The 65,919-nt window shown below is 46.0% G+C and overlaps 7 protein-coding genes across 18 annotated transcripts in view; 5 read left to right on the forward strand and 2 right to left on the reverse strand.

The window, feature by feature from the left end:
• Positions 1-8,215, forward strand: part of LOC142885017 (segment polarity protein dishevelled homolog DVL-3-like) — a 12,411-nt gene extending 4,196 nt beyond the window's left edge. The window contains exons 4-15 of the mRNA XM_076021093.1: positions 334-446; positions 550-685; positions 1,143-1,233; positions 1,339-1,408; positions 1,611-1,750; positions 1,850-1,926; positions 3,225-3,292; positions 3,399-3,548; positions 4,958-5,089; positions 5,329-5,496; positions 5,801-6,004; positions 6,981-8,215. Of these exons, the coding sequence (XP_075877208.1) occupies positions 334-446; positions 550-685; positions 1,143-1,233; positions 1,339-1,408; positions 1,611-1,750; positions 1,850-1,926; positions 3,225-3,292; positions 3,399-3,548; positions 4,958-5,089; positions 5,329-5,496; positions 5,801-6,004; positions 6,981-7,339 (1,708 nt within the window). The 3' untranslated portion in view covers positions 7,340-8,215. The remainder of the gene's footprint in view (positions 1-333; positions 447-549; positions 686-1,142; positions 1,234-1,338; positions 1,409-1,610; positions 1,751-1,849; positions 1,927-3,224; positions 3,293-3,398; positions 3,549-4,957; positions 5,090-5,328; positions 5,497-5,800; positions 6,005-6,980) is intronic.
• A 666-nt stretch (positions 8,216-8,881) lies between these two features.
• On the forward strand, positions 8,882-18,507 carry LOC142885018 (AP-2 complex subunit mu-A-like). Its single transcript, XM_076021094.1, has 13 exons — positions 8,882-9,035; positions 10,519-10,640; positions 13,559-13,824; positions 13,979-14,061; positions 14,349-14,354; positions 14,870-15,005; positions 15,168-15,312; positions 15,529-15,546; positions 16,122-16,241; positions 16,373-16,508; positions 16,629-16,726; positions 16,976-17,087; positions 17,201-18,507. The coding sequence occupies exons 2-13, from the start codon at positions 10,567-10,569 to the stop codon at positions 17,333-17,335; spliced, it is 1,329 nt and encodes a 442-aa protein (XP_075877209.1). The 5' UTR covers positions 8,882-9,035; positions 10,519-10,566; the 3' UTR covers positions 17,336-18,507.
• A 2,920-nt stretch (positions 18,508-21,427) lies between these two features.
• pcyt1aa (phosphate cytidylyltransferase 1A, choline a) lies at positions 21,428-30,118 on the reverse strand. Of its 2 annotated transcripts, none has more exons than XM_076021095.1 (9): positions 29,713-30,118; positions 27,618-27,731; positions 27,332-27,428; positions 26,565-26,681; positions 26,185-26,336; positions 25,934-26,012; positions 24,942-25,084; positions 24,661-24,849; positions 21,428-23,327 (listed from the first exon to the last, which is right to left on the reverse strand). In XM_076021095.1, exons 2-9 carry the CDS (start codon positions 27,729-27,731, stop codon positions 23,088-23,090), a joined length of 1,131 nt encoding a protein of 376 aa, XP_075877210.1. In that variant the 5' UTR covers positions 29,713-30,118; the 3' UTR covers positions 21,428-23,087. The 2 variants fall into 2 exon arrangements, with proteins under 2 accessions (XP_075877210.1, XP_075877211.1); XM_076021096.1 differs by lacking the exon at positions 29,713-30,118 and adding an exon at positions 29,360-29,640.
• Positions 30,119-32,502: 2,384 nt separating this feature from the next.
• On the forward strand, positions 32,503-34,462 carry LOC142884214 (uncharacterized). 2 transcript variants are annotated; one of them, XM_076019731.1, is made up of 5 exons: positions 32,503-32,762; positions 33,055-33,115; positions 33,290-33,334; positions 33,500-33,648; positions 33,742-34,462. In XM_076019731.1, exons 1-5 carry the CDS (start codon positions 32,751-32,753, stop codon positions 34,417-34,419), a joined length of 945 nt encoding a protein of 314 aa, XP_075875846.1. In that variant the 5' UTR covers positions 32,503-32,750; the 3' UTR covers positions 34,420-34,462. The 2 variants fall into 2 exon arrangements, with proteins under 2 accessions (XP_075875846.1, XP_075875847.1); XM_076019732.1 differs by lacking the exon at positions 32,503-32,762 and adding an exon at positions 32,781-32,826.
• A 2,199-nt stretch (positions 34,463-36,661) lies between these two features.
• LOC142885023 (dynein, cytoplasmic 1, intermediate chain 2a-like) lies at positions 36,662-44,620 on the forward strand. Of its 10 annotated transcripts, none has more exons than XM_076021099.1 (17): positions 36,662-36,820; positions 37,910-38,018; positions 38,251-38,389; positions 38,901-39,036; positions 39,451-39,513; positions 39,798-39,925; positions 40,014-40,103; positions 40,209-40,371; positions 40,454-40,553; positions 40,640-40,765; positions 40,840-40,986; positions 41,068-41,181; positions 41,258-41,391; positions 41,733-41,877; positions 42,701-42,841; positions 43,020-43,145; positions 43,284-44,620. In XM_076021099.1, exons 2-17 carry the CDS (start codon positions 37,911-37,913, stop codon positions 43,383-43,385), a joined length of 1,962 nt encoding a protein of 653 aa, XP_075877214.1. In that variant the 5' UTR covers positions 36,662-36,820; position 37,910; the 3' UTR covers positions 43,386-44,620. The 10 variants fall into 10 exon arrangements, with proteins under 10 accessions (XP_075877214.1, XP_075877215.1, XP_075877216.1 ...); XM_076021100.1 differs by having other exon boundaries at positions 40,017-40,103; XM_076021101.1 differs by having other exon boundaries at positions 38,952-39,036.
• On the reverse strand, positions 44,612-53,352 carry LOC142885020 (electrogenic aspartate/glutamate antiporter SLC25A12, mitochondrial-like). Its single transcript, XM_076021098.1, has 18 exons — positions 53,200-53,352; positions 52,431-52,484; positions 51,312-51,457; positions 50,298-50,413; positions 49,771-49,910; positions 49,534-49,680; positions 49,075-49,213; positions 48,719-48,812; positions 48,420-48,504; positions 48,243-48,324; positions 47,973-48,131; positions 47,748-47,800; positions 47,541-47,621; positions 46,969-47,109; positions 46,742-46,880; positions 46,449-46,607; positions 46,269-46,359; positions 44,612-45,648 (listed from the first exon to the last, which is right to left on the reverse strand). The coding sequence occupies exons 1-18, from the start codon at positions 53,209-53,211 to the stop codon at positions 45,429-45,431; spliced, it is 2,058 nt and encodes a 685-aa protein (XP_075877213.1). The 5' UTR covers positions 53,212-53,352; the 3' UTR covers positions 44,612-45,428.
• Positions 53,353-56,905: 3,553 nt separating this feature from the next.
• On the forward strand, positions 56,906-60,018 carry metap1d (methionyl aminopeptidase type 1D (mitochondrial)). The gene is made up of 10 exons (XM_076021110.1): positions 56,906-57,026; positions 57,982-58,142; positions 58,383-58,532; positions 58,611-58,759; positions 58,846-58,888; positions 58,977-59,140; positions 59,230-59,327; positions 59,438-59,485; positions 59,559-59,637; positions 59,775-60,018. Exons 1-10 carry the CDS (start codon positions 56,987-56,989, stop codon positions 59,860-59,862), a joined length of 1,020 nt encoding a protein of 339 aa, XP_075877225.1. The 5' UTR covers positions 56,906-56,986; the 3' UTR covers positions 59,863-60,018.
• The last annotated feature ends 5,901 nt before the right edge of the window (positions 60,019-65,919 follow it).

Here is a 65,919-nt window from a genome sequence, read left to right on the forward strand (position 1 = left end):
AAAAACACTAAATTAAATTGAATGGGAAGAAATCTATTTTTTTAGAAGAAAGATAAAACAGTGTCATCCTGGCAGTGAATCTGATGTTCTCATAAAGAGTGCTGATCTCTTGTAGTCAGTCTTAATGAGAAGAAATCATATTACAAGCAAATGTAAACTTTCAACATTTTGCATTCGTAAGCCCAGTTTGTCTGCAAGTCCAACTCATGTTTTCCCTCACGGGTTTGTTCCATTGGTAAATGGGATGGCAGCGACTATGTTCTGTAAACATTTAAAGAATGCGGTACATTTCTGCTTATTAACATTCTCTCCTCCTCGACTCCTTCCTGAAAGTGGGAAAGCAGCAAGCGGCCGGGACAGCTTGGACAACGACACGGAGACCGGCTCCATGGTGTCACAGAGGAGAGAGCGAGAGAGGCCGCGACGGAAACACTCCAACGACCATGGTCAGGGAGACGTGAACTGCACAGTCCCGCTTGCTTTTCTGCACCATCCGTCACTTTCATTTCAACGCCAACCTGTCCCGACTGTTCCGCCGTCCCACCGCAGGCGGGAGGCAGAACGGTTACTCGGCGAGGCCGACGGGACGCGGAGGCCCAGAGTACGACAGCTGCTCGTCCTTCATGAGCAGCGAGCTGGAGTCCACGTCATGCTTCGACTCAGAGGACGATGACGCCACCAGCAGGTCAGACGTCGCATGCAGCTCATCACTTAGTTGAGAGTGATACGATCCTGCTCTGAGCACATACAGGCTTTGAGGAATGTGTCTGGATTTGCATTAATGAGGATTTGGTGGAGATTATCTCGTATAATGTTGCACTGGCTTTGTGTTTGTGTCCCAGGGGTCCAAAATGATCTGCGTCCCTCTCTTCTTTCTGCTGTTTCAGCAGCTTATTAGTGCATCTGCATAATCGTTTCACAAGTTTTGCAAACCAAAAAAAAAAACAGAAATTTTGCCTCAACAGCGATTATTCGTTGTGAAGATCATAACGAATAAAATTACCTAATTTAGAAGATCATTTCATTTTTTGTACAAAGTGTTTTTCTTCTGGCAAGGTGCACAGTTGTGCTCTGATATTATAGGAAATCCATTTGGTCTTCTGCTTTTTAAAATGTTGCCCTCTGCTGCATACCGTTTTTAGGTTCAGCAGCTCCACAGAACAAAGCTCCTCTCGCCTCATGAGACGACACCGCCGTCGCCGGCGGAAACCAAAGGCTTCCAACATGGACAGGGTGAGAGGACACGATGTGGAGAAAACATGTGACTGGAAATCTGCTTCACACATTCCTTCAGGTTATAATCTCATCTTTTCCCTTTTTTTCTGTTCTGATCTCCAGTCGTCCTCATTCAGCAGCATCACAGACTCCACAATGTCCCTGAACATCATCACTGTCACCCTCAACATGGGTAAGTAACCCACGTGTGTGCACGCAGAATGCACTAGGAGTTACTGGGTTGGTCATTCAGAAGTAATACAGTGCTGCAAACAACAATCCTTCCCCATGTTGTGAAGGATGAGGTTTTGTTCTGCAGGTCAGGATCATATTTCATGTCACTGTTTCTCTGACTGTTGTGCCTCGTCACCTTGTGCACTCCGCTCCTCCTGCAGAGAAGTACAACTTTCTGGGCATCAGCATCGTCGGCCAGAGCAACGAGCGGGGCGACGGAGGAATCTACATCGGCTCCATCATGAAGGGCGGAGCCGTGGCAGCAGACGGCCGCATCGAGCCCGGGGACATGCTGCTGCAGGTGTGTGAGAACTGCTGACGGGAGATGAAAGCGCGCAGCGTTTCTCTGGAGGTTTTGCGCAGGTCGACGGGTTTTCATTTTTTCGATGTTGTTTTGCAGGTGAACGACATTAACTTCGAGAACATGAGCAACGACGACGCTGTGCGAGTGCTCCGGGACATCGTGCACAAGCCAGGGTGAGGCGCCGCAACAACTGGGGCGCATTCGTGAGCGCGTGGGAGAACGTTAACTCGGGTTGTTCCGACATCTGCTGCGACGAGAGACGGTGGTCCGAAAACATGGGACTCGGTTTGTTTTGACATGTGCACACACAGCAGTCGCACTCTGTCGCCGAGCACGACAACAGAGTCGAGGTCGCCCACTAGGGGCAGACTCGGCTCGATTCCATTTGAGGCCTGGAGCGGTCAGAACAATCGGCCTTTATACGTGCTTGCCAGGTGCCAAAAGAGTTTTGGGTTTTGCCTCGACTGGTTCCATGTTGCGCTGTTTGTGTTCAGCCTCTCTGTCATTCATAGCTGTCACTAGCTATGTTTGCATGGACACAAATAATCGGAATAACGGCCCAATCAGATTAAAAATGCTTCATGTAAACGCGTCAATCGCAAGATTCTGATCCGATGTGGTCCACTCGGAAAGAAATTTCATGCCGTTCATTATTGCGAATGGCGTCCAGGTACACACCCACTCGGATCCTGGCTTCCTGGTTGGGGTAAAATTATCTCCACTGTGCATGTGTGCAGCAGTGCTATGTCTTATGTGTTGCTGAGCCTGCAGCTTAACTACCGTGAACAGCAAAAGCAAAAGTATGCATTTAAACACACGATGACTGTCCATATTAAAAAAACATTAACAGACACTGAGACGGAGTGAACGAGCCGTGCAGAGAACGCAGTGTTTGTTTTACAACACAAGCGGAAGTACGGCTTCTTCTTCCACTGCTATTTCCGAAAAATTAGACAACTCTCCGCGTGCCCAAATGATTTATTCACATTAAACGCTTGGTGTGTGTGGACACGCACGTCATGATCGGATCATTTTATTTAGTGTCCATGTAAAGAGTGGATTTGGAATTTACGATCAACCAAGGTTTAGATCAAGTTGGAGAAATGTGCGCATGTAAACATAGTCACTGTTCTGTGAGTGGATCCAACATCTGGGAAGTGTGTTCATCTGCCTAACCGTTGCTGATGAGTTCCACCTCCTGGCTGCACCCATTCCAGCCACAATTCATTGTGTTGTGTTTTGTCGTCATGGCGCTCTCCCACTATGCACTATGTTGATGAAAGCCGTGCCGGGTGAGTCGGCCTTAGCTTGCTTTACTTAACAACCTAGGGGAAACATACAATTCATTCAGAACAAAAAGATCTGTGTCGGATCAAAGACAAAAGGTTCCTGTGTGAACGCAGCCCTTTATATGAGAATTTCTCTGCGCCATTAAATTTAATTCTCTCCCTTTGATTGTGTCTCTTTCCAGCCCCATTACTCTGACTGTCGCCAAGTGTTGGGACCCCAATCCTCGCAGCTGCTTTGCTTTGCCTCGGAGTGAGCGCTTCCCTTTTGCTCTTATGAATCCCAAAGTAATCGCAAGCAAAATCTTTTGATTAAAAAGACAAATGCTCACCGCACACGTTGTTCTCTAATCTCCCAGGTGAACCCATCCGACCCATTGACCCCGCTGCCTGGGTGTCCCACACGGCGGCCATGACGGGGGTGTACCCGGCGTATGGCATGAGCCCCTCCATGAGCACCGTCACCTCCACCAGCTCCTCCATCAGCAGCTCCATCCCCGAGACTGAGCGTGAGTCCCGTCGCTGCAAGAGAGCAGCATTGGTCCTGACGAACACGAACGTTATGAATGAATGTTTGTTTGTTTTTTCATCTCAAACTAAGCTGTGAGCAACACAAGAAAGTAAAGCGTTAAATAAACAACAAAAGCAATGAGAATAGCAAAAGCAAAAAACAACAATAGGCAAACAACAACAATATGAACTCAACATGTTGGGTTCATATCATTGGTCCCCTTTTTATCTCAGCTGAAACTTGAAGAGCTTCAGTGCGGCATTGAATGTTCTTTATCAAGCCCCCACACTCCCTTGGCTGGATTTCCAAAAAATTCAGAGAAACGAGCGGCCCTGCCCTCCGCCTGCATTCCTCGGACTTTCTGTTCCAGTTTTTAGTGTGCTCAGGCTCAAGGAGTTTGACTGCTCGTATAACTCCTGTCAGAAGTAAGCGGTAACTCAAGACTCCTCTCCCCCGTAATCTTTCTGGGAGATAGGGATGTTTTTATCTCTGTTTCTGGGGGGACATCTTCTCTGATGACCTCCCTTGGCTTTTTTTTTTAACACAGCAACATAAGCTACAGGTCAAGAGACACGCAGGTGTCCTCAAAGTGGCACGATTTAGTCTTTTACAACTTTCATATCTCACAATTTTATGTGTGAACGTATTACTTACGTTTCCTTTATAGTAAATGTCCAGTGTTGCAGTCATGGTCCTACTGAGTGTCTGTCAGACACCAGCGAAGCAGACTTTTTTGTGAGGAGATCTTCCCACCACATTGTTCAGGGACTGGATTAGGAGTGCAACGCAAGGCGAGCACGTGGTTCAGTTTTAATGACTTGAGTGCAACACGTTCATTTGTACTGGTGGAGTTACAGGGGGAAATCGCATACATCCACATTTTAACAACAAGAAAATCTTAAGCATTACATTTGGTTTAGATGCATGAATAAAGAGGAGCACTTAAAAATATTTTGTTGAAATAAAACTTTCCATAAACATTAGAAATCATATGAATGGAAGCTAATGTAGGCAGGTCTACGTCATCTCTGGGAAATAAAATGGATCCCAGCAGCTTAATGGGGGACTTTTGGATGTGGTCTGGCTTCTGCTTCCAGCTCAGTTGTTGTCCAACCGCAACAAAAATACAGCCTTTGATTCATAGTGAGGACAGAACCGGGGTCAGATTACAGTCCAGACCAAGAAAAACCCAAATGTTATTTGAGGCAAATGATTGAGTTGTCTAGAGGTGATATCACCAACAGGTTTTCATCATCAACTACAGGAAAGTAATCATCATTACCGTTGGGTTTGTTTGAACGTAATCACTTTGTCCTTAAGAACGAGTTCACTGACCCTCAGTTGGAGTCACAGCACAGGAAGCTAATTCAATTCCCTTGTGTGCACGTATCCTCTCATCTTCCCCAGGATTCGACGACTTCCACCTCTCCATCCACAGTGACATGGCAACCGTTGCCAAAGCCATGGCCTGCCCAGAGTCCGGTCTGGAGGTGCGGGACAGGATGTGGCTCAAGATAACGATTGCTAACGCCTTCATTGGTACGTCTGTGAGAGCCGAGGACGTGGTCTGGCTGTTTAATGTGCGGTGTATCTTAATTATGCAATTCATATCTCGGCTTAGGGTTGAAAATGACTCGCCTTAACTCAAACATCAGTTTGAACCCTATTTTGGGGTCACCGCAGTTCATTTTATTTCCTGTTTGTTCTGTATCCGTTTTAAAAGAACAAAAGTCATTAGGTCATATTCTGTATTCTAATTTTCTCCTTTATTCCTGCAGGTTCTGATGTGGTCGACTGGCTATTCCATCACGTGGAAGGGTTCTCCGACCGCAGAGAGGCCCGGAAATACGCCAGCAACCTGTTGAAGGCCGGCTACATCCGTCACACCGTCAACAAGATCACTTTCTCAGAACAGTGTTACTATATTTTTGGAGACCTCTGTGGCAGTAAGCGGACGCTCAACTTTGCACAATATTTTTGACTGTTAACAAATTGAAACATATGACCACGGTCTGTATGCCGTCCTTAAAAGCCGGACAAATTTGATGAAATCCCCCTCTTCTTCTCCTCCTCCTCGTCCTTCTTCTCCTTCTTCTCCCTCTCCTTCTTCTCCTCCTCCTCCTTCTTCTCCTTCTCCTCCTCATCCTTCTTCTCCCTCTCCTTCTTCTCCTCCTCCTCCTTCTTCTCCCTCTCCTTCTTCTTCTCCCTCTCCTTCTTCTCCTTCTCTTTTTCCTCCTCCTCCTCACGCAGACATGACCCACCTGTCTCTCCATGACCACGATGGCTCCAGTGGAGGTGCCTCTGACCAGGACACCCTCCACCCTCTGCCCCATCCTGGAGCAGCCCCCTGGCCCATGACCCTGCCCTACCAGTTCCCCATCCCACACCCGTACGACCTCCCGCAGCCGTTCCACGGTGGACCAGGAGCAGGAAGTGCAGGAAGCCAACACAGTGGTAAGTGCACAGAAAGCAGCCTGCGAGTAGTAAAGACTTCAGTGCAGCAGCAGCAGCCAACAGCAAGATTCTTTCATTTCTTTCCTTTACACATCAGCACATCACATAGATGATGTTTTGCTAGAGGAAATCCAACCCAGGACTTTCTGCTGTTTTGCAAGTCCTGCTTGCTGGCCCTCCCTCCCATCAGGAGAATAAACAGAACTGTGGTTACCTCCACACTTTTCCCACTCTGCCCACTTCATGTTTGAATGAACTTAGTCCTTCCTGTGAAGGAAGTCTAAAATAATAAATGCACTCTCCAACATCTCCAAGCTGCAATGTTTGTTTTGCTTCTCATTGCGTGTGTCGGTCTGCCGAAGAAGAAAATCCAACATTATGGCTTGAGGAGCAGTTAGCTTCCGCAATGGGGATGTTTATTGACCAAAAACAGCTGAGCCCTCCTGCACAAAATATCTCTGCAGTCGCTCACCAGTCACCACCAGTGAATGTGCTGTTGAATGCCGTTGCTGGGTTACAAGTAACAACATGAGTTTGGGAGTCTTTCTACAGTAAGTTTCAGTTCTCCACAGTTGCTGTAACCTGCCTTAAAAATCACTTGAAGAGTCTCAGAATGATCTCCTGTTATTATCTTGTTTGTTTGGACTGTAGAAGTGTAATAAAGAGAGGCTATGGTTTCAGAGCGCTCTATTAGAGGAATTTGCCTCAGCAGCAAGCAGGCCGCTTGCGGTAACAAAATGAAAACATCCAATTGGCCTCAGCGCTGTCTAAGTGGCTGTGCCTGTGTCAGTCTGTGAATACCCACTGACCATGGCTGCATTACTCATCCTCAAAGTGGGTCAGCAGCACTTCAGCAAACACGCAGCCGGGACCGAGCGGCTCCTTCAGGTCTCTCCGGTTTCACCCCAAAATGTAACCAGACTGATATTTGCACTCGGACGACACCGACCCGATCTCTTCCATCTCCTGTGTTCAGGGAGCAGCGGCTCCAACTGCAGCAAGAATGAGGGCCGCAAGTCCGGCGGGAGCGGCAGCGAGCCCGAGGTCAGGAGCCTGCGAGCTCCCAGCGAGCGCTCGGTGGCGCCCCCCAGCGAGCGCAGCGTGCGGAGCTCCGTCAGCCACCGCAGCACTCACTCCCACTCCATAGGTTACGGCCCCGGCCTGGTGTACGGGCCCCCCGGCCTGCCCCCGCAGCCGCAGCACATGTCCACAGCTGCGCCCGGCGCCCCCCCGGGCAGGGAACTCGCCGCCGCGCCACCCGAACTGACGGCCTCGCGCCAGTCCTTACGCCTGGCCGTAGGCAACGCCGGGGAGTTCTTCGTGGACGTGATGTAGGCCAGTGACGCGGCGGCCGGTCGGACTTTCTGTTTCTGCGTGGCAGATTTGGTGGGGGCTACTAATGCTGTAACCTATGACCTCTGGGCCCCTTTTCCCCAAAGCAGAAAATGGAATCAACCTGGTTGTGCTGAGAAAATGTTCCTCCCTTCCCCACGCTCTTCCTTTCAGTCGCAGGGGCAATACTTTCTTCAGTGAAGAAGAACTTGTCGATGCTTCAAGACAGAACCAAAGCGCCTCCGCTGTTTTTTCCACTCCAGTGGGGAAATGTTTGCATAGGGACAGAGTGCCAGAGAGGAAGGCAGGCAGTGGAAACAGCAGCTGGGGAACATGACTCTGCACTTTTCTATCTAGATGTGTTTTTTTCCTCCCTTCCTTCATTTGTTCTTTTCTCGTCTCTTCTTCATTCTCTGCCTGTCTTATCTGACGTGCTCGGCACGCCCCCCCTCCCCCCACTCCTGTTCACGTCAAGAAGCCTATCGCCTCCTGCTGGTCCTTTCATTTCACCCCAACCTCTGATGGGAAAAGAAAAAAAAAAACAACTTTTAATCTTTGACTTTTCTTATGTTTGCTTGAGTCAAGAGAGAAAGAGAAACTGTGTGTGTAGTGCAAGAGAATGGCAGTCGTTACTGTAAGAATACATTTGTTTAATGATATATATGTAGTTGCTCACAACTAGTTTCTTCTTTTTCAGTATTGAACATGACACATGTCTAACTCCAACATTTTTACACTACACATCTGTTAACCAGAGCATTTTCAGACTGTTGTGATAATGTATAATGGAAAAAAGAATCTGATGTCTTTCGCGCGACTCTTTTATCAAGGAGAAAAATGTCTTTTTATTTATAAATATAGTTTTATGACTTATCACTGCTTGGTGTTGTGTTCATTTGAGTATTTTTTGCTTCTGGGGCAGAACTTTTTTTTTATTATTATTTTATTTTACTTTTACATGCATATTGATTGTGAGAATGTACAAGATCATGTTGGAATTTAATGGTGTGTGTGTGTGTGTGTGTGTGTGTGTGTGTGTGTGTGTGTGTGTGTGTGTGTGTGTGTGTGTGTGTGTGTGTGTGTGTGTGTGTGTGTGTGTGTGTGTGTGTGTGTGTGTGTGAAGTGCTGTAGAAATAACATTTAATTAACTCAAACAGTCAAATGCACTGCTGACACAGCTGGATACAAGAAAAATAAGACCACACACGCTTAGAGGATTGATGTCTCCTGATTCCGTACCGGGTAAATAGTATTTATTTGCGGGAGGTGGGAAGTTGTAAGCAGTTCTAGGGGCCATAAAAACACCAATGCATTCAGTAAAAAAAATATATATAAATGGCACCAGTGTCTAAATTTGATTAAAAAAAAATAAAAAAAGTAACTTATGTTCTGGCAATTTTAATTCCAACGACTAACGAACTACCACGGCGCCCAACAGTGAATGACCGGTAGTCTGTGCAGCTTATCACAACAAGGCCTGGGTGCGGTTTACACGTCCCTAGAGCCGCGCCTTTTCCTGTCACGGGCGGAACGGCCGTGCGTAAGGACGGCGAGTCAGCTGACAGCGTGTGGAGGGGGCAAGAGGAAGGAGCGGAATTAGCGGGTGTGTGAAGTAAGGGTCCGCTGGACTCTGGCACAGGCTCCATCCCAGGGCGAGCGGGGAACGAAAAGGATTGTCGGTGTTCGATAGAGAACTACGGTAAGGTTTTCACCGATTCGTGTTTTCCCCCGTCAAACAAAACGTATTGCGGTCTTTGGGTAGCATTCACCCCCCGCTAGTGGATGGTTTGATGCCGGGACTGACGCTAATGTTAGCAGCGCTAGCTACCGCTTCGAAGGCTAACGTCAAGCTAGCCGCGGCAACTACAGGCTCATTCATGACAAAATAAAAAGACATCTTTGGTACGTTCGGCGTGCACTTGCGGTTGCTGTTTTTGCACTCGTTCATCAAAGTCGATCGTTTAGAGGTTTGCCTTGTATAAAATGTTTAATGGTCGTCAAGCGGGCTGATTTTTCTGGTCACCGGAAGTCCATCTTAAAATTTCTGCTCGTCTTTACGCTGCCTTGCGATCGCCGCTAGCTAGCCCACTGTCGCTAGCTAAATTAGCTCGCTACACCTCATTCGTTCCCGTCTCCATCACTTTTGATCTTAGATGAAGGTCAACCCTTTATAGCCTCACGAAAAGTTCAAATTGACTTCCTAACAAATATTGATTCGGCCGCAAGTTTTTTGAATGGTTGATGAAAAAATTGGGTAGTATGAAAAATGTATGAACGATAGGAAATGGCCTGAGTGGAGCAGACATCTTGACTTGGGCCAATAAAAGGACGATTAAACGTGCTTATGGATCGTGTGCGGTTTACTCGGTCACGACTCCCGAATGTTCACCCGAGGGGATAGATCTGTTGATTCTGGGTTAATAGCGATCGGTTGTTGCCTTCGGCACCGCGTTTTTTCAAGTTGTCCGGCCTCCGTCTTCGAGGAATTTCAGGCATGTCCTTCATCTTCTGGCTCACAGAAGCCTCATCTTTTGGACGGGGATCTGATTTTGTGGCTCTAAAAACCATAAGCGAGTATTGTCTGTATAAGTGAATCCGTTTCTCCGCATCGAAATTCATTTCTTTGAAGGGGGTGGGGGGGTATTTGTGTTTGATCTCGACGTTGGATTTCGTAAGCAGACTAGCGGCTTCGAGCTGGCGGTACAAATGCATCCCAGTAAAGAGGAAGAGATTTGTGGCTGGTTGCCTACTGACACCCTGCCTCAAACCGGCAGTGCTTGATTAGCTGGCGACCTCCTTGTCGAATGAATCGCCAAACGGGCTGGTGTGGGGAGTCGCGGTAACCCTCGTGTGAACAATATCTGATGCATCTCTGTCTGTGCAGGCATATTCTCCTGTTAAATGAGTCACCTCATTGGGCCAGCTGCAGGGTGTATTCAGCCCGCAACTCTGTGTGTGTGTGTGTGTGTGTGTGTGTGTGTGTGTGTGTGTGTGTGTGTGTGTGTGTGTGTGTGTGTGTGTCACAGAGGAAACGGATGTGTGGGACAAGTGTCTCCCTGTGCTGTTGGTCACTCTCTCACTCCTCGCTGCTTTCACTTCTCCGTCTCCCCCTCTTCTCTCCTCTCTCCCCTTCCTCTGGCTCCCTCTTGCAACACCCTGCTGCATCTCTCTGTCTCTCCCAGGCCGCATTTGGTTTTGCGATGGCAAGTTGGGACTGAGAGGCAGCCATCATGATTGGAGGACTGTTCATCTACAACCACAAGGGGGAGGTCCTTATCTCCCGGGTCTACCGAGATGACATTGGGTAGGTCCTCCGAGGCACAGCACCGTTTGGGCCGTCGCCCACAAGGGCGAGAAGCGGCCCGGGTGAAAAGGTTAGCGTTGATTCTGGAGGGATTAGAGGGGATTACGTTCCTCCTTGGAGGAAAGCAGTCCACGTTTCCCTGCTTTCCTGCCTCGTCCACAGTGGCCAATGGAAGAGAAAAGTTTTTTAGTTTTGAAGCCAGATGTCCCGAGTATGAGAGAAATGCTGTAAATGCATGTATTTACAGACAGGAAAGAGATTAATGCAGAAATACAAATGTTTTTATACAGAGGTTTCTAATAACCTAGTGGCTGGTTTTCACTTTGTTGACTCACAATATGTTCCATGTTCTTTCACAAAGGCCTTGGTATTGTTGGTTTGCGTGCACCAGGTGGGTATCAGGAGATGAATGCTACCTTTTGAGAAGGAATTTCTAACTTATAGTTTTTGTCAAATGAAGACCCATCAAAACCAAAGTCTCACCATATGAAATACTGCAGAGGAGTGATCACAGATTAAAGGTTGTCATCTAGAACCTTGGGTCTTATCAATGTTGGGGACAGTTTGTCTGTAAATGTGAGATATTTTTTATTTTCTACTGAACTGTCCACAAACGCACCACTGCCTGACTTCATACCAGTTTTCAACACGACTCACCACCTGTTTTGTTCCTTTTGCTCTCTCTAAACCATCTCTAGTCCGCTGTTGCATAATGTTTTTCTTCTACCGACTTCCCATTACTCTAAAAATGTTTTGTGTGCATGTCTAATTCACTACAACAGTGAGATTCTACGCTCTGGGAATTTTTTTAATATTAAAGAATTCCTGAAGTATGGGCGCGGCGTGAGAGTCCTTTGTGACATCACAGAGGGCCGAATTCCAGAACTGTGTCTTTTAGCACTCGCTGCATGAAAAGGAACACTTTTCAAGGCGAGTCCACTGACAGCTTGGAGGCGCATTTGATCGTTAGACAGCGCTAGGAAAGTGGTATTTTCAAAGCCTTGAGAGGAGAGTCTCTGTCATGGTCCTGGAGGTTGTACGACCAAGACAGGCCGGCTGTGGCCTCAATTCAATGTGAAAATGTGGGCAAAGTTCTGCCTTGGAACATTTGTCTGGTTGAAGGTTACATCCACGTAGATATGAGCAGGGAAGCAACTGCAGCCAGTTTGTTCTGCGCAAAATAACACCAGTTGTGTCATTGTGCCCCTCCTCCTCCCCCCCGTCACCTTGGTTGTCAGTGATTTCCCCAACATGCATTCCAGTGTCATCATGAGTTACAGAGTGAGGGGTGACTGAGGCTAACCATCAGAGCTGTGTGTGTGTGTGTGTGTGTGTGTGTGTGTGTGTGTGTGTGTGTGTGTGTGTGTGTGTGTGTGTGTGTGTGTGTGTGTGTGTGTGTGTGTGTGTGTGTGTGTGTGTGTGTGTGTGTGTGTGTTAGCCAATCTTGCCCAGTTGCTATCTCAATGCAAAGAGAATCTTTTGGACGTTGACCCAAACATCGAGCAGTGCACTCACATCCATGGAGTGACTGGCGGCTGGTTCACTGAGCTGATTTTGTCAGCTTGTGTTGTCGAATGTGACATTTCCATCACCCTTTTCCAGTGTGAGTGCCGAAACACACACGGGAACGTGGAGACGTGAACGCAGCTGGTTTCGCTCTTAGGGTCCTCAGAATTGTAAGATTCCAACATCTGAAGCCTCTTTGCTTTTATTGGGTGAGAAGCTCAGAGCAGCATCACCTGAGAGTAGGACAGAGTCGGATACACACATTCACACAGCATCACGTGATGCAGTTCAACAATAGCAGAGTAGATATTGAATATGTAGGATGGCGTGGTCATCATGTGCTCCATGTCACTCACCCTGTCTGTGTACGTGACCACAACATGTCCTGTGCATCTGTCTCCTCTCCTGCCACTCCATCCCTCCGTATCACCTTTTCCTCCATCCGTCCATCTCGGCCCCCTGTAGGAATAGGTAAGACGTGCTCTGGCCCATTCAGCATGAGGCCCACCACCCCACCACCCCACGGCCCCACCCCTACATGCATGCCCATGCCAACCACAGCCAACTTCCCCGTACCTCCTCCTAGCATGAGTCACCCGTCACGGTGTCACGGCCGCAGAGCAGCCAGCAGCTGTCAGCGGGCCTCGGACCAGCGCCGGCACCGCTGTTCTAGCATGTAGCCGGACCATGGCTGGCTAGTGGGTGGTTCACATCCCAAACTGCAGTGATTTCTACAGTTTGAGCTAATTAAACCGTCCAAATATCAAAATCTCTCATTTGAAAGCCTTCAGACACGTTCAACACTGTCACTTCCGTGCTGGTGATCCTGCAGAAGTGCACTTTTTAAGAAGGGAAGCAGGAAAGAGAGGAGTGGTCATTAACCTGTAGTTTGCTGCTTCTGCTTCTGCTGTTCCTGAATGAGGACAGATAGCAGTGCTCTCGTGTTGCTGAGGTCAGCGTGAGCTCCTCGCCTCCTGCGTGTCCTCAGATTTGCTGTCCTCGTCAGCAGGCAGCTTCCTCTCCACTCCATTGCTGCTACATAAACACACTGTACATTCACGTCAGTCAGAGCAATGTGACACCCAAGAGAAGAACCTTCTTGGTTTTATAAAAGCCTTTCCCATGGAGTTATCGGGTTGTTTATAATGCTGTAATGACCGTCCTCGCTCCCTTGAGGTAATCATTATAATCATTTACACAAAACATCTGAACGTCTGAATGTTCGGCCTCGGAGCGCTGCCCGACTGCAGGTGACTGCTCACATGTCTAAATGGATGTTTTTCCGTCAGGGTGCAGTGAGCACAGTGCACAAAGGGCTATTTAGGAATGGTCCAGCTGATGTGTCCGAACGGCACGGTGAACAGGAGAACAATCTGCTCAAACCCGGCGCCTCTCCCGCTGTCTTGTCCCAGGCGGAACGCCGTGGACGCCTTCCGCGTCAACGTGATCCACGCCCGGCAGCAGGTCCGCTCCCCGGTCACCAACATCGCCCGCACCAGCTTCTTCCACGTCAAGCGCTCCAACATCTGGCTGGCGGCCGTCACCAAGCAGAATGTCAACGCCGCCATGGTGTTCGAGTTCCTGTACAAGATGTGCGACGTCATGACGGCCTACTTTGGCAAGATCAGCGAGGAGAACATCAAGAACAACTTTGTGCTCATCTACGAGCTGCTCGATGGTAGGAGACAACGCTCTAACAAAACATTTTACGTCGTGTAAGTCCATGAAGCTACAATGCAGTCAGCGCTTGTTGCTTCTACTGGACCTGTCCCAGTGTGTTCGCTGGCTGATCTCATCTGTGAGCACTTATCTGTCCGTGTTTGTTGGCGCAGAGATCCTGGACTTTGGATATCCCCAGAACTCAGAGACCGGAGCTCTGAAGACCTTCATCACTCAGCAGGGCATTAAGGGACAGGTCAGTGGCACAGCTGTGTGTTGAATACACTGCAATCTTTATTATGGGTGAAAGACAGGAAGATAAATGAAATTGAGGTACATCCATCATGAAAGGTTAACTTGCCTTTGTTTGAAAGACAACTCTGGTCTCTGGTTTACTGCTTCAGTTGCACTTGTATGTGGTTGCACAGGTTGAGAGGTTTTCATAGGAGGATGATTGAACAAATTGCATTAATACTGTACCTTGTTTTTCTGTTGTTCTCCTTTGGTTCTCGCCATGCTGGACTTGGACTCGTCACCATTCAGCACCAGGTAATAAACTAGCCAACAGCGGTTGATATGGGTTTTCCACTGCCAGTGTCCACTGACCAGTGACCAGTATGGCATTGAAGTTGGTTTGCATTTGATAAAATACAGCAATTTAGTAATGTCAAAAATAAGAAGTAGAAATATGATCCTTCATTTCTTAACTAAATGTAACAAGAACAGAATTTCAAAAACACAAACATTTCAATGTGTTTGTTTTGAGCAAAATGCACTCTTCACTCATTTGAAATGACAATGATTGATTATAATAAGTAAGACACTGGAAAGCACCTTGCCTCTTGGGACCAGGTCTATTCATTGTATTGAAAGAGCCACATGTAAAGCTGATTCTGATCAAAATCCCTGAAGTCACCCTGGTCACCTGGCCCAGTGATGACTTGCCGCGGCCCGACCACACACTCTGTCTCAGGAGAATTCATTGCAAACATGTGTGCCACTATGTTTCATTAGCCTGCCAGAGCTGCAGTGTTGCTGATCCAGTTTCTGCTGCTGCCTTCCAGACAAAAGAGGAGCAGTCTCAGATCACCAGCCAGGTGACGGGGCAGATCGGCTGGCGGCGCGAGGGCATCAAGTATCGTCGCAATGAGTTGTTCCTGGACGTGCTGGAGAGCGTCAACCTGCTCATGTCGCCGCAAGGTCGGTTCTGGACGCTGCTGGAATCAAACTTTCAGAACCACCAGTCATCGTGGAGAAGTCACTCTGTTTCTCACAGTCATCGCCGTTTGTCTTGGCCCACGCCTTCCCAGCTGTCTGTTTGAGATCTGTAACCTGTGTCCTCTCTCCGGCCCTCCTGTGCAGGCCAGGTCCTGAGCGCCCACGTGTCTGGCCGGGTAGTGATGAAAAGCTACCTGAGCGGAATGCCCGAGTGTAAATTCGGCATGAACGACAAGATCGTCATCGACAAACAGGGCAAAGGGGGAGGCTCTGACGAGGCCGGGAAGAGGTGGGTGCCGGCCCGATCGTAAATCTAGCAAGTAATTCCTCGACCTCCACCCGAGGCTGTACTGTCGAGTCTCCTTGTCCGTTTGCCCCGTGTCTGTTCTGAGTGTTGTCTTGCTGCTTTGCAACAAGACCGACTTTTTACATTTGATTTCTCTTTCCTTTGGATGCATCTCTCCTTTCTTTCCCTCTCTTTCTTTTTCTATGTGCTGTACCTCAGTGATTTAGGGGGAGGAAGGTACTGTACTGACAAGTGTCTTCACACTCTGCCACCTAAACACCCACACACACACACACACACACACACACACACACACACACACACACACACACACACACACACACACACTCACACTCACTCACTCACTCCCAGCTCTACCTGTCATGCCTAAGCCCTTAATCACATTAAGAACATGTAAACCCTGCTCCCTCACACGCTCCATTCAAGTCAATCTGCTCTTGTTTACTCTTGAGTGTAGTTGCCTCCTCTGTCAACCGGTTCTCTCCCCAACACCAACCTGCCTGACTCCATTAACTCCACCCAGTCACCTAACAGCAACCCGTGCTTTGTTTCTCCCCCTGATGCACAGTAGTGTTGTTGTAGTCTGAGTGTTGCGCCACCAGGTAGTCGTGTCCCTTTGTGCACCACTACCAGGACAGCCCCCCCACACCTCTAAGTGATGGATATTAGTTGAGGGACAGTTCTATCTGCTGAACACACAGTATTGGCACTCAGTGTGCAATAGTCAGTTCCAGTGCTAAAGCGCTGCGCCCATCGTGATTTGCCTCTGCTCTGTGTGTCTCTCCCGGCAGTGGGAAGCAGTCGATCGCCATCGACGACTGCACCTTCCATCAGTGTGTGCGCCTCAGTAAGTTTGACTCGGAGCGTAGCATCAGCTTCATCCCCCCTGATGGAGAATACGAGCTCATGAGGTCAGTGGATTGAGTTTTAAACGAACCTTTGAATGAGCGTGAAGCATCTTAGAGACGCCACAAATTTGAAAATAATGAGAACAGCCGAGAGGACATGAATGCCGACGACCACTCTCACCTGAACCATGCAGGTACCGCACCACTAAAGACATCATCCTGCCCTTCCGAGTCATTCCCCTAGTGAGGGAGGTCGGCCGCACTAAACTGGAGGTGAAGGTGGTCATCAAGTCCAACTTCAAACCCTCGCTGCTGGCGCAGAAGATCGAGGTGAGAATCGCAGCGCTGATTAAAAACCACAAACATCCCAGATCGTCAACAAAACCGCCAACGAGTGCAGTTGAAAGGTCAAACCCGCAACAACACAATACTGTGTTCTCAACCCCTCAGGTGCGTATCCCCACGCCCCTCAACACCAGCGGCGTGCAGGTGATTTGTATGAAGGGAAAAGCCAAGTACAAGGCCAGCGAGAACGCCATCGTCTGGAAGTGAGTAGCAGCAGCCACAGCGTTTCCTCCACTGCACACACAATCGCTGCTCCGAGAAGAAGTTCCATCGCGGAACAACTTCAAGTGTGCAGCATCATAATGGCTGCATTCCTTCTCTTTGCTGGAAACGGCCTGGTTAATGATTCCCCTCCTCGCCATTTGTTTAACCTACAACACACTGATCTTTCCCTTTGAACCCCACCCGCTCCGCCACTGCTGACTCCCCTCGCTGCGTCCGTGTGTCTGCAGGATCAAACGCATGGCTGGGATGAAGGAGTCTCAGATCAGCGCCGAGATCGAACTCCTGCCGACCAACGACAAGAAGAAGTGGGCCCGGCCTCCAATCTCCATGAACTTTGAGGTGGGAACGTGTGCTTGGCGCACTCACGCCAAACACCCTGACTTCACTCAGGCTTTCATCTGTACCCCAGCCATAAATAACCCCCCCCCTCTCACCCTGGCTCCCCACAACAGGTTCCCTTCGCTCCCTCTGGTCTCAAGGTCCGCTACCTGAAGGTCTTCGAGTCCAAGCTCAACTACAGTGACCACGACGTGATCAAATGGGTGCGCTACATCGGCCGCTCGGGCATCTACGAAACCCGCTGCTAAAGTTCAGCCGCCGCCCAGCAGCAAACTGACCACTTCTCTTCGCCCCCCTTCCTCCCCGCCATCTATCTTGTTAAGATTTTTTTCTTCGGCGCCCCGCCCACCACCTTTGTCTCCCTCCCTCCCCTGTAGCCCTAAATAGCTTCTCTCATACAGCTCCCTCTCTTTCTCCCCCTTTCCTCCTCCTCCTACTCCACCACCACCACCCTTACCCCTTCCTAACTAGGTGTCGGAGATTGAATTTACAAACGTGATTTAAAAAAAAAGAAGAAAAAAAGTAAATATGATATAATGCACAGATATATGCAAAAGGTGAACCATTGTATCGTATATTTCTTGTAGTGATGAGTAAACCTGTAAAACCAACCGGTGTCTGAAAGAAAAAAAAATGAGACGAGTGATGCAGGTGGGAACCAGGGGGAGGAGGAGCCCCGTCGGGTTGAGTTGTCAGTGTTATCCTCCCACCATCTTTTCACCCGTTCCTTTTAGAAAGCCCCAAGCACCCAGCGTGGTCCCCGCGTTAATCACAGGTAGTGATGTGTAGCTGTTGTGATTGGAGAAAATAAGAGAAGAGAATCCTGATATAGTTCCAGTGTAAGAGCCTCTGTACACCTTTAAAACTGAGATGCTTTGTCCGACTCGTGTGTTGTGGACTTTATTTGATATTTGATCTGTGTTTATTCAGAAATGCTCTCTTTTTTTGGATGGAAAGTGTCATTTCAGCATCTCCTACTGGCCAGTTTGGAAAAGTGAAGGAATTGAAAGTAACCCAGCTTTTCTTTGTACCTTTTTTTGTTTGTTTGTTTGTTTGTTTATTGTTTCTTTCCCTTTTTTGCTAATTTGTTTCAGCCATTAGTCTGAGCAGCATTCAGGGTCCAGAGTGAAATCCAAGACTGAAAAAAAAGTGGAATGAAAAACATTTTGTCTTTTTTGTAGTTTGGTTTTCATCCCGTTTAGCTCAAACAAACCAATTCCAATTTCCTTCTTCTCAGCACTAAAAAAAACAAACATTTTTGTCACACTATTTTCGTTGGAAAAGGAGAAATCTGGCGCTGGGAGTCTGTTTGCAGTGTGGTGAGGTCTCCCCCTGGTGTTTGCCCACGTCACTGTCTGCTTCTCCATGTTTGTAGCCCTGGTGACTGTTCTGTCCAATAAATCTGACTATGTAACCCCAACCACGCCTACTGTCGTGTGTGTGTGTGTGTGTGTGTGTGTGTGTGTGTGTGTGTGTGTGTGTGTGTGTGTGTGTGTGTGTGTGTGTGTGTGTGTGTGTGTGTGTGTGTGTGTGTGTGTGTGTGTGTCTGGGATTGGCTCAGCCATGAGGAAGTGGGTATAGAAAATGGATGAATGGCTGTTTGAGTGAGCAAACAAAGCTGAGAATCGCCGGACTAAGTCGTGTTGAAATAAGCATTTTTTTTTTTTTTTACTGGCGTTTTTAATAATCTCCCACCTGGTGTGTGAAGCGCGGATTACCAAGAAGAAAAGTATTAAGGCAAATAAAGTATTGACTAAAAGGGTCAATATCACTATTGGGTGCCTTTGAGACTTCCCAATCTTCCCCCAACAAAGCAGAGATTTTCCATTTAACTACCCATTTATTGTATTAAGTAGATGTTATGCTGTTAGAAATGCATGTTGGTCAAACTTTTTATAAATGAACTGCAAGCAGACAATGTACATGCAACCCTGTCATGGACAATTTCAAAGTAGATTTAAATATATTACAATCACATAGTGATTATAAAATGTGTAGTTTCAGAAAGCTATTTAGTCATTTTCTCAACACTATGTTTTAGTTAATGGGGAAAGTATTTGGATAGCAGTGAAATGATGGCAAACTATTTGTTTGTCTTTATCTTTTCTAAATAAAATGTAACAACAAATATATCTGGTCAAACTCTCCAACAATACTATTTGGCCCTGACTTGTTTCTAAAAGAATCACACAAAGAGTTTGCTAACTTATGAAAATAAATTGTTTATTTTCTTTGAATATGAAAATAACAGAGTGAACAGTAACACTATAAGTAAAAGTAATAAGTCTCATTAGCTAAACTGTCAATGATCTGACCTAGATGGCCGTGGCTCGTGCTTATTTCCAGGAGTTTCAGCAGCTGCAAGGGATTGGGCGGTTTCTCTGCCTGTAGCAAAGCACTGGCCCTGGCCCTGTTTCTGGCTCTGGCTCTGGCTCGACTTTTTGCCTCTCTCTATTTCTTTCTTTTTGCCCTCTTCTCCCTTTCACTGAGCTCATTGATACCCTTCTTTCCAGTCTCTGTCTTTTTTCCATGAGTCCCTTTCCTTCTCAAGATACGTGCTTCTTCTTTCTGGGTCAGCATCACGACGTTCCCGATATCCCCTTGCTATCTCAGCTCCTTCGTCGAACTCATACCTTGAAAAAGACAATTCAACATATTCCCTTCAACACTTTAATTGGGAGTCCTGATTAACTTGGCTTGCCTAATCAAATGAGGCTTGCTGAAACATTACTATGTATAGCGTGTACTGTTATAAAATGTCTGTAATAGCTGTTGAAATAAGTGTAACGTTGTCAGCATGTGGCCTAAACTATGCAAATGTCCCCATGCCCACACTATCATGGAAGTCTTGCTGACAGGGTGGACATTTTTGGCTAATGTTAGCATTTAATTGGCACACGTGGACCTTACAGCCAGCTAAATGATTCAGTTAGCAAGCGGACTGTGTGCTGTTTAACAGATATTTTGAGTTTCTGAAAGGTGTTTATATTAATTGATATTTCACTATGACAGGGTGGACTTGTTAAGCTTGACAACATCAAACTACACACCAAATATGATGGAAATTACGAAAAAATAAGAGTAAATACTTACTCTGCAACTAACCACTGTTTGAGTCTCCATTGAAGAAAGGCAAAATGGTGCTTGTGACGTTACTGAAAACTGAAAACATCATTATTACTGATGACGACACCAAAGGCACCGTGCTTCACACCAGGGAGATATATATATATATATACATATATATATACATATATATATATATACATATATATATATATATACATATACATATACATATATATATATATATATATATACATATATATATATATATATATATATATATATATATATACATATATACATATATATATATATATACGTATATATATATATATATATATATATATATATATATGTATGTATATACATATATATATATATATATATACATATACATATATATATATATATATATATACATATATATATATATATACATATACATATATACATATATATATATATATACATATACATATATATATATATACATATACATATATACATATAAATATATATATATACATATATATATACATATATATACATATACATATATACATATATATATATATATACATATATATATATATACATATATATATATATACATACATATATATATATATATATGTATATGTATATATATATATGTATATATATATATATATATATGTATATATATATATATATATATATGTATATATGTATATGTATATATATACATATACATATATATATATATACATATACATATATATATATATATATATATACATATATAAAAAGTAAAAACAACCTCCACCAAGAAAAGTGGCCGTTTCAACTAATAGACGTCATGCCATATTCTGGTTTTCGAAGCAGCAGTCACATGATTTACTGTATCACCCTGAGCTGTTGGTCCGTATGGCGATGGGAGTTTTCTCAGATTGTGGTGGTGCTGTTCAAATTTAAATAACTTTGAAGCAAACATTTTATCTTTCTTGTTCAGATTTTCTTTAAAAGCTACCAGAATCGGGCCGCTGTCAGGTCACTTTTGGTTTAGATCCTATAAAAAGGCAATATAAACAACTGCACTGAAAATGACATTGTTGCCAATGGTGATGTTTTGGAAGATGGTTATGGAAACTTCATAGATTTTCCCCCCCGTCTCAATCGCACATTTCCACCCAGAGCTGTGATGTGACGGACGAAGACCCCAAACAGTCAAACACAAAAACAGTTGTTGTTGTTGTGAGTCACTCTGAAACCACAATGACGACACAACTAATGACTTGTTCGAAAGTTCTCAGTCTTTTAATGAATGAAATTGCACAGAAATCACAGGAAGGCTTCCCAATAGCAGGTGAGCACCAGATTTACTTGAAATATTGACAACGTAACAAACAGAGCAGATTTTCCAATCATTGATCTGATTTATGGCCTTTAGGAGTCCGTTGCTGCAGTGGAATAAAACAAACACTACTTTTTAGAGGGGGGAATAAAAGAGGCAGTGACAGATCATTAGGACATCATTCAACATTTATTAGTATCCTCTCATGATATTGCATCAGATCAGCTGTAAGGTTTTAGTCGTCTGTTATGAAGGAGACACAGGATGTGCTGTTATCACTCGAGGGCTGCAGGATGTGCTGAGGCTGAGAGACAGCAAATAATATCACAACTACTTGACACATTGCATGAGCTCTGTGACGTTGGCTTTTCATGTGCAGAATGGAGGACATTGGTCGATGCGTCTCTGAAGATTCTGCACAGCATTGTCCAGTCTCTCCAGATGCACACTGCCCGCTGCAGCATCACCATTAAACAAAGAACCACTGAGACTTTGTGCTTCATTTGTTTAAAGAGATACACCTTGATACAGCTCTTGCTTTCTGTCTGAGTAGAGTATTTATTACTGTGCCGTCACACCTGATGGGAATGACGAGTCCCCACCAGGCCCAGGAGAGACGCAGGACCTGCTTCATATAAAATGACCAAAGAAAAAAGAAAAGCTCCAGTCTCACTCACGCTTCTCCACTGCAACAGTGAAGAAACGTTGAAACAGGGAAGTTTAGATCAAGAGTTTGAACAGGGCATAAAATCATAAAAAAAAAAGGGGGGGAGGGGTCCACAAAAATAAGTGCCTTTACGTCACCTTTTTTTAAAATGCTCTTGCATGACTTTCCTCAAAGAGCCGTCTTTCAGACTGAATACCAACAGACAAAGAAACCTTCAACCTCATTACCAAATGCCATCAAGTCCAAGCGTTGACCAATCTGTCAACAAGTGGAGAATGTTGACAAGACTCAAACATGCCAGCCTACAAGTGCAAACAACACACACACACACACACACACACACACACACACACACACACACACACACACACACACACACACACACACACACACACACACACACACACACACACACACACTTAACCAGGTTCACCCCGTCAGCAAAAATAAAAGCCAGTTTTGGTTTCCACCCATCAGTGTTCCTGCTAACACGCCGGACCAGATGTGCAGCTGCATGAAGTGCCGAAACACCTTCGGGGCATCCCGCTAAAAAACCCACACAGACGTTAAAAAAAGAAGAAGAACCATGTATAAATGAGTAAGTGCACCGAGCGGCGACACTTCAGTGACAGTGAGTGACTAATAAACTTGGAACATCAAACAAATGAAGAAAATAAAACAAATATCTCTGGGTGAATGCTAAGCGTTACTGACCCTAACACAGAAAAAAGGACCCAAAAAATGGCTGGATGAAAATGAGTGGTGAGCGGGGGTGGAAGAAATCTTGTAACAACGACATGAGAGTGGAGTTAAACCATGAGACAGGACCAACTGGGAGCAGGACCTCCACAGGAAGGACAGGCTGCAGCCACTGGCGAGGGCAGAGCGAGCAGAGAGCAGAGAGAGCAGAGAGGAGACGCCTCCGCGACGCCTCCTAGTTGTCGTCGTCGTTGTCGTCGTTGTCTTCGTCTTCGTCGTCATCCTCGCTGATGAGGTAGCCCCGCGCCCCGCTGTGGTGCGGCCGGGGGGATGGCGGCGGCGAGGTCTTGGTGAAGAAGGGCAGGCGGAAGGTGGGGGAGGGGGAGCGCTCCTCGCGGGTGGGGCTGCTGTCGGGGCTCTGCCGGGGGCTGATGGCCTGCAGCATGCGGCCCTTGCCTTCCTTCAGCATGTGCTTCTGTGGAGGCAGCGAGCAGAGCAGAGCAGAGCAGAGCAGGGAGAGGCGTGAACATCATCCACTTCCTACTGGGCTGAGCTGTTAAAGGTTTTTGTGTCTGCGGCTTCAGAATCCAATCAGGAAAACAAACCTAACTAACGAGCTGCGCATCTTTTTGCATTCCATTGTTTGCAACAGATTATATAATTATATGATATATTGTATTGTATTGTATTGTATTGTATTACCTATTATTGCATAACACTTCAAACACTCCTATCCGTACTCACCACTTTTTCCAAATCTTTTGAACTTGTATTTTTGTACATTTGTAAAAGGTATATTTAACGGCCACTTTTTAAATTCTCTTCTACACTTCCTTCATTCCTTCTACACTTCCTTCTACACTTCCTTCTACACTTCCTTCTACACTTCCTTCTACACTTCCTTCATTCCTTACATGCACAATCACGTCATCGCTGCCACACCAACATGTCCGGGTGCTATATACAGTAATGATGTGTTGAGGATTCTGCTCAGGTATCCAGGATGGTCAAGTGCCAGCCTTGTGTGTGTGAGCAGTAATGTGGCCTCTTTTCATGCTGTTCTTACAAAGTTCCTGTACAGTTGTCCATGTGGACTTGGCCAGTCAAAGCATGGCGTCATTATGGCCCTAACGGTGCCTGCTCAAAGTGACACTAAATAGTTGCTATACGTGGAAGCACTGCTATAGATGTCTGTATGTGTTTTAAACTTACTTGTTGTGTTGTTATGTAAATCTGTGTTTTTCTACTTGTTTCTTTTTTTAATATGGAGCCGAGTCTGGAATAAAGTTCAGCATCATTTCACTGCCATGCAACGTCATGGACAAATAAAATCTGTGACTCCATCAATCTTAAATGGACTGTGGACTCTGGACAACTGGTGCTTGCCAGAGTGACAAATAAACATGGAGAAGCTGCATTTAGTTCCTGTGCTGCAAATCAGTGGACTCAGCCACCAACAGAAGTCAAACCTTCACCAAGCGTAGAGATTTTCAAACCAAGCTGAGAACTTTCCTTTCCTCCCGTGCCTGCACAGTCTGTACGTTCTCTGTTTGCTTGGTTTTTAATCATGTAAAGCACATTGAATTGCCATGCGTATGAAGTGCGCTATACAAATGAATTTGCCTTGCCCTGCATCTTGGCTATGTGCAAAGTAAGAAGAGCGTGCGCCGCCAGCTCCTTTACATTCAGAAAACTAAACCTATCCGCATCAAACAAAACAACACAGTTCCATAAAAGGTCAAAGTGAGAGCACAATGAGACTCTGTGAGAGTCGCGACGGTGCCGACCGACAGAGCAAAGCGCCTCACCAGAGCTCCCTCGGGACCAAACATCTGCAGGAAGTTGCCGATGAACTCCCGGGACTTCTCCTCCCACTTCTGGATGAGGTCGATGCTCTTCTCCTCCACCTTCTGGACAAACTCTTTGCTCTTCTCCTCCACGTCACGCACCTTCTTCTTCACCTTGTCTACGCGCTCCTGCAGGTTGTACTTCTTCTCCTGGTGGGTTTGCGGAGAAGCAGACGTCTCAGCCGTCGGACACGCGACACTCTGTCTGAGTGCGCCGACCGCACCGAGGCGGAGCTACGTACGTTGATGAAGCTGACGTTGAGCTCCTTGGCCGTGTATCCTCTCTGCAGGTTGCGTCTGACGTACAAGTCGTAGTCGCGGACGATGCGCGTGATGATGTCAGAGGTGGAGATGCCCTCGGTTCGCTGGGTCGGAGCAAACATCCCTGTTGGAGGCATTAAAGCGTCACCAGTGTTGACATCAGGGCTGAAGGATAAATCCCATTTGCGATAATACTGCGATAGGACAAAACCAGATTTCCTAACCGCAAAGACCTGCGATTTAATTGACCCCAGTTCCGGTCACGTGACTTGCGAGCGGCACGAAGCAAAGCCAAGCAGGTAGTGGGAGGAGTCGATGCTGCGACGAGCTGGACGGACGGAGCGACACGCAAGGAAAAAGCCTTCCCGGTTGCCACCAACTGGTGGCCGTAGTTTAGCAAAACAGTGTCGGGAGATTAAAAGAAAAAAAAAATGCCGAAAACGAACTACCGAAGCACCAAGGACCACAACAGTGGGAGTTGTGTTTGCTGGCAGCGAACCGCTGCCTCGTAACTTCGCACCTTACAGCGATTTTAACGCTGCTAGCGCGTCGACATCGGTCGAATGAAGCCGTCGCCGTTTTGTGCTTTGTGTGGACTTAAAATCATTGGAAGCCCTATTAATTAAAAACACTAGTAGATAAATAAAGGCTCTTTCATATTAATTCATGCTTCATTTTGCTTTTATCTTGACGTTAGCCTAGCCTATAAAAAAGAACAATTTGTGTATAATAAATCTGATGTTTATTATAATACATATCATTTTGTTTGTTTGTGGAAAAATACATGAGAAAAATTAAAAAAAATAATGGCAAATTAAATCGCAATAGCAATATTGAGGAAACAAATCGCAATTCAATTATTTCCCATTATCGTTCAGCCGTAGTTTACATATATTTTGCATTGTTACCAACACTGTAAAGTGATTTGTTTTGCATTCTGTATGCTTGGCGTTGTTTTCACAGAAGCACTCACCAGCTTCCTTGATGTGTTTGTACACGTCATCACTTCCTGCTGAGGAGTATGGGATGTCATCGTGCGCCACAAAGTCAATCTGGAGACGTGGTTAGAACAAACAGCAGCAGATTCAGAGAGCAGCAGTCTGACGGCACGTCAACATAGAACCTTACAGGAGGACCAATGTATTCCAAGGAGTTTACAATGGTCCATAGATACGCAGACAGTAGTTTCTGTTGCCGTAAACTGCTGCGATTGCGGCTACTCACGCGATGTCTGGTCAGGAACTCTGGCGTCAGCGTCCACGGAGCGTTTCGCACTATTTCGTCCACGTAGCGGCAGTGTCTGACGGCGTCGTAGCGCTCGTCCTCGTTCATCACCGTGAAGCCCTTGTATTTGTTGGTCAGGTTATCGCTGCACACTTTGAACAAACGGCCATAAACAAAGGAACCAGTGAGCGTTAGCCACAGTTCCAGTAAAGAATCAGGTCATCAAACTAATTGGAAATGTAAAAATAGCTGCACAGTCAGTTAGAAAAGGGATGCAACGCAAGGACACTCGATCACTCTGCTCCATGTTCACACTGACTGTGACAAATGACTGTCACTACTTTGACCTGGCAGTGGAATTTGGAGACACGTGCTCTTACCTCCAACAATAAGGTGTGTGTTTGGGAAAAGGCATTTGGCTTGCATCAGTGCTCTGGCGTGACCCGAGTGGAAAACGTCAAAGATGCCATCTGCATACACCCGCACTGGTCTGTCAGCTGCACACACACACACACACACACACACACACACACACACACACACACACACACACACACACACACACACACACACACACACACACACACACACACACACACACACACACACACACACACACACACAGGTGATTTACTGTGTATAAAGTTAATAAGACACTTTATTTGTAAAGTGATCAATGCTGTTAGAAAATAAGTAATGGGTGTGTGTGTGTGTGTGTGTGTGTGAAAGAGAGAGAGGGAGGGAGAGGGAGAGAGAGAAAGGGAGAGAGGGAAAGGGAGAGAGAGAGAGGGAGAGAGAGAGAGAAGAGGGGGGAGAGAGAGAGAGACAGAGGGAGAGAGAGAGAGACAGACAGAGGGAGAGGGAGAGGGAGAGAGAGAGAGAGACAGAGGGAGAGGGAGAGAGAGACGGAGAGGGAGAGAGAGAGAGACAGAGGGAGAGGGAGAGAGAGACAGAGGGAGAGGGAGAGAGAGAGGGAGAGAGGGAGAGGGAAAGAGAGAGAGAGACAGAGGGAGAGGGAGAGAGAGAGGGAGAGAGAGAGAGACAGAGGGAGAGAGAGAGAGAGAGGGAGAGACAGAGGGAAAGGGAGAGAGAGAGACATTAAAAGGAAGCAGAAGGTTAACAGTAAATAAAACATGATGCCACTCACCAGGCGTTCCTCTCTTTGCGTCCTCCATGTTGACTCTCTTGTACGGTCTGTTGTCAGACTCCAGCTCATCTGCAAAAGGTGCCGGGTGCTTCAAACCCTGAAGAGCAGACAGGGGAGGAGTAACGCCACCAGGTGCTGATACTGTATGCATCTTCACTGTACATGCACAACATGTACTAATGGGCATGGGAGTCATGACCTTCAGCTAGCCTTTGATCTGCACCTCAGTCATGGACACATGGAGGTGAGAGCAGTGTGTGCTGGGTAGCCAGAGCAGTCGACTCACCACAGTGCACCGGGGGATTTTCCCCAGCCGCTCCCTCTCCTCCGTCTCCCCGTTGGAGTCGTCTCTTCTCCGCTTTCTGGTCAGCAGCAGCCCACTGGAGCTCTGCTTCTCCATCTGTGCCAACACAAACAGCATTCAGACAAAGAGCCACCGCACACACACTCACACACTCACACACACACTCACACTCACACACACACACCTTGGCCTCTCTCAACCCAGTTCCACAGACTTACAGATGAAGCTCTAAACTCAATAAACTGGCAGGTGAGAAAACAACATCCCACCTCCCTCCTTATGAATGTTGGCCCAAAACCCAAACACCGCCTGTTTCAACATTGAACATATTGGAAACGTATGCAGCTGACGAAGCACGAGCCGCCCTCGGTGCCCTGGCACGCCGTCGCTCCCAGAGACTCAGCGAGACGAGACGGAGGTCAGGCCCGCGTCGCACGCCAGACTGCAGCTGACTGGGTTTTGTTTCCACATCCAGCTGAATGACTTTCTTATGACTGCACACACACTGGTATGTTAGGCTGTTTCAGCAGCACAACGCATTATGTTGTGTCAATATAACTAAAAGAAATTGCAAACGAAATTGAGCAAAAAAGTGTGAATATTTGAAAGATAAATAAATAAATAAATGAAAAGGAGCAATTCATTTGTCAAAATCCAGAAGTTGCTCAAACACTCTGGGCACTACAGACCTATCAGCTTTAATAGCCTCACAGCTCCAGGAACTAAAGACCAAACAGCTGGAGGAGAGATTGGGATCGGTCGAGACTTCATGTGAAAGCCAGGCTGGAAACATTTCCACAGCATCACAAACACATTTACAGCATCAAGGCCAAGAGCAGTGTGAAGGGAGTTCCATCATCTCCACCTGTGTTGTGGGACGCGGCTCTGCCCCATTCTGCACATTCCAACACAACTACCGCAGACCATTGAAGGGAGGGTACGCAAAAGGAAAAACAAAAACAAAACACGATGGTCATTCCCTGGGCGGCTCAAGCCACGGACACACATCCTGCACCAGCGTGGCGCTGTGTGTGCCAGTAGGTGACGGCCACCTGACTCAGCAGAGGGCACGCGCACCGTGAGATGACCCCCACCCCCTTTCTGGCCTCCTTCTTCTCTGCAGCTGCTGAGCACGGAGAGCGGCGGCTCGTGCACGCTGACAGAGGAGATTTACACCAGAAGCACATGTCATAAGTACCGAGAGAGATTGCTATAAATAAGAAAGACACAAAGGAGACAGTGCCAGGTCTGGCTCTACCACATGCCTGGCAAGACGGGCCAAAACGGCCTTCAATGGCCTGATTTAGCACTGACAAGGTAACACAAACTGGGAGGTTTGGGTCGTTTTCTTTCTTTCTTTCTTTCTTTTTTTTTTACTGTTTCTGCGGGAACTCACATTTTCAAGACACGATAAACTAGAAAACTATAAATGCAAACGTATCCATTGACACACAGGATCAATAAATTCGCTTTTCTTGTGACCTTGCAGTGCATCTAACTGGAACACAGACGGAAAGTACGCCCGAATGATTCGGTAAAGATTTTCCTCGGGTTCACTTTGTAGACACAGTTCCAAACTACTTATGAAACCGTAGAAACTTTCTCTGCAGCGATCAAAGCCATCATCAGCATATGATCAGCCTGTATGGTTGCCAACTCCATAGTGCGGCAGTAACTACGTTACTGTACAAACAGTACAAATTGTACACAATGAGCTACAAGACCTCTTGCCGTCAAGTCCGGGGCCTCCTTAACGTGTCCCGAACCGTACGTTGAGAAACACAGAGTCGGTCTTGCACAGTGCTCCCGATGTCTTTCTTTCGCGACAAGTCACTGGGAAAATGCACATACATGCTGAAACTTGGCCACAAGTCTGGGCACCAGTGGGAACAAACCAGCTGGCAGACTAGTCGAACTGGTGACGCCAGTTGTGGAGCTTATCTGTCAAAAACCCCGAGTTGGCAGACGCATTTATCCTATTGGCTTAAATCCCCGACATTAAACCGCTGACAAATGAACCCGGGCGCGGATTAAAGCTAACGACAGATAGCCACCAGAGCTTTTTTTCCCCACTTACTTTTCACTTTGGTTGCCCCAAATATTTCTTTTGAGAAGTGGGTGGTTTCCTCGCCTCGCCTCGCCTCGCCTCGTCTCGTACTGCCAGCGGGTTCGCTAGCTGGCTAGCCACCAGCCGCTACCTCCGGCTCGCCTGCTAGCTGCCTGTCAAGCCCGCCCGCTGTCCTTCCCGGCTAACCGGAGCCCTTAGCTCGCTAGTTAGCTCACACCCGAGACAGCAGCGGCCACGGCACAAGCCCCGTGTGTCCGACGCCCTGCTAGTGGCGCTGTGGCCGATAGGAGAACTGCAACGTCCCAAAGGTCAGGTGAATAATAGGCAGTGGCAGCTGATGCCGCAACGCTGACAGATCAAGAACACGCGAACTACAAAACTTCGGCAATTTTAAAGGAACCGACACATCAAGCCACGCAGTTCCGGTGTTAGCTATGCTGCCACCTAGTGGAGAAACGCTGTTATTCGCCTGGACGAGAAAATCCGTGCACTCACTCCCTGCTTTCATTGTTTCTGTTTATCCTCCCCTATGGAAAGAAGAAAGTGGGGGGAAAAAAACCCAAAACGATAGCATTAGAAGCATTATTTTTGGATTTTCTCTGAAAATTGTTTCAAGTTTTTTTTTTTCTAACTAGAATAAAAAGGACCTCACATTGTTATTGCCATCCATCTTCAATACCCACTTCTTCCTGAACTTGAGGTTACAGGGGTCTACTGGAGCCCATCCAAGCTGTCATAGGGCGAAGGCAGGGTGACACCCAGGACAATCACCAGTTCATCACAGGGCCACATACAAACAACCATTCACACTCTCACATCAATTCAGAGTTCCCAATTCACCACACATACCTGTTTTTGGACTGTGTGAGGAAGACAGAGCACCCACAGGGAACATGTGAACACACAAGGAAAGGTCCAAGGCCCAGAATTGAACCCACGACCTGCTTGCTGTGAGGCGGCAGAGCTAACCACTGCGCTAACATTTCCCATTCACTGCTGTTAGTTACAGACAGTGCTTGCAGCTAAAAGCTAGCACAGGGTCCCCACAGCTGTGATATGATGAAGGCTTAAGAAGTGAAAAGTGTTACTTGTGAGCAACTGCCTCTCGTGTCCTGCGGCAACACACTGTAATTTGACACATGGAGAGAAACACAAGTTGCAGCAGTTACAGTTGCAGGTAAAACCGCAACAACTGTTGCAGGGCCGTCATCTTTTGTCTGTTGTTTGTTGTAATGTTGTAGAAGAACCAGATCATTGTCAGAGTAGCATTTGTTATGAGCTAAAGGTCCATTCTTTTGATATATAGAAATATGACAAGTCCAAAGTGTTGCAGATTATTTGCCTTCTAGTACATAAAGTTGATTTATTCTGGATGAGTGGTGTTTCTGTCATAGTTTCAGCATCAACCTAAAACAAATGTATATCATTTAGAACATCTTGTGTTCGTACCCTTCCATTTTTGACCTTCTCCCAGAGAAATTACAGTATGACACCATTCACCATTAGCCACCTGGAAAGGCCCCCAGACTCCATGTCTGCCTCTGCGTCCCTGTTATCATAAACCCGACCCTTTGGTTTCCAAAGATGGAATTTCTACGATGCTGAAATGAAAAGCACCAAGCAGGCGTGTGTGAACAGGGGAGCGTGACAGCAGGAAAAAATAAAAATAACAATAATACAGCTGAAATCAGTCTTCTGTTGTTGTCACTATCCTATCCTCTTTGCCTATGGCTTCAGTGGCCCCAACTCTATTTTACTTCTGATCACTGGCGATGGATTAACCCACACTGGCATTCCAATGAGCTCCCGTCTTCCCTCTTCTTCTGCCAGTTTGAACTCTGGGTGGCGTTACAGAGTCCCTCATGTGTTCTCGAGGCCCTTCATCCCAAGTGCCCTCAGTACTCTTGGTTCTGCAGGGTGAATGGACACTGGTAAAGCCGCAGATGTTAACTTTTTATTATGTATACAAATTCTTCCTATGTGCATAGTTTTCCTATTGGCCAGTCATGTTTTGTTCCCCCCCAGTAGATGTGCAGGAAGTGTCCAGGGAGAGGCAAGCCCGGGTGTCCTTGCTCAGACTGCTTCCCCTGTGACCCGGCCCCGGATAAACAGAGGTAACTGTGCAAAAATGATGTTGTGTTTTGGACAAATCTGGTGGCCCTGTTCTATTCTGTTGCATTCAATTCTGTTCCAGTGATGAAAAACAACAACATGTCTGTATTGGGGGTCTGGTGTTTCCAGGTTTTGTCTTCAGAAGCACAAAGGACACAATGTCTAACATAGATACTAATTCTGTTTAAAAAAAAAAAAAGAAACAAAAAAAAAAGATCACAACAGACTCAAATGGTTTAAATGCAGAAACACACAGTGGTGTTTTTGTACATTTCTTGCTATCCAAGCCCCTTCTTGGTGGGTATCATTGTGGAAAAAGGGTCTCCACACAGAATTGCCAGGTTGCTCCATTCACTTGGTGTTTAGACACGTTAGCCCATAATTCCTGCATATTTCTTGGGGACTTAAACAGCAGTTGGCACAGCTCCCCCTCTATTTTTTGACTGTCCCAGTCCAAAGTTGAAAGGACAAATCCAGCTGTTTTTAGGACAGAGGGTTAATTTTTTTTTGCCCGACAGGTGTGTTTTGTCAAGCATTAGGCAGAAGGTGGAGCAGCATCTCCTGCCGTGTGTTGCATAAGTATACCAGTGGTTTGGTAGAATGGGAGCTGGGGAAGTGCTAACGAATTGATGGCCTCATTCAGCGCTCGGAGCCCTAAAAGAAAGAGGTCAGGCTGGCTGTAAACTCGGTGGGTACCCTGCGGTACCGGAACCTTTTCCACAGCTTTACAAGAAGTCACAGTGTGTTTGAAGTTGGTGTTTTACTGCTGGTTCTGGGCTGACGTGCTAATGGGCTCTTCCACGTTTCAACTGATCGCCCGAGATGGGCGGAGTCAGGGCCACTTGCATCTCTGTGACCAATGGCGAGGCCCCACTGCTGACAGCAGTATTTATGAACTGTCATGTGGTGCCACAGATTAAAGCAGGACTGAGGAGATGCAGCAGCAGGTGAGCACGTTTTCTTACTCTTGCTTTAGTGGTCATGTTAGCCCATAGAGGTTCTGAGTAAAGAGTGAGTTTTCTTTGCAGTGTTTTTGATTCAATTATTCCAAGTTAATTCCTAGATAATGTCAAAAATGTCAAAAATAAATGTTTCTGTCCAGTTTGCACAGGCATCTGTGGAGCTTTGTGTTGTGTTTGGCAGTGTAGGGTTTGCGTGCCTGTATGCTTTCGATGTATTGTGCATGGTGTTTTTCCTAAGATAGGCTGCAAAAGGGATTTTACTGTATCATGTTGGCAGATCTCAAGGATGATGCAGGACATGCTGCTGTGGGCACTATGCTGCCTCCTGATGATGCCAGGTTTGTAGATGAGTCTTTTTCAAGCATTCTCCAAAGTATCCAAAGTAACTAATACCAATGCTTCAATATACAAATGCTGCTTTGAAGTTCCTTTTGGAATATTTAAGAGAGGAAGTGCTGTGTGACATTCTGTGATGCAGCTCTAACTGAGTCACTCTCTCTGCCACCCTTCAGGTTTCCTGGATGCCTCACCTCTGACCAAAGTTAAGAATGCTGGAGGTAATCGAATGCAAATAATGAGCTTTCACTGGGGTGGCTCTCTTGCTGTGGCTTTCTAGCCATTAGAACAGACCGATGCTTGTTTTCCTTTGATTATCACGTACATGTTCATTGCTCCAAGATTCTTAGAATAATGATAAATCTGTATGCTGCTTCCATCCACAGGAGGTTCCATCAGCATCGGCTCCGCTAAGGCGCATGATTTCCTGACTAACTCTCGGCCCAAAAGAAACATTGACCCAAAGTGGTACAGAGGCAACCCTGACTTCCAGTCCTACTACCGCTTCTACAACAGCATCGGACACATTGAAGGAGTATGTTGTTTGAATATTGCGGCTCAGCTTTGATTCAGCTATTTTTCTGAAAACAGAAATAATTTTTTCATGAATCACCGCTTTTCTTTCCAGATCTATGAGATCGACAGGATCCGGATGTTGTATCAGCAGATGCGTTACCTGGAGCTGACTTATGGCCCTGATGCCTCCAGTTACCAGAATGTCATGGGTGTGCTGACAACCACTGCCCCACCAACCACCACCACTGAGTCTCCTCCACCTCCCACCACCCCCGCCCCGACCCCAGACCCTCTGGAGAACGCCCCGAAGATTTACCTTTGCAACCCCAGAGATCCTCAGTGTAAACCCAGCATCGTCTACCTGCCAGCTGGGGCGGTCCCAGTACTGTGTGACCCACGTCACAACCCCGCCTGCAGGCCCCAAACCGAGGAGGAGATAAAAGCTGCTGCTCCACCCCCAGCACCACCGGCCCCTCCCGCTCCCAAAGAGTCTGCAGAGCCTCCACCCCCTCCTGCTGCCACCGCCAAGGGTATGGAGTATGACTGCGACCCATACTGGGATCCCGACTGCCTCATCGATCACCCTCCTCGCCCAATTGTCCAGGAAACATCAGCGCCGGAGGCACCTGCTGAAGAGAAAGTAGTGAAGGAGGAAGAAGCCAAACCTGAAGAAAGTGCCCCAGCAGCACCAGAGAGCGAGAAAAGCTTCTACTCCTCATTTGACCCTTACGACTTCAAGCGTGACCTTTTTGACCCCTCACTTTATGCTAAACCAGAACCGGAACAGTAAAAATAAATAAAATGTAAAAATCAAGCAGTGCTTTTGATTTCTACCATAAGACTAAAAAAGGACTTCACAAACACAAACAATGCAAATTGTCTAATATTCAAATGGAATAAGGTACCATTCTACGATTCAGGCTTGTAGCTTTTACTGTACAATAAATGTTGTTCCCAACCTTTCTTTATGTTGTATGCATCTTCTCAGAAATTGACAAACTGTGACATCATGAAAATAAAAATTGCTATGGTATCGAAGGTGTGTGATCTTACATTTTATTGACAGCGTGTTTCTAAGTAATAAATGGCAGGCAGAATGTTTTGGAAATAAAGTCACAGAACCTGGTTTAAAGTAGACATGAAGTTCTCTTAAACCTTTGTTGAAAAAAGGCAATATTTTCATTTTCTATTTTGATTTTAAGTACTGTTCATTGGAGATGACCCAATCCCCACGATAGCTGAGCAGCCAGTCAAAAGTCTTGGAAGGTGCCATGACGCAAGCCCGAGGGGCAAAGACATCATCAAAGGCCTACAATCGATTGATAAAACCCATCTGCCTGGCCACTTGAAGACCTAGTGCCTACAATTTGGGTTGTTACCCCGGATGTTGTGGCCCCTCGCAGTGTATAAGGTCCCCATCTCAACAGTGGAGAAGCTGGAAAGAGGAGTCACTGCATATATCAAAAAGTGGCCCGGGGTTCCACGCTGCCTTACCACCATTGGCCTCTATGGAGATGGGTTCCTCAAGCTGCCCCTCACCAGTCTCACGGAGGAATTTAAGTGTGCAAAAACACAACTCCAAATGACGCTGAACAAGTCCAAAGACTTGGTGGTGAGGAAGAATACCCCAATCTTGGCAACTGGATGCAAATGGAGACCAGCAACAGCAGTGGAGGAGGCAATATCAGCCCTCAGGCAGGCTGACATTGTGGGACATGTTCAGCAAGGAAGGGGAGGCCTTGGACTTACACCTAGCCATCCAGCTTGGGCTAAGGCCTACGCTCCACAGCGGAGGAAGATGGTGGTGGAGGAAGTACGCCGTCAGGAGGAGGCTGTGAGGTGGGCCAAGGCGGTGTCCCTTGGCAAGCAGGGGCGGTGGACACGATGGGAAGGTGTAGAGAGGAGGAAGTTCAGCTGGAAGGACGTATGGGCAATGGAGGCAAGGCGCCTCAGCTTTTTGATCAGAGCTACATGCGATGTCCTTCTGACACCAACCAGTCTCCAGCAGTGGGTTGTGCCCTGTGCGCCATGCCAGCTTCCCTCAGGCACATTCTCACAGGGTGCAAAACCAGCCTCGGCCAAGGGCGGTACACTTCGCGTCACAACCAAGTATCAAAGGCCCTTGCATCCTCCCTGGAGGGCAAGCGCACTACCAAAAATTCCCAACCACCGCCAGTTTCCAACCACCCATGGGAGGCTGCGTTTGTCCGGGAGGGGGCTAAGGTAATCAGGGGCAGCTCCACACCATCGGAGAGAGGCCAGCTGTGCTTAGCTCGCGACTGGAAACTGCTGGCGGATCTTGGACGGCAGCTTGTTTTCCCTCCAGAGATTGCCATCACCAGCTTAAGACCTGATTTAGTGCTCTGGTCCCCCTCCCTAAAGAAGGTTTACATCATTGAGCTCACCGTGCCTTGGGAAGAGGCAGTGGATGAGGCAAAAGAGCGGAAATACCTGCAATATGCCAATCTAGCTGCTGAAGCTCAACATCGTGGCTGGAACACAGAAATCCGCCCAGTGGTGCAGAGGTTTCGTGGCAACATCAACTGCCAAATTACTGAGGGACCTGGGATTCAGGGGCCAGAGCCAGCGTTCAGCCATCAAAGCTGCATTAGAAGCAGCGGAAAAAAGCAGCCAAAGGCTCTGACTGAAAAAGGAAGGATCCCTGCTGGGCTCCAAAAGGCAAAGCCTAAAAGGAAGCTTTTCCTGTTAATTGGGCATGGGATGCAAGCTCAGGTTTGATCACCCTGGAGCTGGCCGCCTTCAGTGTGGGTGTATAGTTTTGAAAGGCCGAAACACCCCAGGATCTGAAGGAATACTACTGAAGATGCATCCCAGAATTTCAACCAGCTTTTTGTTGTTGTTTTTTTTGTTTTTTTTATGCTTAGTGTTCACCAATGAACTTTGCATGTGCGTGCACAAAGGATGTTAACACCTGATCCCGTGTTTTGGAATCTGCTGTACATAAAAGTTAATGTAAAAATAATCAGGCCAGTAGATGGCGGTAATGCTCCATTTCGATGACTGCACGGCGAAGCGCCGAGGAAGACGAAGGGAAGCGCTTCCACTGTGGTTGCCTCCCTTCCAGCATCATCATCAGCCTCTCCCATCATCATCACTCCAGCCCGGCGTCAACGCACACAAAACTGGATCCTACTGTCGTCTGTGCGCTCGCAGTCAGCCTCCGATAGCAGGTACTGATTTCAGACATTGACAAGGGTTTACCGTCGTGCGGTTCCGCTGGCGGGGCACTTATTGTTGATGCGTCTGCGGGGAGAAAAAAAAAGTGTTCGGGCGTTGGTTGGCGATGCTGCTGCTCCTCGCCTGCTGTAACAGGAGGCCCGCCGGTGTCGCGGAGATTAGCATGCTAGCAAGGCTAGGCTAGCAGACAGTGTTGTGGCTAAGGAGATTATATAAATGGCTTACATCGTCGGCAGCTTTTATAATGCTTCAACGTTTTCAAAACGTAAGGGAAGGATAATAAGGGGCGCGTTTTAATCCTTCAGTAGCAGTTTTAATGACAGCGGTGGAAAGAGTCATATTGGATACACATGTATTCACACTACGACCGGGTTTAACGAGTTTATTGTTGTTTGTGTATATACTGCGCCAACTGGCTATTTTATAAATCATGCACGGTGCTGGCATCCCATGTATGCTTGTGCTTTTAGAGGGACTGTTATAAGTGTGTCATACGTAGGTCATAACTTCCAAACTGCCAAACTCTTGCAGTTATTTCCCTCATATCTCTGTGATAGAACACCCTCTCTGTCGGCGATGGAGAGCCGTGGCATGAAGTAGAAAACCGAACAAGGAGAATATTGTTTTGAGCAGCTGATTGGTGTTCACATGTTCTCAGAATGACAGGCCCAGGGCTACTACTGAAGCTGCTGCTGATCCAGAACACTCAGGCTAGTTCAGCTCCAGCAGAAAGAGACTGCACTTTATAAGAAGTTGCAAGGGAAACACAGTGTGGAAAAAAAAATAATAATTTGGGTATGTTATAGTTTTTTATATAAGTAACTTTGCTGCTCTTGAATTTGCACTTCTCACTCAGTTCCTCGAGTTTTTTTCTTTTTTTGAAAGTTGAAAGATGAGCTCTCCTTGAAGAGGGGAAGATAATTAACATAAAAAGCTGTGATTTTATCAGTACACCTACAAGCTCAGTTTGATCAAATACTGTAGGTAAATAAGTTTCCCTCAAATTTGTCTTGTTAGACCATCTGCTTTACTCCACCAACCAGCGGCCCCTCCACTGAATCTCAGTCTGTTTGTCACCCCAGCATGTCTGACAAGAGTGAGCTGAAGGCGGAGCTCGAGAGGAAGAAGCAGCGAATCGCCCAGATTCGAGAGGAGAAGAAGAGAAAAGAAGAGGAGAAGAAAAAGAAGGATGTGAGTTTGCTGCCTCTTGACTCGATAACCTTGTTTTCTAAGGTCCCTGGTTATGAAAGGCTCCTCTTTCCGCTGACAATAACGTGTCTCTGGCCTCTCACGAGAGAAACGAGAGTCCCTCAAGTCAGAGGGATAAACAGATGTTTTTTTTTTTAACTATAACTCTGAGTGTGGTATGAGAAACAAGCATATGTAGGTGGTTTTAATATTTGTTTTTTTTTGCCACCTTTAGGGGGACTCCAAGCGCGGGGGTGGGGTGGAGACTGGCGGTGGCTCCTCAGTGGGTCATGAAGATTCTGACCTGGAGAGGAAGAGGAGGGAGGCGGAGGCTCTGCTGCAGAGTGTGGGCATCACTCCGGACATCCCTCACGGTAAACTTGCGGCGGCAGCAGGTTCCTGTGCTCACCGCCCACCTTTACTTGTCCTCCATCTCTCTCTGGACTTCCTGCTCGTGTCTGCTGATGGATTTGCTGTGCGCGTGCGTGCGTGTGTATGTGCGTGTGTATGTGTGTGTGTGTGTGTCTAAACGTAACCTCTAATTGTGCTGTCCAGCTTGGTGTCCATCACTGCCACGTCGTCCCCACCTTACTCAGCACCTGAACATGTGGTATAACTGTCTGTGCATGACTCCTGAACCTGCCTGCCATTTATTTTCATTCTCTCTTCTCTTTCTCTCCCTCTTTCTCTCCCTCTTTCTCTCCCTTGTCCGTGTCTTTGTGTCTCGCCCCCCCTCCCCGACTGCATGCAAACTCACTCACTCACTCACTCACTCACTCTCTCACTCCCTCATCACCTCATTTCCTCCCCTACTGGTCACTGGCACACTCACTCCATCACCCACGCGTCGACTGGCTCTGACACCAACACACGTGCGCTCGGCAGCTCACCCCCTGAGGATAGTAACAGAAGATACATGTCTGTTTCACTACTTAGTCCCCGCCCCCATGTCTCCCTCCAACAAATCAGTGGGCAGCGATGCAGGAAGCCAAGATTCTGGGGACGGCAACGCAGGACCAAGGTGTGTGTGTGCGTGCGTGCATGTGTGTGCGTGTGTGGCTGGTTAAGTTAGCTGTGTTTCTTTTAATGTTTGTTAAATTACCTGCATGTGTGTGTGTGTGTGTATGTGTGTGTTTAGCATACACATTGATTTTCTGAAGTATGTCCTCTGTGTCCAGCACGCTGATGGTTCTTTATTAACTCTCTCCGTTCTTCTCCTCTGTCTGTCTCTCTGCCTCTGCCTCTCCTCCACCTTTAACATCTTCTCACGGTGCTCACTCACGGCGCTCACCTTTGGCCTTTCGTCTCCTCCGTTTGGTTCCATCTCCTTGTTTTCCTCCTGTCTGTCTGTCTGTCTGTCTGTCTGTCCTGTCCTGTTTTGTCCTGTTCTGTTTTGTTCTCTCACTAACACCGCCTGGTGGTTTGGCTGTATCAGGACTTTGCATTGGGATCCTGACCCGTCTACTCTGCAACTCCACTCCGACTCTGAGCTCATAGGGTACTGCTCCTCCTCTCTCCTTCAGCTCGTCCTTCAGCTTCTATTGGGTTTATTGTGCTCTCATCTTAGATTTGTCCAAATGTGTCAGTACTATTTCTGTTTTCCTTTTTAATGTCTCTATATGAAACTTATTTTTTTTTGTTGCCAGAAACCTGTGTGTGTGCTCTCTAATTTTCTCCACTGACTGTGTGTGTGTGTGTGTGTGTGTGTGTGTGTGTGTGTGTGTGTGTGTGTGTGTGTGTGTGTGTGTGTGTGTGTGTGTGTGTGTGTGTGTGTGTGTGTAGACGTGGAGCTGTGAGGCTGGGCATGTCCAAAGTGACCCAGGTGGACTTTGTCCCGAGGGAGATGGTTTCCTATTCCAAGGAGACTCAGACGCCCACTGAAGTGGTGACGCACACTGAGCAAAAAGCAGGTAAGACACGCACTGACGCTGACGTCATGTTTCCTCAACCTATACTATATAGCCGAGTAGAACCGGTGCCGTGTGTGTATCTTCTCAGAAGAAGAGGAGGATGAAGACACCGCTGCTCCTCCACCAGTGGAGGACGCTCATGAGGAGAAAGACGAGCAGGATGAACAGCAGGAGGAGGGTAAGAGCAGAAACGCCTCACTGCAAAACTCTCAAACGAGAGCAGGAGTGGGTTTTTTGTGTGAAGAATTTCATTGTTTTCTCCTCTTACATCATGTGTGTATAGACACTCCGAAGGAGCTGACGGAAGAAGAGAAGCTGCAGGTCCTGCACTCGGAGGAGTTTGTGTCGTTTTTCGAGCGAGGCAGCAGGATTGTGGAGAGAGCTCTGGCCGAGCAGGTGGACGTCTGCTTCGACTACAGCGGCAAAGATCTGGAGGACAAAGAAGGGTGAGGATCATCACAACAGACACACAGTCATTTTTTTTTAATATATATATATATTTTCAAACGTTTTTGATTTCCCTCCCAGTGACTTGCAGGCCGGAGCGAAGCTGGTGCAGATCAGACAGTTTTCGGATGAGCGCTGGACGAAGAACAGAGTTGTGACCTGCCTGGACTGGTCCCCACAGGTGCTCCTCTCCTCATCTTCACCTTTCATTTTCCATCACGCCGCCTCTCCACTTCCCTTCCAACCGGCTGCCGTGTCTCGCCGCAGTATCCGGAGCTCCTGGTGGCCTCGTACAACAACAACGAGGACGCTCCTCACGAGCCCGACGGCGTGGCTCTGGTCTGGAACATGAAGTACAAGAAGGGGACGCCCGAGTACATCTTCCACTGCCAGGTACGGAGAGAAGACCAGCAGAACGGCACCAGTCTGCGATGCACAGCGTACAAATAACTCTTCTGCTGCTGCAGTCAGAGGTGATGTCCGCCAGCTTTGCAAAGTTTCACCCCAACCTGGTGGTCGGTGGGACGTACTCGGGCCAGATCGTCCTGTGGGACAACAGAAGCAACAAGCGCACCCCCGTGCAGAGAACCCCGCTGTCCGCAGCGGCGCACACAGTAAGAGAGTCGGCGCCTCTGCGTCTCTGCACAGCATGTTGTGTCTCGGTGTCTTCATCCCCGCTCTCCCGCTGCCCTCAGCACCCCGTCTACTGCGTGAACGTGGTTGGAACTCAGAACGCCAACAACCTGATCAGCATCTCCACCGATGGGAAGATGTGCTCCTGGAGTCTGGACATGCTCTCTCAGCCGCAGGTGCGTGGCACTCGGCCAGATGACGGCGCCTCGTGTGGACGGAGAGTCTGACTCGGCCGTTTCTCCGCCCCTGCAGGACAGCCTGGAGCTGGTGTTCAAGCAGAGCAAAGCGGTGGCCGTCACCTCCATGGCGTTTCCGCTGGGCGACGTAAACAACTTTGTGGTGGGGAGCGAGGACGGCTCCGTCTACACGGCCTGTCGCCACGGCAGGTGAGTCATCTGCCAGCAGCGTATTTCTGCGGCCGCTAAAGTTGCAAAAGCTCCTCCGCCGCTGCAGGAGGAGCGCGTTGAGAGGCTGTTAATGCTCTTTTGCAGACATAACAGCTTCTGCTATTCTAATTTTGAAAAAAAGCCACAGTAAGAGGAACTAAGTGCTCTCTGAAACTGCTGACTAAACAAACTTGTGGTTGAAGAAGGTTGAAGGTCGTGCTGTTGTAACATTGGGTCAATTCAGCACGCTAAGGTAATAACAAAAAAAAAAAACAGCTGGTGTTATTTCTAACAGATGCAAAAAAATAATAGAAAGTCCTTTGTGTTGCCGTGTGTTGCAGTAAGGCGGGCATCACCGAGGTGTTCGAGGGCCATCATGGTCCAGTCACTGGCCTGAGCTGCCACAGCGCCGGAGGGCCCGTGGACTTCTCCCACCTCTTCATCTCCTCCTCCTTTGACTGGACGGTGAAACTCTGGAGCACCAAGGTGCGCCAGGACACACACACACACACACACACACACACACACACACACATCTTGACTATCGATTGACACACATATTTCCCACTGAAAAGAGAACATTTTGAGCCACAAAGTCCTTTTCACATGGAAATCACAGCATTAAACATTCTGTTTCCTTCAGACACTGAGTTCTCCATAGTTTGTCTACTTCAAGACAGGTGTCGAACATCGGCGGTTGTGACGCATATTAAGAGTGACAAACCATTTCAACATGTTATGCTTAGATTTTACAAGATCACCATAACCTTCACATTAAGAATTACATTTTTTTTTAAATTAACAAACTAAATGAAAATAGATTTTAATTAAATACTCATCATTTATTTCCCAAAGCCACAGTGAGCTGCATCAGGGGGCTAGAGAGCTGTATGCAACCCCGCAGCCACGGGTTGCCGACCCCTGACCTAGGTGTATTTTAGTGTATCTAGCCCTCTGTTTAAACCCCCTCACACAAGCTTTCTGCTATGATGGACCTTTCGTGCATTTGGACACCAAAAAGAAACAAAGCAGCTACGTGAGGACGGAACCAACACCTGGCTGAGAGTGATGTCACTCATCTGGGAGAAGTATCAGTGCCCTTTGTGACATCACAGAGGCCTGATGTTCAGAGCCGTGTGTTTGTGCATGCACGCTCTGAAAGGCGGAGCTAAAGAAGTGCAGGACAGACTTTTGTCACTCCTGCAGAGTTGGCCGACAGGCTACAGACACAGATTATTGTAAGATTATCGTTGTTTTGCATGAGTTGGGACCCGGAACACTAAATGACTCCACCTCTGCCGCTCTGCAGAGCACCCGCCCCCTGTACTCCTTCGAGGACAGCTGTGATTACGTCTACGATTCCATGTGGTCTCCGACACACCCGGCGCTGTTTGCCTGTGTGGACCTCGCCGGCCGCCTCGACCTGTGGAACCTGAACAACGACACAGAGGTAGGCGCAGGCTCAGAGTCCAGACCATCCAGGTCAAGTGGCTGATTATTATTGTCTGTACACGGACCAGCAGCGGAAAGAACAATTTCTGTCTGCGTGTATTTTTTCTACAACTGTCAGTTATAAAATGAGTAAATGTGACCACTGTTCAGTTTTCCTGCTCTGTTGTGTGTCTCAGGTTCCCACTGCCAGTGTGTTTGTGGACGGAGCTGCAGCGCTGAACCGTGTCAGATGGTCCCACACTGGCAAGGAGATCGCCACCGGGGACTCGGAGGGCCAGGTACAGGTCTTCGACGTCGGCGAGGTGAGTTCTTCTCTCAGACGCTTTGGCTATTTTTCTTTGGGACCAACTGCTCCTTTAGTCAAACTCGGGTCAATGGTACGTCCGCATCCAGATATTGAGCCGTCGCTGCGTACGTTGAACACCGTCGTCTTTCCGCAGCAAATCTGCGTACCCAAGGCGGACGAATGGACGCGCTTCGTCAGGACGCTGGCCGAGATCAACGAGAACCGAGACGAGGCCGAGGAGCTGGCCAACGTCTGATGGCACAACAGCGACTGAAGACCCACTCAGCACACTACACTCAACGCCGGCTTCCTGCTTTTATCCGCCCTGTGCAACACAAACTGGCCTGAGGAGATTTGCAGAGTTGGAAGTGACAGAGAAAACAGCTTCTCAGCAGCTTTTAGACGGCTCTCAATTTGCCACTTGAAACGATTCAGAGAGCACATAGCATGTAGTAGCACCGAATGTCAAAACAGCTGTAGCCATCCAAGCCACAGTTGCCCCTAGTGGTTTGAGGCGTAATTGCAGAGGGACACCAGGACGTGGTCTTCAGTGTTTGTGGTGGCTGTTCACTCTCAACTTCCAGCTTTGATCAAATCCTCAGGGCTCCAAGAACGACTGCTTCTCTCCTGAGGCCTCAACCAAGTTGACATTTTTTTTAATATGCAAACCTTTGTAAACGCACCTTTTTATTACCGTGAGTGTTTTTACTCGTACTTTCAACACACTTGTCCACATTGAGGGCAACAGTGTGTGAAAAAAGGAAACAGAAAAGGCTGACATCGCTAAGAGATGCTACTCGTCCTCAGCAGCACTTAAGAGACTAAAACCTAATGACCAACAGCCACTCTGCTCCGTGCGGAGGCGGACCATCCTTGCTTTTAACTGCTACTATATTTAATATTTATTCTGGCGTTTGCATTTATTTAATTATTTTTTGTGTATTGTTTAAAAGAAAATTAGGAAAAAAATGTGCCGCTTTGTATTAAGAGCTAGAATAGCGCATCATCAAAACTAGCACCAAACAAGTATTCAACCAGGCAGAATCCATTTCTCCACTTGCCTTGGATTTATCAACACTAATACGGTGATGAAATGTTATTTTTCTTTTTCAGTACCAAAGGTTATTGTTTTATACTCTGAACTGGTGTAAAATTAAAAAATAAGCTGCATCATAATTCAATCCTCTTGATGAGGATTTTAATCTACATTTAAAGCTGTTGTTTTTCATTTAAAGTTGTTGCCCTCTTTACATTTCTAACTTTTTCCATATGCAGGAATGTAACCTAATCAAGCTAGTTTCAGAACAAAGAACCTTTTCTTGACACATATAGCTTAAAACTGCACTGTAGCATCCCTGTTTGACAGAACATGATGATCAACCTTCTGCAGAACATAATTGTAATGTATAGTTCCTGTTGCCGTCCCTGTTCTAGTCCGCGGTTGCACTTTTTCCATTTGAATAAAACTCAAAAGACATCTGGTTAAAACCATATGGATGATTTATTTCAATAAAATACAATGACGGAATTCAGATATATTTAATTTATTAATACCTAATTTTCTCCTTATGATTCTTGCTTTTAATCAAGAAAACACACAACTGAAATGTTCTGTACATCAGTAAGAGAGGTTCTCGGAGACCAAAGGCCCCATGTTGCCATAACATTACAGTTACTGTATAGTGAGACCACATGTTACAGAGCTTTAGGTTGTAACATTGCCACCGCTGCTTCCTGTCGGCGTGCCATCTCGGTACAGTCATACAATATGTACAGTATCGCACAGCGTGAGGGCCAATTCTGAGCCACGTGCACTGTGCCTTGTCAATCTAATGCTTTTTTTCTATGCCCGACGTCCAATAAGAGAAGTCCTACTCACACTGAGTGCAAGACGAAATACAAAATAAAAATCACATCAGCTTATCGGCTACTCATGAGCGAGAGATAAGGAGGAGTGTTGCGGCTTTGTTTCGAACAAATGTTAAAGAAAAGAATGCGAGAGGCGGAGCCGCCAGGAGCCCGCAGCCACTGAAGATACAACACAGAAGTGCAGCGGGCTGCACCTGTCGCCGTGGCAACAGCCAGCTCTCCAGCACCATCATGGGCCAGCCTACCAGCGGGGTGGACCCTCGCCCCGGGGAGGGAGGGAGGGAGGGCAACGGGCTGGCGTTGGTTGTCCTTAATGTTAAAAGGCCCCATCGTTTGTGGAGCGTGACTCAACTGTGTATCTATCTGAGTGACTGGCTCCTGGTGAAGGAGGAGGAGGAGGATGGAAGAATGATGTGCAGCGTCAGACCCTCTACTGGGCCTGAGCTGGCGCGGCGGCGGCGGCCGGCGGCTCCGGGTGATGAATGGAGGCCACGCCCGAGGATTTGAACTTGGGAAGGTGGAGGCCAAATTTGTTCTCCACCCCGGCGAAGGTGGCCGCGGCCAGGCGGAAGCCGCCCACGTGGTCGGCGTTGATGGGGGGAAGCTCTGAGATGCGAGAGTTGGGGGTGGGCTCAGATCCAGAGGGACGACTGCAGGGGGAGAGGGACAGTTGTTTTCCTGGCAGCCATTCTGCAAATGCACTTTAGTAATATTTACACAAATTTCCAGACTATAAGTCGCACCATTTTTTCATAGTTTGGCTGGTCATGCGACTTATACTCAGATGGGACTAATATTAAATTATTTACAGTAGTTTTCACACCGACAGTCGCGACAGGGCGCTCTAGGCTTGTTTGCCAGTATCCGCTACTCCTATTACTCCACTGAAGATTTCAAATTTAAACACCAACTTATAAAGACAACTGAGACAGACTGAACACAATCACATTCTGCCGATTACAGGCAGAATATGATTTCCAAACATCAAAACAGTATATCAAAGGCATCGTATGGTTTATTTAAAGAATCGCTGCATTATTATTGTTATTATTATTATAACTTGCCTTTCCATATTAAATATGTAAAGGCATACAAATTAAATATTAAATTTCCCAAAAAGTGCAACTTATGTTTTTTTCTTCTTTGTGACGCGTTTTTTGACAGATGCGACTTATAGTCCAAAAAATACGGTATGTCTCCAGTGAAGCCCCCAGTGGTGTCTGGAACACAAGAACCTCCGTTCACCAAGACAATTTAAACCACTACTTACTGTCCCCCAAAGTCAACATAGAACCATCGCTGGAGGAGCTCGTAGGTCACCAGAGTCACACCAAACTGTGGGGACGACCGGCACATACGAGCTGGAGGGGAAGAGGGAAAAAGGGATTGAGGAGAATGTGTGAGCAGAAAGAGTGGAGGAGTCGCTCCGTGTGCAGCGAACAACACGCACCTCCGGCTCCCTTCCACAAGGCTTGGAAGCCCTCCTCTCTCATGATCTTCCTGAAGCAATCGATGACGCCCGTGTAGGTGGTCTGCCCCGCCCTCGCTGCCACTTGCAGACGCGTCTTGATGACGTCGGCGGGTGTCACGAGGGAGGCTGCAGGGATACCTGGGAAACACAGACAAACACAGGCCGACCCGTCAGCAACAGATTCATCGGTGCGTCAAAGAGAGAAAGAAGGCAGTGAGGACCGCTTTGGCTGCTTTGCCCTGCATCCAATTCTGACCATCACTCCAGGTTACCTGCGATGGCTCCAGCAGTGAGAAGCTGTAGGGCTCCCAGCTGGCCGTGCTCGTCGGCAAAGCTGGTCTTGAGGTGGGCGTACGCGGGGAAATAGATGGCAGAGAAAGGGATGTCCCTCAGGAAACAGGCTTTAGCTCCCTGGAAGGACACGAGGAGGGCAGTGAGACACGTGCGAGACGTGAAAGAGTGAGTCAGGGCACCAAAACAAGTCCTTCCTGGAGCCCACCTTGTAGAGGCCAAAGAAGCCCAGGTCACGGACCACGCTGAGAGCACTGACTCTGGGCCCGGTGGTGATCTCTCCTGCCACCTGCAGGCGGATCTTCACAATCTCCAGTGGGTTGGTGAAGATCACCTGAGAGCCTCCAGCCTGGACAGTCAGCAAACAGAGTTTGTTTCAGTATTTCTGATAACATTCAACCATGCAACTCATTATAATTTTCCAACCTGGACTTCAGTGCAACAGCCTGAACCTCAACTATCCAACAAACCTCATTCCATATTTAACCCCCCAAAGAGGTATAAATTTACTTTGTGACATCACAAAGGGCACATTCCCAGAACTGTGAATTGCAGCACATGCTTTCTAAAAAAGTACAACAAGCAAATGAGGTAGAGTGTGGATTCGCTCTTTTCTGAGGAGTTGACTGACAACAGGCTACAGATTATGACAAAACACTGGCAAAAATCTATTTTCCATAATACTGGACCCTCAAGCGAAACATGCAACCGTCTTTGCATCTAAAGTTCCCTTGAATTTAATTAACACATACAGGGGCTTTTTGGGGACCTACTACTTACACATCCACCAGCCATAACCTCAGCAATGAAAGGGATGCTGTTGTCTTTCCCGGTGAACTTGTCTCGAACAAAGTCGTTCACCTGTTGGACAAAAAAAAACACAGCAGGCATGAGACCAGAAACACAGTCTGACGACATCAATAATTTCAACATTTCAAATTACACGATTCCAAGCAATATTATACATGGTGGTGGGGAGAGACTCACTGTGAGTTTGATGGCCTTCTCGGGGGCCACACCGATGAGCTGAGGAACCAGACCTGTGGAGAACATGAGTGTTGAGTGAAGGCTTCATTTTTATTATTTATTTTAAGATGTTTTGCAAGGAAATAATGAAGATGCAAAGCAAACCATCCAACAATTCAACACAGCTGTGGCTAAATCAGGGCAACTATAACTGCGCCACACGGGGGCGCCGACTCTCCAGCCTACCTCTGTAGAAGCCGAAGAAGCCCTCATAGCGAAGCACCTTCTTTGCACAGTCAAAGCTGTTCTTGTACATCAGCTCCCCCACGAAGGACCCCGTGGACCTCTGGTTCTGCATACGAGTCTTCACCAGGTCGATGGGGTACACGGCCGTCGCTCCCGTTGCTATGGAAACACAAAGCAGCCCAAACTAAATCAGATAAAGAGTCAACAGAATTTTTCTGCAGGACATGGCTGGTCTGGATGGAGGGAATGGGGGGGAGAGGGGAGGTCTACCTCCAGCAATGGCGCCCAGGGTGAACCTGTAGGCCGACTCTGCAGCCTGGAGCCACAGAGGCCTGGCGCTGTCCCCATGAGTCTGATCAGAAGGAAATCAACACATGACAGTGACAGGGTGAAGTGACTGAATTCCAATCACACAACTGGTTTTGCAGCAGCGAATTTACAATTTACCTGCTTTTGGGTTTCAGCCAGGTGATAGGGCATACTGGCTTCCTCCAGAGGAGCTATCCGCTCAATGTCAGTCATGTTCAGGCGCCTTACACACACACACACACACACACACACACACACACACACACACACACACACACACACACACACACACACACACACACACACACACACACACACACACACACACACACACAGTTATAAGGACCAAAATATTGCGAAAGCAGAGATTTCAAGATAGATCAAGTAAACGATTTGTGTCCAAGTGGCTTTAAGGTAGCGGCTGAGTGATTACATACCCAGAGGGAGAGTGCAGGCCTGAAAGCTGGTATAGGATGTCGATTTCCATCGGAGTGATCTGACCAAACTTGTTGGCGGCATGAACAAACTCCTCTAGAAAGCAAAACATGTTAAACTAGATTTACCACACAACACATGCAGGCCAATTGGATTACTCAAGATACAGTTTAAATCTACGTTGGTCTACTGATAAACAGAGACGAATGGAAAACTGATGACATGATTCAACAAAACAATGAGGCATCAGTATTAAAACTGAATTGACATGTTTTTGAAGTGACCTTGACATTTATAATACCGTCATCGGTAATGATGGTATAACAAACATGGAAGTGATGTTGCCAAGTTTTTGCACCTTTGGTGACGAGAGTGTCCTTTCGCGTGCCAGCCAGTGTGCTGTAGATCTTGCGGATCAGCTCCATGTTGTTCAGGAGGGAGTTGAAAGCGTTGAAGTACGAGAAGCTGACCAGGTGAGAAGTGCTGCCACCTGCAGCCTGGCAGAGGACAAGCAAATGATGTAACAAAGGCTTTTTTTTTTCTTTTTCAAAGATGCTGTTGGTACAGACCATCACATTCACATCCTCATTAGCCAGATTTTTGAGGTACAGGGAATCCTGACTGAAATTAGCTGGGACTGAGCTTGAAGTGGAGCTCATGAGATTTACTACATAATACCACTGACGTAATGACAGTACAGCCACTAATTAAGTGTTTTTGGGGGGTACAACAATTACTTTGTGCGTGATTTTTAAGATTGTCGCACAGACTAATTCAACCATCCTTCAATCAACCATTAAGTCAAAGCTGCACTCACAGAGACCAGGTTCTCCTCCACAAACGGAGTGAGCATGTGGTGCCTTATGGTGGCCATAATGTCACTGAAGTCCAGCGCATAGATGACGCCATTCTTCCCCTTGTCCTTCTGGGCGAACGCCTGACGTGCATGTTCCAGCTGCAGCTCCTGAAAGACACAACATGACACCGAGTCTAAAAATAGTGGGTGAAGGACAACGTGCCAATGTAGAGGGTGCTGCGTGCGGCGGCAGCATACCTGAAGGAACTGGGTGAACTCCAGATAGTTGAGGTGTTTCTTGTTGTCGAGGCCAAAGTGCAAGCGGATGAACTCGCAGTCCCAGTTGAAGGGGATGTGGTGGTGCACTGTGGTCTGGCTGAAGATATCCCGCACATTCTCTGCAGCACAAAAGGGGAAAGACATCAAAAAAATTGTGAAAAACAGGAAAACAACTGACGTCATTAACAGCTCATGTGACGTAAGAAGAAAAGCAGGCATGGGAAGGCAAAACTAAACGATGCTTTGCAGAGATTATGCAAGTCCGTGCATGCGTAATGACTTAGTAGCACTAATGAGATTAACAATGTCATAATGGGATATTTTCTTCAGCTGTGTGAACTTCAGCACCTAAATTAGTATGCAAACATAATAGGAGTGGATTTTCTGCACCACAAGCGCAACAGAGAAAAAAGAAGATTTCCATTACAATACTGAGTTTATATTGGGTTTTCCTGTTGTTTGCTTGTGATGGTGCAGAAACGTAGAGTGCACACATTAGTCCGTACCAAAGGAAATGGTTCCAGTTCCAGTCTTGTCAAACAGCTGAAACGCGACGATGAAGAGCGCATCGGGGGCGCACAATACCGATTCAAAGGCGAGGAACTCCTGGAATGAGATCAGCCTGTGGAAGTAAATACGACAGAGAAAAATAAAATTGACATAGTTCACCCAAACAAAGGCAGTAAAGAAGAAGATGATTCCAATGTAGAGAACACATTACACAAGCATATGTGACATAAAAAACGTGTGCTCCAGTCTTTCACAAGTGAAAGCCATCCAAATGAGTGGATCATAATCTAGAGGCGACAAGAGTGAAAATAATACATTTATGCTGGCAGCAAATCTTTGCTGGCAGAAAGTTCTCTGCAAAATATGACGCAACCTGCATTCAAGGAACTCATCTTTAGATGCACAACATTTCTCAGAAAACATTTTCTAAATTTAATGACTTGAGTTTTTATTTAAGATTCAGTTTTGTTACAAAATCATCTCAATGTAATATAAACTGATGTTTAAAATGCTTTAGTTACTACTACTACTGAACTGAAAAGACCAGTTGTGAGCTGGCTTTTCTCCACATTTTGCTCAGTCACTTGTTAAATGCAGCCTGAAAATGCTGTGTGGCAGGATTTTTTTTTTTTAAATGCAGAAACATTTCTTTAGAAGAAGAATAAACTAATTCTTACAAGCCAAAAGCATATACCAATCCGATTTTTCCTGTGGCTGCAGGTAGCAGTTTCTACACCTGAAATCTTTTCATGCAAACTGAAAGGTGAGACTGAAGCTAAAATTAGGAATAGCTGGGTAAAAAGCATGTTTGGGTCTAAAGTCTGGACAGATTTAGACACAGAGTCACCTGACCCTGCTGCAGTATGTACACACATTACCTAACACACTACTACTACTACTACTACGGGGAAACAGTCATTCACTTATCTTATCGTATCTGACATGTATCTGTGATGTATTGGTAAGTGGTGATAAGACGAATGTGAGTGTGTTCTTGTGAAAACACGCACCCGTCCTTTGTGGTGTCAGCGACGGCGGCGATGAGCTGCACAGTTTTGGGGTTGTGGTGGATCTGAGTGTGCAGTCCCAGATACCGCTGGACAAAGTCACTCGGGGTCATGAACCTCTCCCCATCTTTGTCTGCTACGCTGGCATACTGAGAGAGGGACACAAGCAAAAGACTACAACAACAGCCGTAGCAGGCTCCTAGTTGAAACAGTACATTTCTGCAACTGAAAACAAACAATTGGTCATGTAAGTTTGACATAATATTCCACGTTAGTCCCTGGAACAATAACATAACATGAGGTTATTAGTTTTATAGACTGTTAGTTAATAAACTACCTAAAGCTTTCCCCTGCTCTTCAAGACAGACCGGTCTTGAAGCTGTGCCAGAATGACACCAGATCATATTCACTGATGCATCACTATTTGACCGGGGCATAGCAGCACACTGGCAACACACACATGGTGTGCAAGGAGCCAGTGGGAGAAGGTGAAGGTTAACCAATTCCACTGCGGTCAGTCGTCCACATCGTTCACACACACACACACACACACACACACACACACACACACACACACACACACACACACACACACACACACACACACACACACACACACTTCAGTATCTTTGACATGCAATTGCCTTCATACTGACTTTTTTTTTTTAAATAGACAACAGAGGGTGTGACAAGATTCCAATAAAGTTTAATTTCAGCATTTCTGAGATAGTAAAAGGCTAGTGATTGAATTGGAATTTAAACCTTAAGCCTATATGTTAAAGTCCAATGCTGCGCCTACTTGGCTATCAAGAGATTAAAAACCAACGGAACCTAAGCAATTTTAGACTTTTCTTTTGCAAGGCAAACAATAAAGAAACAGTTCTTACACACTTCCCTGTTTGGAAGTAAGCCCTCCATCTACACCAGCTTACACTGTGGATAATGCGGTAACTTAAACCCCATGACAAACATTCAAGCTCTAACCCAAGGAAGAAGTCCTGATTCATCTGTTCCTCAGTTACAGCTGTTTCTGGCGGACCACCACATAACATACACGCACAGTTGAGTAGAAAATGAATGTGACCAATAAACTTTTTATATTTGGTTCGGTGTCAAACTTACCTTCTGGAAGATTGTTTTCAACTCACTGGGGTCCCCACGTTTGGTAGATTGCACCTACAGAGACACGCCGCAAAGAAGTTGAAGACTCTGGCATGGCAATGAGGGAAGCATTAAGTTTGACCAGATCAAAACACAACGCCTATTGCTTTTGGTGTAGACCTGGGGATAATGACAAGGCGTACTTAACACACCAAGCTACAGAAGTAAACAACTTTACATTCGAGCCTCCTTGAAAAATACGTCAGGTGTCGCCCCTGACAAAGTAGAGCCCCCCGACAACAAGCTGCACCAATTGGAACAATTGGCCAGACAATCGGAGCAGTTTGACACACGGGGAGCTTAAAAAAAATAAAGGTTACAATTGAGTAGCAGCAAGCTAGCAGACAAGACACGGCACGCAAGGACACAAACCCAACACGTCACGCCTATGCATGAGAGAGGAGCGAGACGGCGCTAAACGACGCAATAACAGCGACAGTTGGCTCGTTTAGTATTTTCAGCCCCGAATCTAAGCATCAGAGTGATGCGGGGACCGTTTCGCTTTCCCACGGCTAGCTGCGAGCTTGCGTTGGACGTCTGATCCAAGGCCAGCCTGCCAGGGCGGCGGCTAGCTGAAGGATGCTACGGTCCCGCGCCACAGACACTGCAGCCCGCCACGGGACCGCGGCGCCGGCCACGCATCGCTTCCACGCGCGGCTAGGGGCGGAAGACATGCACGCATGTTTTGAGAAAAGCGTTAATAAGGCAAAGAGAGCGATGCCGAAGTCACCTTGACCGCCATGCTGGTTTTGACGTCACACGCAGCGAGTGAGCAAAGCGAGTGGGCGAGTGAGCGAGCGGCGGGTGAGCCAGTGTGTATGCACGTCGAACAGTGCGCAGCGTCACTCTGGCGTGAAGGGGTCGGAAGTGAAAACGCCACCGTGTCTCCTAAATGCACGCTGAGCAACCGGGAAGGCGGTTAACGACAGTCTTCACTACTTCACTGAAAATGTGTGGAAAAGGCGTGCTTCACGGGGCTTTGCTGGGACGGCCGACCCCACCGCACTAATTAGCTCCACTTCCATTCAGGGGTTTCACCTCTGCTGTGGCGACCGTTTCTTCGGATGAACAAACCGGTTGCTACTAACAGGTTTTCTGCTTTAGCCCCAAACCTCGTATAATGATGGAGTATGTATTGTGTAAAGTGGAGTGAAGCTCAGAAGATGTCCACTTTTCTTTAAGAGATCTCGTGATATTAAATGAGGGTGACTTCGTTATGGTTGCGAACAAAATGGATTTTCCGGAGTAAACGGGGTGAGAATATATGGAACTACGGTATTTAACAAACGATGTCCCACAAGCTTTCTCCATGGAGCTAGGGCTTTTGAGGAAAGCAAACACAAAAAACTAATTTACGGAGAGGTGGGCGGGACAAGTATCAAAACCGGAAGCTGACCTGTCCGATCCGGTCTCACGCGAGTGAGATTGCGTCACTTATACGTCAGGGCGTCCTATTTGCATATGCTGAGGGAATGAGTTCAGAACAATATGGACACCCTACCGACACGTTACTTTCCTTTGTGTACATTCTTTAAATTAAATCAAGTAAAAATGTGTTCCTTTTTCAAAATACCCCTATTACTCAAATATCACACTAAACTATGCTCAGGGATTTTTTTTAAAATTTATTTTGGGTAAAGATTAGTCTTTTGGGAGGTGTTGGTGATTATTCAAAGTTCTAAAACAATAATTATGTGAATAGATGGCAATTATTTAAAATGTAAATTCCACTTTCTAGAGGGTGTGTGAAGAGACAAGGCCAGATAAATAGTTGTTTGTGATGTCACAAAGGGCGATACTCATTTTGAAATCAAGCATCTTCGGTGACATGACATGTTGTAGAGACAGAACTGGCAGCCATCTGATAACTGGATGATGTCTGCAGCAACCAAACACAGGCTTTTTCAACTCAAAAAGGATTTCAAAAGTGCAAAGGTCAACAAGTTACGCCGTTGTTCCATGTTGTGTGTGGGCAAGACAATAAAGCTGATTTCCTCTTACATCTCCAAATCCAGTCCTGTCTGTGAATTCACCGCATTCATCTTGAAGCCATCCAACCTCTGGTGTTTCTGGGCTCTCATGGTGGCGCTCTCTGTGTTGAGGATTTTTAACTGGATCCTTTTGTTCCTTCTCTATAATGCCATTATCCTGGGAAAAGACACGCTTATACACTTTTTTCCAGAGGTTTTTAGCGTGCTGCAAAGGGTTGTCTAAATTAGTCATTGGACAGTGGTACAGGTGGTTCCGTCTCAGCAAAGGTTTTTTCTTAGGCCATAGACTTGACTTATGTTCCCTTCAAAATCCCGAAAGACATAATTTTTGCTACCAATGACAAGCAGAGAATCTAGAAAAGGATCGATCACTTCCCCATGATCTTGTTAGTTTCTTTGCAGAACTCTTATTGTTTTGTTTCTTTCACAGGGTCTATGGCCAGGTGGTATCCAAACCGCCTCATCATTACCACCCATGTTGTCTTTGGTGAGGTTTAACAGTATAAGCATTGCATTGTTTGATGAGCTTTCACAGCAGCTGGCATGCAAAGCTTTGCGTTGCTTGGGTCAGGACATAGACCTGCCCTTTAGCACCATCTTCCCTCTTTATTCTATACGGTTCATTCACACCCATGGACAGATCCACTTGGTGTCATAAAAGCTAACCTCTGACTTTTATCTGAGGTAAGCATTGTCTTTGATCCCAAAGATCGTTAAATTGGGTTGACCGCAACACTTGCTTGGGACTAAGAAGGAGAAAAAGTTCAACTTTCAATTAGGATTTTTGATCAGGCCTAATCTGAACTATAAATTTGAAAGAAGATGATATTTTAATGTCAGACTAAAGTAAACTCACAGCGTCATGCTTACACTGGGCTATGTTGTGAGTTCTCTGTTCAGCAAAAGTCGAAGGATGATTTTTTCAGATGAGATGGAAGATGCGCCGAAAACTTCCCAGAACTCAGAACCTGCTGATTTCACTGAACGGCCTCCGAATGATTCAGCAACGAGCAACGCTTTGTCTCTGAGCCGCGTTGACATTGCAAAGTTCCGCTTCTCCAAAATAGTCTGCAATCTCATCTGCAGATTCCCCAACAAGTTCAATAACTGCTGGCTGAATGCAACATTTCATTCTGCGCTAAACCTTACTGTGGTGCAGCAAAGGCTAAGGTACAAATCCCCCAACGCTCTGGCAGAATTCTCAAGTACACCAACTACTGCAAGAATGTTTTTAAAAGCACTCAGCAACCCCGGAAGAGTTTTCAGCACAAGAGAGATCTATATGGCCTTGTTCGAATTAAGTGGTGAGAGAAGGATTCTGCGTCTCTTGGAGAGCAACGATGTGCTTGAGTTTTTAGCTCCTTTCCTGGTCTGGTTGGACAAGTGTGGCGTGGGGACGGCCATTCAGGTTGACCAAAAGAGCAGGTGTGAATTCTGTGACTCCACCACGGTTGAGTCGTCACGCCTCGGCAGCATTTGTTTTTTACCGCCACCATGTGTCACAAGTGAATCAGTCTCCTCCCTTTTAAGCCGTGGTTACTGCGAGAGGCAAAATGAACATCGGTGTTCCACTTGCGGTTCCACATTGTTGGTCAAGCATTCATTCAACTGTGCTGACGTATTGACCCTTTATCTGCCTCGAAGATTGCCCGATGGATCAATCCTTCAAAACTCAGTGCCATCATGTGAGACTATACATATTACATCAAGTGACGATGAAAAGCTGCTCTACCGACTGTCCTCAGTCATTTGTTACAACACAGGACATTTCTGGACATACCTGTTTCGCAGCCAGAGCATCATCAAGGCGGACGACTGTCGAATTACAGTCCTGACAGATGACAAACCAGAGGACATTAACACAAAAGGGATTGTCTACATCTATGAAAAGGCGTCCCAGCATCTTCAACAAGGTGTGGCACCAACGTGAAAGGTTGACTAGGCTTGTAATTTATTGGCGTACAGCCTAAATGTAATTGAAATGATGAAGATAATGTCTGTCACATGAATCCTCTTTCCATGCATGGACTGAGACACACTGGCAAGTGGGCAGACTGGTGAGGCCCTGCTCTCAAACATCCTGACCACGGTGGCTGGCCTCAGGTGGAAGAGGAAATTCAAACAAGGGACAGAACTTTTTGGTGGAGATGTTATGCAAAAATTAAAATACATTATTTGATATAACGTGATTTTCTTTCTTTTCTTTTCTTTTCTTTCTTTTCTTTCTTTTTTTTTTTTAATAAACTGAAAGAACATTTCGCTCTACTGCACTGAGTCGACTGGACTTCCCCTGCCACTAGATGGCGACACAGTTACAGCAACTCCTGTTAACAATCTGGAGCAAAGCATGCTAATTTATTATTATTATAACATAACAACTCAACATTTTATTAACGGCCACCACAGCTTCATCGCTGTTCTGAAGGTATAGAGGGATGAGTATAACATTTCTTGCAGACAGAGGTCATTGGAAAAATATAGTTTGTGTCACGTGACTACCCTAGCGACACATGACGGGCAACAAAGATGGCGGCCCCCGCTTGTGCAGGACTTCTAACCAAAACGGGTACGGAGTTACTAGACAAGGACTAATTAAAGCTCACGTTACATAGTAAGAGAAACGAATTCAACTCGGAACAGATACAGAACAATTACTCGCTGAAAAAGAGAATCGTTCCGTTTCGGGGTATGCGCTTATAATTTTAGCGTGCTAGTTCTACTTGAAAGTGTTTTGTGGCTTTTTGAATGAAGCGTTTTTAAATACACAGCGGCTCAAACATAACGACATCTTAATTAACTTTGCGGCATGTTTTTCCTCGAGCCACTGTAACAACACCGGTGCCAGCGCTTGTTTTTTGTTTTGTTTAGTTTTTTTTTTAAACACCCTGACGTCACATCGTGACGACAGCACGAACACAGTTGTTTCTAATCGTTCTAATCAGGATAGAACGTTCGAAAGGTTCTGTTCCGTGACAGGCTCAGTGTGTAACGTTTGTAAAATCATAATAATATCAATTAATTGAACGTAAATTGAATGCATGACATAGTAGCTACAAATAAGCCGCTGTTCTGTGTGTTGATAATGTTTACAAATCGAGCTGTCCCACATGTTTTGACACATTTCAACTTTAGGCCAGACCATGGAGCTCTGTACCATTGAGTTCTTGAGTTAACCCTGACACCACTGCTTGTGAATTAAAGAGTCAAGATCAAATGTCATGTGAAACCTTTATCATAAATGACACAAATCTGACAAATTAAACAGTCGTTAACATCATGGTGTCATGTCCCAGATGTAAGTGGCTGATAATTACAATACTACATGTGTGTTTGTAGTATGCCTTCTTACCACTAGATGAAATGGTACCTGTCCAACCCTGGCTCTTTAACTGTTGTGTGTTCTGTATCTTGCATTGCACCGTATAAAATAGTAGGCACTATGTAAAAGTTCCAGTGTTTCTCAATACTTTACAGTAGCAGATCAATTATCACAGGGTTCTTTTCTTTATTATTTTCCCCAGGACTCTATGGTTTCCTCGGGAAGGTCCACTGTGTCAGAGGCTGCAGTCCCTCAACAGCCCTCCACTGTCAGCAGCATCGGCAATTTTTCTGGAGAAAGTGGAAAATATCCCATAATGTAGTTCGCCCTGCTACTGTCAGACCCTCCTATGCAGTGCCCAAGGTACAGCGCCTCTAGTCAGTTGGTCTGTCAGTGCCAGTTTTTACCAAACGCTTTAGAGTAGGTGATAATAACGAGTTCCCTACCTTTGTATACATTCAATATGGTTATGTTTGTTTGTTTTTTAAACAAAAAACTTGATTTTGTGTCAGTATATCATGTTGTGGCAGTACACAATCCAATGCACATTTCTAACACCTCAATTACAAAAAACCTTTCTGTTGTTTTTTTTTCTCTCCTTAGCATATTGTGCGACCTGACTATGTAGGTCGTAGTCGTGTTCCAGTGTGGCCAGATTACATAGAAATTAAAGACCAAGAGCAGATCGAAGGTCTTGCCAGAGCATGTCAGCTCGCAAGGCATGTCCTGCTACTCGCTGGACGAAGTCTAAGGGTAGGTGGTAAGCCCTGACCCCTGTGTTTGTGTGGCTGCGGAGACCCGGACTAACAGTTCCAACCCATGACTTTCCAGGTTGGTATGACAACAGATGAAATAGATTTCATCGTGCACCAGGAGACAATCATGCACAACGCGTACCCATCCCCGCTTAGATACGGGGGCTTCCCGAAATCAGTGTGCACATCTGTGAACAACGTGATCTGTCACGGCATACCTGACAGGTATGGGCCAAGAATCCCTTGACACTCAGAAAATATTTCCCCCAGTTTGAAATAGTGTGATCAAAAATTATATTTGTTTGCTGCAGCCGACCACTTCAAGACGGAGACATCATCAACATCGACGTCACTGTATGTTTTAGCAGATAAAAACAGTAGCTACAAAAGAAATGTGTCGAGGCACTCCTCCCATTCCTGACGTTGAATTTCTCCGTAATAGGTGTATTTGGATGGTTACCATGGTGACACATCAGAAACTTTCTTGATCGGCGAGGTGGATGAGGTCGGCCGGCGCTTGGTGGAAACTGCCAGACGTTGTCGGGATGAAGCCATCGCTGCATGCAAGCCACAAGCAAAGCTGTGTGTAATAGGGAACACCATCAGGTACACACTCTCAGTACGTTCTTGTCATTGGTGATCACAGGCATTTTTTAAAATATTTTTACAGTGCTAATTTCTATTATCGCTGACAGTGAGATAGCGCAGGCCAGTGGCTTCCAGGTGTGTCCTTATTTTATTGGGCATGGAATTGGCTCCCACTTCCACTGTCATCCAGAGATCTGGCACCACGGTGGGTTCTAGTCTGCTGATCTTCTGACTTTGTGCATGCAAATCTATAATTCTTCCTCTGTGGTATCTTTGGCCGTTGGACCCAAGAATATTTTTTTTTGTTAATGACAGCTAATGACAATGACATGACGATGGATGAGGGGATGTCATTCACGATAGGTGAGTTACCCTCAAAGCTCTTTACATTAAGCCGACACAGAGACAAGTGCTGATGTTTTCCTCTTGACTTCAGAGCCCATATTGATGGAGGGGTCAGTAGACTTCAGAATACTGGGGGACAAGTGGACCGCCGTGTCTGCAGATGATAAAAGGTGGGCGGTGAACAACCAATATATACAGTATGTATATGCTGTTACATGTTTGCTGCGCTTTTAGCTATATACAGTCTGGTGTTTTTATGGTTTTGGCTTGCAGAATCAAACCATGTCAATGTTGTGCTTCCATGCAGGTCGGCCCAGTTTGAGCACACAGTTGTCATCACATCTGACGGAGTGGATATACTCACCAGACTGCCTGAGGAGGAATGTGTCAGCTGAGCTGCTCTCTCCTGCTTTTTACTCCAAACCTGATTTGAGCCACACAGGGCTTCAACTCCCCTTTGAGGTTGCTATTGGTGATTATATGTAACTGATTTCCTGTCCCCCTGTAAAGACAAGAAGTAAATTAAAGTTTACATAAGTTATTAAAAAAAAGTGTGAGTTTTGTTTTTATTTCACTGTCAATATCAGTGTAGAGCAGCTTGCACATTGCAGTTAAACAGTGGATGAATAAAACTTTAAGGCTCACATCTACAATATACAGTATATTACATGCCTACACCATCTATAAAAACTTATGAGTCATTTCACATTGCTATCAATATTTTCAATTTTAATTTTCACAGGTTAACAGGTTACATCTAACAATAAGGCTTAATCAAAATTCTGCAGCCCCATTATTTCCTGTAAAAGTCTTTCCAATGATGTGTTTTGTTTTTTTACACTAATAAACAAATAATAAAAAAAACATTTATTTTAAGTAAATAATTTAATTTAGTCCTGTTAATGGGATTTGATTAAAATGAGATAATTTAGTCTCCATACCAGGAAAAGTCAAGAAAAACATTTAGACCGCTAGATGGCAGCCTAAACATAGTAAGGCTGGGGAAATCTGTGGCTTGAGCAGGAAATGGTGCACTTCCTAGCCACTAAAGGCTTTGTGCATTTACACAGCTGACTATTTCATATTTGTTTAAAACCGGAGTGTGTTTGACTCCACCTCATAACATTTGCCGCAGCTGTGATAATACCTGTTCAAATCTGACCCCCACTTGTTTCCTCAACGCCCAGCAACTGTTTTTCAAAGCCCCAGCAGTTGTTACCTTGGTGCTAAAGTTTAAACAAAGTCTAGACATAAATTATTTTTTCCCCCTTTCCTTCTCTTTCATTTCCCCTGGTTTATCTGCAAGTAGGTTTGATAAAGCAAAGAACAGCAGATCCAGTTGCTTCTGCTCTATTGACTGCTGTGCAGCGTCTCTGACATTTCCTCCAGTGATTCGGGCAGAGATTGGAATTGTTTTGTTTTTTCATTTGGGGATTTTAAACTTTCTCGAGTTAACATTGACCGCAGTTGTCATCTGTGAGTATGAAGAAACAGTGATAAAGGTGCCCAGGGGGAAAAAAAGAAAAAAAGTTCTGAAACTCACTGGGTGTGTTTTTACTTCCTGCCAGTGTACACGTGTGCCAATGTACTGTCTGTGAATGTGTGTGTGTGCCTGTGTTTGGTCATGACCATGCCATTGCCGGTTTGTGGGTGGAGCAGGAAGGATTGCACAACTCAAGGTGGGTCAGCTACTCAGCGGTCTGGTCATGTCCAGCCCGGAAATGATTCACACAATAGTTCTTTTGAGGGCAACCAATGTGATCATGATGATGATTTACACACACGGTTACACAACTGTGATAAAACATGATGGAGGTGATTAAAACAGGCTGAGATGGGCAGCCTGTTTTAATCACCTTTTAATCAGCAGTATAACACTCAGTGTTTGATTTAAATTCTGGGATTATCAAGCTTGTTTAATGGACAAATGGTCACACAGATTCAAATGATTAATTATGATAAATTATTGTGGCAGCACAGGGAGTTCTTGATGCAATGAATGAGGCAAAGTGAAGGCAGAGAGCTGTGAGGTGGGGTAGAGGTGGGTGACAGTGCAGGATTGAAGGAGGAGCAGGGAGTGGCGGTGCAAGGTTAGGTCCCGCTCATGAATTCTCTCAGCTGCGGCTCATTCTTCCCCTACATGTTGGGACTCATTCCTGGCCTGCAAGTCTTCTGGAAACTGATGTTCATCAAGGATCTTCACTTTCTTTTTTTTTTTTCCTTTTTGAAACTGTGTTTCTCTGTGAAACAAAGCCGAGATTGTATAAAAATGCTTCAGATGGGAATTTTGGCCGTTGTTGTGCCTGGAAATGAGGCCAATGACGCTTCTGTGCTTTTTCTCTTATTCAGGTGGTCCTGAAAACATCCCTTCTTCAATTCTTCAAATCATTAATCCTCAGACCTCAAAGAAATTTAGTTTAATAAGTTATGCATGGTTTTAATAGCATTAACAATTCAGACATACCTCTGAAAACTTGCTGATCTGATTGACAATATTAATATTGTAAATGTTCCCTCAAAAGCAAAACAAAAGAAATTGAAAGAACTGAGAAGACAAGTCCATGGATGACTTGGATCACCCTTTATTTGAAAGGTATCTCCATGGAGAGAAACATTCTTGATGCTTTATTTTGGTTGTTTCCTTGTATGTCGTTTCATCATTGCCACTACTAAATCATTTGGTATTCTCTTTGAATTCAGATTCATTTTGTTCACATACTTGCTTTGAGATAATATCTTGATAATCTGGGATTGGTTGATACACGAAAACTGTTTGTTTTTGTTTTCGTGTTTAACCACATTCTCACATTTGAGGCGTTCAATGCTGCATGGCTGCCACCCGTGGGAAGCTCATGCACATCACACTGACCTGCCAACTCGCTGCTGAAATTCTTGGTGTCTCCAGTAAAACAGCAGAGTGTCACTTCCAGACCTGTTGAGGCATATTTCTCTGACTTCTCTCTGTACCAGTGGCATGCTGCTGCTGAGCCTGATAGTCTGAATAATCTGTCTCCGCTGAGTCAAAGCACCAGAAGGTCGGGCAGAAAAGCTGAGTGTGTTGACTTGAACGCAGAGTTCCAGGACGTGTAGCTGCAGGGTTGTGTTGAGTGAGTAAACACGTCTCCATAGTGAGGGGATTTCTGTGGAGACCGAAGAAAAGTAGGAACTCAGTTTACTGTCAGCTACACAATATAATGTGTCTGCTAAACAGTCAGAATGTCATTTGGCACCCACTTGATCTGATTTTTGAAAACATCATAAATTATTGTTGCTTTTTCTTTTTAAATCCACCTGTTCATGCACTGTTTCATTGTCGTTCACCAGGGGTTTTTTTCCCAATGAAAATGTGTTTATGGACAGGTTAGTCTCTGTATTAAGGAGGGATTGCTGCATTTTCAAACCTGGTGTTTGATGCACTTGTTACAACACATTTTTGAGATTTCTACTGACATTAAATTCACGGATGAGATGAATATTTCAAAGTCAGGTAAAGGGACAGTTTCTAGTCCTACAGCTGAGGTCTTCTGGCTTTTTTTTAAACCTTTTAAAATTATTATAAATGAATAATAAATACAAATTGAGTTAGATAGATGAAAAACAGCAGGACTGTGAGAGGCTCGAAGCAAATAAACCACATCACCACAAAACTACATGGCAGGGACTGCAGGCGTGTCACAGCTATCAAGTTAAACTACTTACAGGACCAATTCCAAAACTTTTGTTAGATTTCAATGATTTACACTTCCAAATTTATAACCACAATGCCCAGGTGAGAATTCAGCTTCTGAAGCAACTTGACATTTAACACTAGCCTAATAGTTAATGTTCAGCAAACAGTAGTTTAATATTTACTCACTAATCAGCCTGCTGTGGTTTTGATCTCATTCAGCTCAGGTATTTAAGTCCCGAGAAAATTGGAACAAAACACTGTTGTAATAATATTCTTGAATTAGCTCTGACCCACAAATTTACCCTGTTGGTTTTAGTCCAACAGGCTGAGACTATTAAATAAAGTGTGTTTTGTCTTCAAGAAGGCCACATGGGCTGTTGATGTGTGTGTGACAGCCGTTAACTCAAGTCACCAGACCGAGATTGTGTCTTCTTGATTGGCACTTAAACGCTGGAAAACTTTCTCTACTGACCTCTGAACTTTCTTTCTTTTGCAAGGAATGCTTTTTACTTTCTTTCACACATTGGAAATATTTAAGGTGGAGCGCCCTGATGTTCCCACTGGCCTTCCACAGATCGGAACTGGGCTGATGTGAAGCCTTGTAAGTAATTTTTCTTGCTTCTGAGTTGTCAGTCTCACACCCGTCAGTGTGTGAGACTGACACAGCAGACTGTGTGAGTGTGTGTGTGTGTGTGTGTGTGTGTGTGTGTGTGCGTGTGTGTGTTTTACGCACTGCCTGAGGAACCTCTAAAAGGCCTCTGATAAATGGTTGCTGTCTGCCTCCACTGTACTCGGAGATTCACACTTGTGCACAAAAACACAGACAGACACACACACACACACACACGCACAATGGCCTCTTTTAATGTGTTTGGGTCACAGAATAACCGGTTCTGCAGCTCTGACAGACACCTTTTTTTTGCCTTGTTTGTCAGTATCACCCATTAGGGGGCCTGGATGCTGCTGTCTAGAAACAATTTAGAGAAAATGTGTGTTTCATTATGGTTGTGTATTATTCTTTAGAACAGTCTCACTAGCCACAGTAATAATAATACTGAGGTCACTGACTAATTCTGGCTGCTGTTAGATGGGTGAGAGACCAGAACAGAGAACAATGCTTTTCTGACCTGTTTGAGGGTCAGTTTTGGATCCAAAAGAAGTGAAAACATCTCCAAATAATATCAATTGTCGGTGTTCATGTTTTTCTCTCTCTTCCACTCTCACATTTTTCAAAAATATTTTTCTTTATCTCTGTCTCTGTATCTAAATGAAAGTTTAGTTCCCGGCTTGGGTCAAACCACCGAGGCAAGTCATTGGTCATGGTGGAGGCTGTGTTGTGCCTGTGACAGCGATAAGTTACGGAGCGTGAAAGTGTGTGAAATCAACATGCTGACATTCACTAACTGAGGCTTGAAAGAAGGAACATCATGATTACATTGATCCAGTTTTGATATATTCCAAAAACCTATGGATAACAAATATGATTTCCAAATTTCTGAATGATCTGTGCAAGTTGCGCTCACACAATAGTGTACAGTAGTTCTTACTGACAGCCAATCGAGACGTTTTATAGCTGCAATTCATATGGCTGGAGCGAAACAAACAGCTGTGCCCACACTTTTACAATTGTGTATTTGGGGAAAGAGGTCTCCAGTCTGGTTCAAGTTCTATGTATGCGCACGGACTAAAAATATTAAGACAACTGGCAAAATCCTAAATACACAGAGTGAGTTATGCTTCAGACAGAACAGAATCATTTTGAAGTGGCTGTGTTCAGCCCTCATGCCAGGCTGAACTTTGGGCCTCCCTGAAGGTTAGGTGACGTCTTTTTGAAGCACACCTGTAGTCAGTCCCTCACTGAGCATTCTGATGTCTCATATTACATGATGTTGGCAGGGGCTTGGACACATACACACACGCATGCAGGCTTTTCTGTCTCTCTGGACTGCAGCTGATGAAAACAGGACAATTTAAAAAGTTTTTAGCACCCCCCCACCTCTGTTTATTTTACGTCAGTGTCTCATTAACCTCTTAAAAAGAACAACTGCTGACTCATTCAAGTTGACACATACTGCAATAATAAAAACTGATTTTCATACCTTAACGGTGAATCAAAGCTGAAAAGATAACAACGTGGCTGTTTCTCAACACACAAAACCAAGGGCACTCAACACGCCATCTGTTTTCAAAGTCTGATACCACTGATGCTCACCGTGATATGTTAGTAACTGTGTTGGATTGTCCCCAACAATGTTCAGTCATGCAAGTTCCAACTATTTCCTCGATATGATCCAGAATCAGCAACAAACCATTTCTGCCATGTCTATATCTGAAGGTTTAATCTGTAGGGAAAGCGTGTGTTCTAGTTGAACGCATTCGCATTGCATGCATTTATCAGTATCCTCAGGCTATGTGTGTCATGAAAGAACCACACACACACACACACGCCCTTGCACTCAGCTCACTGTGCCACACCCTCAGATGAGTGTGTTTTCGCCCGGCGTACCTGGAGCTACATTTTTTTCACCTTGAGTTTGTGTGCGTGCATGTCTGTGTATGTGTGTGTGTGTGTGTGTGTGTGTGTGTGTGTGTGAGAAAGGTATGTGACTGTGCTTTCACTGTCATTCCTGTACTTGAGGCATAATCTCCTGCTTTTTGAGGGGCTTTATGATGATTTATGGTTTGTTGATGGCAGAGAGTCGATGATGGATTCACCGCCGTCGCTGCACAGCATTTCAGAGTTTCTGTGTTGGAAAGAGCTGTGATCTTCAACTTCCCAGCC

Source organism: Nelusetta ayraudi, unplaced genomic scaffold, assembly GCF_046127955.1.
Source record: "Nelusetta ayraudi isolate G7.1 ecotype Tasmania unplaced genomic scaffold, CSIRO-AGI_Nayr_v1 ptg000011l, whole genome shotgun sequence".
Classification (NCBI taxonomy): Eukaryota; Metazoa; Chordata; class Actinopteri; order Tetraodontiformes; family Monacanthidae; genus Nelusetta; species Nelusetta ayraudi.

What these genes read in the sequence shown, in the direction of transcription:
- LOC142885018 (XM_076021094.1), top strand. Translation starts at nt 10,567, where the DNA reads ATGATTGGAGGACTGTTCATCTACAACCACAAGGGGGAGGTCCTTATC. An exon ending in GGAGAATACGAGCTCATGAG is followed by an intron (nt 16,242 to 16,372) that starts GTCAGTGGATTG and finishes TGAACCATGCAG; the next exon opens with GTACCGCACCACTAAAGACA. An exon ending in TGCTGGCGCAGAAGATCGAG is followed by an intron (nt 16,509 to 16,628) that starts GTGAGAATCGCA and finishes TCAACCCCTCAG; the next exon opens with GTGCGTATCCCCACGCCCCT.
- pcyt1aa (XM_076021095.1), bottom strand. Translation starts at nt 27,731, where the DNA reads ATGGAGAAGCAGAGCTCCAGTGGGCTGCTGCTGACCAGAAAGCGGAGA. An exon ending in CGCAAAGAGAGGAACGCCTG is followed by an intron (nt 26,682 to 27,331) that starts GTGAGTGGCATC and finishes GTGTGTGTGCAG; the next exon opens with CTGACAGACCAGTGCGGGTG. An exon ending in AGTTCCTGACCAGACATCGC is followed by an intron (nt 26,013 to 26,184) that starts GTGAGTAGCCGC and finishes CCACGTCTCCAG; the next exon opens with ATTGACTTTGTGGCGCACGA.
- LOC142884214 (XM_076019731.1), top strand. An exon ending in CTGCCTCCTGATGATGCCAG is followed by an intron (nt 33,116 to 33,289) that starts GTTTGTAGATGA and finishes GCCACCCTTCAG; the next exon opens with GTTTCCTGGATGCCTCACCT. An exon ending in CAAAGTTAAGAATGCTGGAG is followed by an intron (nt 33,335 to 33,499) that starts GTAATCGAATGC and finishes TTCCATCCACAG; the next exon opens with GAGGTTCCATCAGCATCGGC.
- LOC142885023 (XM_076021099.1), top strand. Translation starts at nt 37,911, where the DNA reads ATGTCTGACAAGAGTGAGCTGAAGGCGGAGCTCGAGAGGAAGAAGCAG. An exon ending in GCACACTGAGCAAAAAGCAG is followed by an intron (nt 39,926 to 40,013) that starts GTAAGACACGCA and finishes GTATCTTCTCAG; the next exon opens with AAGAAGAGGAGGATGAAGAC. An exon ending in AGGTCTTCGACGTCGGCGAG is followed by an intron (nt 43,146 to 43,283) that starts GTGAGTTCTTCT and finishes GTCTTTCCGCAG; the next exon opens with CAAATCTGCGTACCCAAGGC.
- LOC142885020 (XM_076021098.1), bottom strand. An exon ending in AGTTCACCCAGTTCCTTCAG is followed by an intron (nt 49,681 to 49,770) that starts GTATGCTGCCGC and finishes TGTGTCTTTCAG; the next exon opens with GAGCTGCAGCTGGAACATGC. An exon ending in GGACACTCTCGTCACCAAAG is followed by an intron (nt 48,813 to 49,074) that starts GTGCAAAAACTT and finishes TTTGCTTTCTAG; the next exon opens with AGGAGTTTGTTCATGCCGCC.
- metap1d (XM_076021110.1), top strand. Translation starts at nt 56,987, where the DNA reads ATGGCGGCCCCCGCTTGTGCAGGACTTCTAACCAAAACGG. An exon ending in TGTCACGGCATACCTGACAG is followed by an intron (nt 58,760 to 58,845) that starts GTATGGGCCAAG and finishes TGTTTGCTGCAG; the next exon opens with CCGACCACTTCAAGACGGAG. An exon ending in TCATCAACATCGACGTCACT is followed by an intron (nt 58,889 to 58,976) that starts GTATGTTTTAGC and finishes TCTCCGTAATAG; the next exon opens with GTGTATTTGGATGGTTACCA.